This window comes from Vigna unguiculata, chromosome 3, assembly GCF_004118075.2.
Source record: "Vigna unguiculata cultivar IT97K-499-35 chromosome 3, ASM411807v1, whole genome shotgun sequence".
In the NCBI taxonomy this organism is placed as follows: Eukaryota; Viridiplantae; Streptophyta; class Magnoliopsida; order Fabales; family Fabaceae; genus Vigna; species Vigna unguiculata.
The window spans coordinates 36,052,349-36,124,437 of NC_040281.1; the positions used below are offsets into that span (position 1 = coordinate 36,052,349).

Consider the following 72,089-nt stretch of genomic DNA (forward strand, 5'->3'; position numbering starts at 1 on the left):
CATGAACTGTTTTTCTGCTTAGAGCGTCCGCCACCACATTCGCTTTCTCCGGGTGGTACAACAATTCAAAATCAAAGTCTTTTAGGAACTTCATCCATCGTCTTTGCCTCATGTTCAACTCTTTCTGGTCAAACAGGTACTTCAGGCTCTTGTGATCACTGAAAACCTAGAACTGAGCACCATACAGATAATGTCTCCAGATTTTCAGTGCAAACACCACAGCCGCTAACTCGAGATCATGTGTGGGGTAGTTCTTCTCATGACTCTTAAGCTGCCTTGAGACGTAGGCAACCACTCTCCTTTCTTGCATCAGAACACACCCTAACCCTTGATGGGAGACATCACAGTAAACTTCAAAGGGTCTACTGGTATCAGGGATCACCAACACGGGAGCACTGGTCAGCTTCTGCTTCAACTCTTGGAAACTATTCTCACAACGGTCAGTCCAGGCAAAAGGCTGATCCTTACGAGTCAGCTATGTTAAAGGTGCCACGATCTTAGAAAACCCCTCAATGAACCTCTGGTAGTATCTTGCCAGTCCCACAAAGCTCATAATCTCCGTCGCTGATTTAGGACGCTCTCATTTTAATACAGCCTCGACTTTGGATGGGTCCACTTATATGCCCTGGGCCGAGATCACATGTCCCAAGAATTGGACCGTGGTCATCTAAAACTCGCACTTAGACAGCTTTGCATAGAGTTGCTTCTCCCTCAAGATGCTCAAAACTGTCATCAGATGCTCCGCATGTTCTTCATAAGTTCGGGAGTATATCAAGATGTCGTCGATGAAAACCACCACGAACTTATCTAGAAAAGACCTGAAGATTCGGTTCATATAGTCCATGAACAAGGCAGGGGTGTTGGTCACACCGAAGGGCATCACTGCGTACTCGTAATGCCCATATCTAGACCTAAAAGCGGTCTTCTACACATCATCAGACTTAACTCTAATCTGATGGTATCATGATCTCAAGTCAATTTTTGAAAACATTGCAGCGCCGTGCAACTGATTCATCAAGTCATCTATCCTTGGCAGAGGATATTTGTTCTTGATGGTTAGCTTGTTGAGTTGCCGGTAATCCACACAAAGCCTGGAGTTGCCATCCTTTTTCTTGACTAACAACATCGGCGCTCCCCAAGGTGACACACTGGGCCTGATGAATTGTTTCTCAAGCAGTTCCTCAATCTGCTTTTTCAACTCTGCCAGTTCAGCAGGAGCCATCAAGTAAGGTGCTATTGACACTGGCCGTGCTCCAAGTACCAGATCAATAGAGAACTTTATTTCCCTAGATGGGGGCAAGCTGGGTACCTCATTAGGGAAAACATCAGAGAATTCCCTCACCACTGTCGTCTCAAGGTGTCCACCCTCCTTCTCAACAGATAGTTGAGTTAGAATCAAGAAACACTGAGATCCCTCTTGGATGGCTTGATCCACCTGTTGTGAGGACATCAACATAACATCATCCTCTGAGTTGGGAAACAACACCCTCTTCTCATTGCAATCAATGAGAATGTGATTAGCAGATAGCCAATCCATTCCCAAGATCACATCCAAGCCCTCCAAAGGTAAACAGATCAGGTTTACCCGGTATTGGCGTCCCTCAACCTCGATCTGGCACCTAGCACACAAGGTTGAGGTTCTGATTAACCCAGAAGCAGGCATGGACACCACCAGGTCATACTAGAGCTCCTTCGCCGGAAGATCCAACTCCAACACTATAGACTCCGACACAAAAGAGTGTGTCGCTCCTGAATCGTATAGTACACATAGGCTCCTACCATCAATCACATAAGATCCAATTATGAGGTTACCTGCTCTGTTTGCCTCTATGCCCGTCATGGCATATACTCGGCCAGCTGCCTGGAGCCTAGCATTTCCTCGTGTCTGCTGTGGTTGTGACTGCGCCGAAGGTCTTGGCACTGTACTCCTGCCAGTGGGGCAATCTCTGAGAAAGTGGCCTTCCTGGCCACATCTATAACACGTCTGCCTACCACCAAGCTGAGGACAAACACTCCTCGTGTGGGGCCTTCCACACTGAAAACACCGATGCCTGGGAGAATGGTGTTGAGGGGACTGATGCTGAGGAGACTGAGACTGATGTGACTGTGGTGAGAATCTCCTGGACCCCTGAGGCGGAGGTCTAGAGTAGGGTTTCCTCCTATCATCCTGTCGGCTCGTGGACCCAGATGGCCCTCCCACCTTCTGCTGAGACTGCTGCTGAGCTTCAACCTCCGCTTTCAGCTTCTTCATTACCCTTGCTTTCTCCACCAAAGCAGGGAACTCCTTTATAGAGAGCGGAGCCACCATGAGTTTGAGATCACCTCTCAACCCATTCTCAAACTTCCTACACTGCCAGTCTTCGGCCATCCTTAAAGTGTGGAATCTGCCCAAATGCTTGAACTTTTCCGCATACTCAGATACGGACATCTCTCCCTGCATCAGCTGTAAGAACTCCACCTCCTTGGCATACCTCACACTGTCTGGGAAGTACTTAACATAGAACTTCTTCTTGAATAGCTCCCAAGTGATGGTCTCCCTATTGTCTTCTAACATCATTTTCATGCTAGACCACCAATGGACAGCCTCTCCGGCTAGCAAGTACTCAGAATATGCTAGCCTACTCTCTGCTGGGCATCTTTTGGCCTCAAAGATCCGCTCCATATCTCGCATCCACTTATTTGTCTCATCTGGAGTGGTCTTGCCGTCAAAGCGGGATGGATGATGCTTGAGAAGTCCTCCAAACTCCACTTTTGCACTCGTGGTGGTGGAGCTTGGGAAGATCCAGCCGCAGATCGATTCTCCCTTAGCTGGTGTAAGGCTTCCAAGTGCCTCTGTTGGGTGGCCTCTGCTGCGAGCCTAGCAAACTCCATCTGCTGCAAGGCCAAGTTGTGCTGGTTCACCATATTAGCATTCTACTTCTGCATGGCTGCCAACATCGCCTCAATAGTCCCCACCAAGTGAGAGCTATCCGGGTTAGGAATAGGAGGAGGAGGAGGTCTAGGTGCCATAGCTCTGACCACACAAAGAGAGGTTCGCCAGTTTATCTAACAAGCGCCACAATTGTACCAAATCACTATAAGAAACACAAAACAGAAACTAGACAAGCTCACACCTACAGACCCTAAAGGAACTACTGCTCTGATACCAAAAATGTAACATCCCATTTAATAGTTTCCATACTATCAAACAAAACATTATATCATGATCAAACATAGCAGATAGTAGGGTAACAGTCATATACACATAGTATATGAACCTAGTACAGTCCTCCGAACTATTATTTCTACATATATATATATATATATATATATATATATATATATATATATATATATAAAGTAAGAGAAGGTGAAAAGGATGCTAAACTACACCAGTCCAAAACATACAGCCAAAATTAATTACAACGGACACTCCCTGCCATGCTCTAACTCCTACTCAGGAGGGGTATCTCCACCTGGTTTCTGCTCTGCTCCCACCAAACACAGGTGATCATAGCAAAAGGATAATATGCAAAAGCAGATAACACAAACAAGAAGGGTAAAGGGTAAGCTAACTGAAAGAAACAACATAAATACGCTTCGCAATTAGAGATATCATTCATAGCATATAATTCAACCATAATTTTATAGACTCGATATCCGGATTGTGTAAGTGACGTTGGAGCTCTTGGTGGCTTGCACCTGTAACGGTTCCCAAACTCTGCAGAGTCTGGACACATGGAGTATTCACCCGACCGTTCCCAGGGTAAGTCCCCTCCACGTCTAAGACTTGATCAAGTCCGACGACGAGGACCTCCTGCTACTCCTCACGACATAATCCATTCTACTCTATCTGAGCTTGAATGATTATTGGAGTTTCAGGATACCAACCATTATAGATTCCTCACATCCTTACACACACTACAATTCCACTTGGATTTCCCTTGAAATTCCATTTTAACCTCATCTTCTCATAACTTATATTCATCCAATTAAATCATACAATACATCAATGGTAGCATTCCAATCATACAGGGCCTAAGTTACATAAAGACGCATTAAAACATATATTTTTACCAAAGAAAACAGATTTGAAGAACTACCACTACAGTAGCTCTCGCTCAGGCTAAAAAGTCTAGCCTAGGCGAGAGGTTATCTCGCTCAGGCGAGCCAGTTTCGCCTAGGCGAGACACTAACAGTGGCAAAAAGAGAAAACCTGGGTGAACTCTCGCTCAGGCTAGGTTGGTTCGCCCATACGAGATCGTTATCTCGTTCAGGCGACCTTAGCTCGCCTAGGCGAGACTTCACGCAGGAGCAGAGGTGCGTCTCCTGATGCTTTCGCTCAGGCGAGAGTAACTCGCCTAGGCGAAAATACCAGGTCACAAACCTATTCCCACATGCAGCAGACCAGTTTCTATCAATCACCAAGTAATTTTTCACCAATTCACGCAATACAAACACGAATTCATCACTCAATTACATAATTCAAGCTCATCCATGGATTTTCTATTCAAATTTGAGAAAAGGAGTTAGCTTCCCTTACCTCTATATATCTTTCTAATTAGCTAGGATCCTCCCACCCAAGAGCTTCAATTGTACCACTTAATGAGCTGAAATTACAGGTTCCAATATGAGATGGGTTCCCAACAGCGGAAAGGGATTCTACAAATTTTCGAATTAAAGAGGAAAATGAAAAGGTTAGGAACAACTTACATGAAGGAGGGGGAATTGTAGCTGAGAGAAGAGATCCTGAACTAGCCTCAGGTTTGGACTCTGCAACAGATGATGAGTGAATTCAGGTTTTGATAGAGAGAAGGCAGAGGAAGAGAAAAGGGAGAAGAGGTGCAGTGCTGTGTAAATGAAGTTCAATGGTGTGGGTGGCAGAGAGAAGAGAGATTAAGGGCTGAAGTTTTTTGGGTCTCCACACATGATATGATTTGAAAAAAAAGTGAAGAATGTAAGTGTAATTTATTCTAAATGAAGTTTATTCTAAATTTTATAAACTTATACATTAAAGAACTCAGAGTGTCACATAAACATCAATAATATTAACATTCAACATTCGTTAATAGACATAATGTTCGCATTCTTTACATGGCCAGTAAATAATTTTGGCGATAACCCTTTTGTTAAAGGGTCAACAATCATAAGATCATGCTAATATGTTTTATTGACATTCTATGTTTTTGAATTTCTTCTTTAACGACAAAGTATTTCAATTTCATATGCTTAGCACATTTGGAATACCTGTTGTTCTTAGAAAAGAAGATTGCGACGAAATTATCACAATAAATATTTAGTCTTGGCAATATTGTCGACCGCTCCAAGTCCTGAAATAAAGTTTTGAAACCAATTAGCTTGATTTGTGGCCTCAAAGCATGCCACAAATTCAACTTCCATGGTGGATGCAATAATAACGAATTGCTTCGCACTTTTCCATGAAATTGCTCCTCTGGCTAAAAGATACATATAACCAAATGTAGATTTTCTTGTATTCTTGCAGTCGGTAAAGTCTGAATTTGCATAACCAAACACCTCAAGGTGATCATATTTCCTATAAGTAAGCATGTGATATTTGTTCCTTGTAGGTATTTTAAAAATTTCTTTGCAACTTTTCAATGTTTCAGTCCTAGATTACTCTGGTATCTACTAAGCATACCAACTACAAAGGTAATATCTAGCCTCGTACATGTTTGAGCATACATTAAACTCCCAACAACATATGCATAAGGGACATCTTCCATTTATTTCTATTCCAAATCATTTTGTGCACATTGCATTAGACTAAACTTGAATCTTTCTCTATTGGAACGGGAGATGCTGAATATTTATCCATTATGAATCTCTCTAAAACTTTATTAATATATGTTTTTTAAGACAAACCTAACAGTCCTTGTGATCTATCACAAAATATTTCTATTCTTATCATATAGTATGTCTCACTCATATCTTTCATTTCAAAGTTATTATAGAAAAACCTCATAGTCACACTTAATAGACCCAGATCATTAGTCACAAGTAAGATATCATCAAAACACATATTAAAAAAATATAAATTTGCTTCCACTAACCTTCAGATATATACATTGATCAATAATGTTTTCCTAAAATCCAAAGGACATAATAGTATCATTGAACTTAAGGTACCATTGTCAAGAAGCTTGCTTAAGTCTGTATATTGGTCTTTTAAATGTTTACACACCATGTGTTCATTTCCTTCTTTAGCGAACCCCACTAGTTGGTTCATATAAACATTCTCTTATAAATCTCCATTCAGAAAGACAATTTTAATATCCATTTGGTGCAACTCAAGATCATAATGAGCTACTAATGTCATGATAATTCTAAGGGAATCTTTCTTAGAAACAGGCGAAAATGTTTTCTTATAGTCAATGTCATGTCAATGTCATCTTTCTGAGTAAAACCTTTGGCAACAAGTCAGGTCTTGTAACGTTCAATATTGCCATGAGAGTCACGTGTAGTCTTAAAGACTCATTTACATCCAACTTTCTTGCATCCTTCTTGCAATTCCACGCATATATATATATATAACATTAAATAAATTTAATAAAATTTGGTTAAAAGAACTAAATCCATACATTTTTAAATATGAGAATTAAATTGGATCAAAGTTTCAAATAGAGAATAATTCTAATATTCACTGAAAGTAAAAGGACCAAAAACATATTTAACCATTTTTTTTAATGATAAACTAGTTTTAAGTGATGTTTCTTTGTGTGTTATTAAAAAAAATTAGAGACTAATGAAAGAAGTAATAAATATTTTTGAGTTTTGAATAAAATCAACATGAAAAATAATTTATAGGTTTAGAAAGTCAATATGTCTATAAAAGTATAAATAGTAGACTTTCTAAAAATACAAAGGATAAAACATGTGCAAAAATATAAAGTAGACTCTCTAAAAATAAAAAGGATATAAAGAAACATGTAAATTAGACTCGCTAAAAATACAAAAAATCAGTGTATGAACAGACTGGTCTAATGTTTATTGTTAGACTCGTCTAATCAGCATATGGACATACTTGTGTTATGGGTATTGTTAGACTCGTCTAATTAGTACATATGGACAACTTGTCTAATGTATATTGTGAGACTCATCTAATTAGTTAATGAATATAATTGCCTGATGTGTATTAATAGACTGGTCTAACATGTGTCTCGTCTAATGTGTATTATTATATTCATCTAATTAATGTATGGAATGATCATCTATCAATGTATGTGCAAACTAGTTTAATGTGTATTATAAGATTCATTTAATTAGTGAATTGACAAACTCGCCTAGTTTTTATTACTAGACTTGTTTAATTAGCGTACGAACAGACTCGCCTAATAGGTATTTCTATACTCGTCTAATCAATGTGTGGAATGATTCGTCTAATGTTTTTTGTTATACTTTTCTAGTGATTAAATGTACAAACTTATCTAATATGTATTGTTAAACTTGTCTAATCAGTGCATCAAAAAATGCGTTTAATAATTTTTTTTATACTTGTCTAATCAGTGTATTTATAGGTTCATCTAATCAATGTATGAAATGACTCGTCTAACTTTTTGTTATACTCATCTAATTAATATATGGATACACTTGTTTATTATGGATTGATAGACTCATCTATTGTTTATTGATAGACTCGTATAATGATTTTTGTTATACTCATTTAATCAATGTATGGACAGACTCGTCGAATATGTATATTGTTAGACTATTTTTTTTTTTTGCTATATTTGTGTAGTTTGAGTTGTCAAACTCATCGAATAAATGTATGTCTCATATATATTTCTAAACTCGGACAATATAAATTCATTAGTAGTATATAATAATTTATTACACATGAAATGATAGAGTTCAAACATATTTCTATTTTTATAGTAAATTAGTTTAAAAACAAAACAAATGGATTAAATAGTAAAATAAGTCTTTAGAGAAACAATTTGTATATAACGGTGAAACAATTTGTATTGTTAATAAATATATATTATTTTTTAAATAATATAATTATAAGAAATAAAAACAAAAATATATCTTTTAAATTTAAATTTTGTTAAATGACAAAGTAATTAAAAATCATAAAGGGATAAAGTTAAAAATGAAAAAAAAGTATAAAAGATAATTAATACTTTAAATATAAATTATTATCTAATAATTTATTAAATGACCAAGTAGCTACAAATTATAAAAAGGATAAAATTAAGAATGAAAAATATAATATTAAAAAAATTAATACTTTAAATATAAGCTATTTTATAATAATAAATATATTAAAAATACGTTAGAACAAAAATTTAATGATGGTTAAAATGTATCTAAAGACATAAAAAAATATGTATTTATTTTTAAAATCAACTAACTTTTAAAATAATTTTTAGAAATATCTATCATGGATTAAATTGATTAATAAAAAAAATTCTAATGTTAGACATAATTAACGTCTTAAAAATTAATATAAAAATTTTAAATTTGAGAAACTAATAAAATTATTTAAGAGCTAAAATAATAATTTATTATATATTAAAGGATAGAATTGAAATATATTTCCATTGGTATGGTAAATTAGTTTAAGAACGAATTAAATGATAAAAAAGTTAAATAACTCTTTAGAAGGACAATTTGTTCTGTAAACAATTTGTAATGTTAACAAATATATATTATGTTTTAAATAATATAAAGAAATAAAAGTAAAATATATTTTTTTAATTTTATTTTATTAAATAACCAAGTAATTAAAAATTATAAAAGATAAAATTGAAAATGAAAAAAAAAGTATAAAAGAAAGAATAAATACTTTTAATCTAAGTTATTCTTTAATAATTTATTAAATGACCAAGTAATTAGAAATTATGAAAGGATAAAAATAAAAATATTAATGTAGAAAAAATAGTTAATATAATAAACATAATTTATTTTAATGAATATATTGAAAATATACTAGAATATTTTTTAGTGATGGTTGGTTACACACATTAATGCTATATGTAGATTGGAATGTGGATTTTGGGAATGAATTTGAGTTAATTTGTAGGGGAAGATAGGATTTTTTAATTAAGAAAAAGATAATATGATTTAGGTGAATGTTGGATTGGAACGTGGATTTGGAGAAGTAAATTTGAACTGATTTATAAGTAAATATGTAATTATTTGGATTAAGAGAAAATAATATGATTTAGGTGAATGTGAGTAGAAAATTTGTTTGTAATATAATTAATAAAATTTAATAAATTAAATTTAATAATTATTATTACTAAAAATAAAAATTAATTATATATATATATATATATTCTATTTAGTTGTAAATCTTTTTATTTTGCGAAGTTTCAAAAGTAAATTTGTATTGATTGTGTTTTTTTTTTTTGAAATTTGAGTTTTTTTCGTGAATTAAATCGTTGCTCTCTGTATTTCCGTTAGTAGATCCGATGCAGCATAAAAATAAACATTTATTTATTTATTTATTTTAAAATTTAACTAATCATTAAAATTTTTTTAAAAGATGTATATCATGAATTAAAAAAATAGTACAAAAATATATTTCCATTTTTAGGACAAATAAGTTTAAAACTAGAACAAATAAATAAAAGAGTCAAATAACTTTTATACACATGTGACAAAATAAATATAAATAAAAAATAAATTAACAATATCAAATGATTAAACACTAACTTTTGGGACATTTGTTAACAGAATAACATGAATAATAAAATAAAATTTTCGGTATATTCTTTCTTATATTATAATAAATAATAGATTATAATAATAGACTATAGATATATAATTGTTTTCAAATAGATTAATTGTTAATTTCTTTTTATTCTCTTATTCTATATGGTGAAGTTTAACTATGAGATATCTCATTTCCGTGTTGAAAAATTATTCGTTGAATTATAAATAATGTAATTAAGTATCATAGTTGCTTTCGAAATGTGAAAAAAATTTAAGAAAATTTGATTAAAAATATTAAATTCAGCTATTTTTAAAGTTTAAAGATTAAATTAGATCTAAGTTTTGAAGATGGAATAATTTAAAATTTTATTTAAAGTTAAAGGACCAACCAAAACATATTTAACACATTCAACTTTGATAATTTTAAAAAATTAAATTAAGAAAATTGTGGTAAAGGATTATAATAATATATTATAATCATTATTTCTAAAGTATAAAGTATATATTATTATTATTGAAAATAAATTATATCACACTCATTATAAAATGTAGAATCAAAATTATATGTAAAAAAAATTATAATTATTTTATTAAATTATAATTTCTTTTAATAAATATAACATTTGAAAATATGTAACAACCCAATTATAACATTAAAATTAGGTTTAATTATGTGCTAGATCCCCATTTTCAGATCAAAATCTCAATTTTGTCCCTCTTTTTTCAGTTGTCTCAATTAGGTCCCCAATTTAGTTAAAATGTCTCAAAGTTGTCATTTCTGTTAAGTTTTTGTAAACGCTGTTAATTGAACAGTAACATGACATGGTTGGTCAGTGTTGAAACGGTGACAAGGACCAGAAGTCAGTGATGTGGCAACAAAAATGAAAGTTGATTTAAGAATTAAAAATAAATTAAAATTAGGGTTTATCAACGTTAAAGAAATTGGGTATGTCATAGTTCCTTTCATGATTGCTTTATTGGCACTTTACTGGAGGAGCGTGGGATGAATATTTATGAAAATGGAATTTGAAAAGCTTAGATAGGAGAGAAACATGAAGCCCCTTTCTTTTATTCTCTTCTCTTGATCACATACTATTCTTCTACTTCTTTTTCTTCTTCCTTGTTTCTTTCTATTGTTGTGTTGAGTTGGTTTCTGGATTAAATTGATTTGATTCGAGAATAAGTTTTATTATTCCCAAATAAAGAGGTTAATTTCATTCTAAGCAAGATTTGAACACACAATCCAGCAATTACAAAGTCAAAGCACAACCAATTTAACCAACTCTTGTTTCATCATAATTCTTAAATTTTTAGGATTATGTTATCACTATTTCCATTCAATATATAACCTAAAAATTGCACCATTAACCCAAGTCCTCTCACACAATAAAGTACTCTCAATCATTTGAATTAGTACTTTTCTAACACCATAAACATTTGTATTAAATGTCATAAAGACTCCTATTACCCGTATTTATTAAATAATTATTTAATTAATTATTTAAATTTCTCGGGTCTTACATTGAAGATGAAAAACAATTGCCCATATTCATGACTCAACAAAGGGGAGGGAGAAGAAGCACTCCATTCCACATCCTATTGACACGTTTCAGTAACACAAATCCATCTCAGCAACCACAAACGACATTTACAAAAACTTAACAGAAAGGATAACTTTGAGACATTTTAACTAAATTGGGGACCTAATTGAAACGACTGAAAAAAGAGGAACCAAATTGAGATTTTGACCCAAAAATGGGAACCAAAAATATAATTAAACCTTAAAATTACTGTTAAGAGACAATTACGTGATTTTATCAACACCACACATACAACACACGCTAAAGATAATTCAAAACTTACAATTTTTAAATAAAAGAGAATATGTTATAAATTCAGAAAAAAATAACTGTAAACATTTCTCACATCATTCCATCAAACATATAAACATATGCTCTCACAACTCATTCATAAATCAATAACCATAAACACATACACCTCCTCTAGATAAGTGGTGTATTGACACTATCATGAACGAAGCTTTATTGGACTAAAGATTTATAAAAATGTTATTTTATTTCTTTAGAGGGTTAAATATGTTTTTGGTCTCTTGACTTTCGATGAAGATTGGAATTAATCAATTTTTGAAACTTTGGACCAATTTAGTCCCTCATCTTTCAAAAAATGTGAATTTAGTCATTCTAACCAAATTTTGTTAATTTTTTTAGGTTTCAAACGTGTTTCTCAACTAATATTGAAGCAGAAATATATCAAACGATGTAAATAATTTAAATGCTATCCTAAAATAAGTTTGAAACGTCAATTAAACTGAATAAAATTTGGTTATAATGACCAAATTTACGCATTTATACAGTTGAGAGACTAAATTAGGTCAAAGTTTCAAAAAGAAACTAATTACCATTTTCATTGAAAGTTAAGAAACAAAAAATATACTTAACCCAATTTTTTTATACTTAAATTTTGGCATTTTCAAAATTAGTTTGATAATTTTCAAAATTAGTTTATATATATATATAAAAGAGAAGATGCAATATTAGTTGATTTACTTTTTTCTGTCATTGCTTCTTTATTTATTTACTGTTTCTTTTTCATCTTTTCACTTTTTTCTTCCTTCACCATGAAGAAATATAGGTAAATTTCTTTTGTCTTACTTAATTCTAAAATATTAGTTTCATATTTTTTTTATCTCATAAGTCTTTTGTATAGTAATTTTTTATGAATATAAAAGAAAAAATTAATTATTATATGTTTATTTTAATTGTGACTTGATTATAATATATTTTCCTTTTAATAATTACGTCATTGAATATTTAATTAGATTTTTTAGTTTTTTCTAAATAAGTATACTTACGAAGAATAAAAGTATATATTTAGATTAAAAGCGATAAAAGAAAAGTTATATGTGAAAATGAAAACAACACAAATTTAATTTCTTTACCTATATTGAGACATGATGATAATGATCCAATTATTTGTTTTTGTTTTATTAGTGAGAGTGATTACATATATAAATTTTGTTGTATTATTCTGGCTCTCCAAAATTATTGATAAAGATTCACCATTGAACACTACAATAAAAATCATTTTAGGCAATAACATAAAAGAGTGGCCTGAAGTATAAAATCCATGACTAACACCCTAAGATCATGCACATGCCATTGGTCAATCATTCCTTCTTCTCAGGAGCTATAACTATAATATGTTTGGGCTTCTCCTAATCCATTGAGCATGACAGGGTAAATTCTATATCTCACGAGTTTGACTACTACTAACATTTTAGATATGAACCTCCATAGACTCTTACCACTAGTTATCTTCATTCATATGAATCCAATTACTAGTAGAGTTAAGATAATCTCATTTCATTCCTCGATGTCAATTCACCACACGCAAACCAACTCACTATAGTATTTCCATTCATACATCAATAACCATATATAAATCCTCTAGAGGATTGGTGTATTGACTAGCATCTTGAAATCACGCATCAATCACTATGCTTTTCAAGAGCTATAACTATAACATGTTTGGGCTTCTTCCGATCCACAAAGCATGATAGAGTAAATTATATATCTCACAAGTTTGAATGTTGTTGACACTCTATATATGAACCTCCCTCAACTTTCACCAATGGTTATCTTCATCTATACGAATCCAATTACTAGTATAGTTAAGATGATCTCCTTTTAGTCATCTTCGTCAATACAATACACACAAAACCAACACATTGTAGTATTTCCACCCTAGGAATAATTGTCTCATCATTCCATTCATATTTATCTTAAATCACCACTAACATTACGATAATAAGCATAACCACAACGAAAGTAGCAAAAACAAAAAAATACTACACAAAACAGGTTATTGCCTCGTAGTGTTGGAAGGGCACCCAACACTCTTAACTCAGGAGCTCACTATCAAGTGAGTGCCCAACAATAATGTACTAGCGCCCAATGTTGGGGACCCTAAAGCTCACTAGAAGATGAGCGCCTAATGGTGCTCAACTAGCGCCTAACGCTATGGACCCTTGGTGCTTAATATAAAGTGAGCGTCCAACGATGCTAAAGTAATGTTTGACACGTTGTCCCTCGGAGCTCTATGTCTTGATTTTTGAAAGCAACCCAGTGCCCTCCCCTCACCGCCTAGCACCACAATAGATAACCGTGGAAATGTGCATTTTAGTATGTGTAATTCACTGCAATGGCACCTTTATGCTTCATGAAACACCTTAGTAAAATACCAAATTAATTCTAACAAGCACCCATTAGCATCCATTACTCAAACTCGAATACTCATTTTCCATTGGATGTCCAAGTCACAAATCAACATCTAAAAATCAAGTTCTATCATGTACTAACAACAATTCTAATTCGCATATGTAATTCATCAATTCAACACTTAAATCACAAATACCAAACAAGTAGTTAAGTAATATGAATCAAGAGTATAGATATCAAAATTAGCTTCCCTTACCTCTTTCGGGTTTCCTAACTTCAAGTTGCTTTTAAGTTCTACTTTCCAAAGGATGCTTTAAAAACACAAAGAGAGCTTAGATTAATGATCCAAGTACATCCTTAAGATCATAATAGAACATGGATTTCTAAATAACTTCCCAAGGCCACATGTAAAACCAAATAGTCCACATGCATCCAAATCAAAAATTGACTCTAGAATAGGATAGAAATTGAACTTACTCTATTTGAGATTAATTTGATATATTGCCTAAACCACTAAAATACATTGGTACACTTGAATCTTGAAAAAGATGAGAGGTGGAGTCATAAATTTAGAGAGGTAGAGAGATTCTAAAAAAATGTCAGAGAAATATGACTCTTTATAAAATGAACTTGTTTTTAATAAAATTCTATTTATACATAACTCTATTTAATAATAAAATATTCAAGTGTTCATTTTATAAAGTCTATTTCCTACTCTTACCCATTTTCTAAATCCTCATGAAATAAACTTTTAAATTGAATGCGAAAAAAATTTATGAAAAAAATATACGAAATCATTTTACTTATATTAAATAATAAATATGTTACTGAATTAAATTACATTTTAATATTTGTATTACTTTTTATAATTTAAAATATATTTTATTAAATTATGCAACGGGTTAAATTTGTTATCTTTGACGGTGGATATAATCAATGATGTGTTGAAAAATTATCAGGAATTATGAAATATTTTTTTAAGGAAAAAAAAAACCGATCAAAGCATAATTGTAGAACTAAAAATACATTTAAACTATTTTTACAGTATTTGAGAAAGTTAAAAAATATATTTTATCCATTTGTCAACAACCGAAATCATCGGAAATAATAAAAGATTGTTTCCACATATAAGTAAAACTAGATCCGTGAAATTACTTCCACAGCCAAACGATTCACTGAATCGCACCGCGAATAAACCCTAATCCCCAAAACCTATAAACCTAATTTGCAACCGGCACCCACAGTATTATTTTTGTGGTAAGTAACCTAATTACCCCTCTGTGTCACCGCCAATCCCATGGCCAAAAATTGCCAATTTCAGATTTTTGTTTAGCCCTAGTTTAAATTCACAATATCAGAAAAGTTAACAAAAACAAAAAGAGAACAAATATTTAAAAAAGAAATAAACCTGGTACAAAGATATTATTTACGTTTAAATAATTCATGTCTTGGCTTTTATTGGATGATTTTGTTTATTTTCTCCAAAGTGAAATACTAATACGGCGTTAATCTTTTATGAAAATTTGATTGGTGACGTAGAAAAATTGTATAAATGAAAAATAAAATAAAATATAAAGAGCCTTCCTTTTTTGCGTAAAAATACGGTTTGCCACCACAGCCAAAATATATAGTTCGCTAATATTTGGTTTGGGGAGTGTTTTTGTGTTATGTTATATCCCATTCTCATCCCATATAAATATACGTATATATCACATTGTGAACTCTCTCACCTTCACCCTTTGTATGTTATTCATTCTTTCTCCACATTCTGTTTCTTGACCCAGAAAAATAAAGGGAAAATTTTTTCTTTTTCAATTTTTTCGAAGTGAGAAACTCAGCTGCTGAAGGTTTGTGTTCTCGCTTATCGTCTGAGGTTGTGATTCTTCCCTCTCTCTGTTACTGGAAGATTCAATATTTTTTTTTTAATTTTCAATTTTTTTTTCTTTACGTTTTTCTTATCTATCTATCATTTTGTGTGCGCCGTGTGTTTGTTGAAAAGCCTGTCGCGGAGGACTCTGCAGTTCGTGCACTTCAGAATCACTCTGTAAATTTTTGTTTGAACCCTCTCTCTGTGCTGCAAATTATCGCCACGTTTGCTTTTCATTGAAGTAATGCAAATTTTGCTTTCTTGTTTTTCTTTGAAAGGATTGGGCTCTGCGGGGGTGATCTGTGTGCAATTCGGGGCTGGAAATCTTGCTTGTGTTTCGTGCCTTTGTGAATTCCCTACGGTTAGATCTGCTTCATGCAGTTTCCTTTTGTTCGAATGTGAAAGTTGGGTTTCTACGATTTTCAATATGTGTGAGTTTGAAAGCATATTGTTTTACGTTTTTTCTCTGATGATTTTATTTATTATTGTTATTCATAGGAATGAAGAGGTCAAGGGATGATGCTTACATGAGTCCACAACATAAACGGCCTATGGTGTCTTCTAGAGGAGAACCGTAAGTTCAATTTATTTTCCTTTGTCTTCAATTTCTTGTTTGAATTTCCATTTTTTGCTTTGATGAAACAGTTGTATCTTCACTTTTATTGCACTACTATCGTTATTTGCTATTTGTCACCTGCTCTGCAAGGTTAGTGTCGGGTGAAGGTTCAATTGTTTGTCTGTTATTTTTCTTTTCTTTTTAGGTTTGACTTGGTGAATCAGTCTTAATTGAAAGATTATTCTATAATGTCTCGAGTTATCTGCATTATTTATCAAGCTAATTTTTGTGTATTGAAACTTATACGGGTTAGATTCTCTTTAGTTTTCTACATTGTGAATAAAATATCACACAGGCTTTAACAAGATATAGAGAATTAAAAAAAATAATAGGAGAAAATTCTTGTAAAACCAAAGCAGCTTCTCTAGTAAGTGCAATTTATAATATCTGATTGCATTTGAGATTCAATCGTGTCATAGTAGGTCGTCTACCCTTCTGTCACATTCTACATTGAATGGTGTTATAATGTGCTATATACTCTTTCATCAACTTCTCCAATGGTCTCAAATAATTTTTTGAAATTTTATGTAATGAAGCTCGGGGCAACCACAGATGATGAGTGGTGGTGGTCAGAGACTAACCACAAATGATGCCTTGGCATATCTCAAGGCTGTAAAGGATATGTTTCAAGATAAGAGAGAAAAGTATGATGACTTTCTGGAAGTCATGAAGGATTTCAAGGCTCAAAGGTTTGATCATGTTGTACTACATTCTCCCAACTCCAAAATTTGTCATTTGCTTTGTTTGTTATATTTTCTTGGGAGTGAGGATCTAGTATCTGCGAGCTGAAATTGGTTTGTTTCTCTTTTCTTAATTTTGTAGAATTGATACAACTGGTGTCATAGCAAGAGTGAAGGATCTGTTTAAAGGGCACAAAGATCTCATTTTAGGATTTAACACCTTCTTGCCAAAGGGATATGAAATTACACTTCCATTGGAGGATGAACAACCTCCCCAAAAGAAGCCTGTTGAATTTGCAGAAGCCATAAGTTTTGTGGGCAAGATTAAGGTAAAAACATTGTGAATCTGATTGAATCTGATTATATGGATAGCTTAACTATTGAATCTGATTGCTTGATTTCTTCTCATGCAGACTCGCTTTCAAAGCAATGACAGTGTTTATAAGTCATTTCTAGACATATTAAATATGTATAGAAAGGAAACTAAGTCTATCACTGAGGTTTACGAGGAGGTCTGTGCTGTCTATTGTCTATGCCTATTATTTTATCAAGTTGCACTTTGGAAAATTTGTTTTTTGTTTTGTTTCTCTCCCCTTTAGACACTCATTTTAATCATATATTGGATTTCTCCAGGTTGCTGCACTTTTCCAGGACCATGCAGATCTTCTTGAGGAGTTTACGCATTTTCTTCCTGATACTTCAGGAACAGCCTTTAATCACTATGCTTCTACTCGAAATCCTCTGCTTCGTGATAGGAGCTCTGCGATGCCAACAGTGAGGCAAATGCATGTTGAAAAGGTTTATCTCTTTGAAAGCCTTTGTCCATGTGACTTTATAGTTGGTCATAAAGTTGACATATAACTTATATTTGTGCCAGAGAGAGAGGAACATTGCTTCACAAGGTGATCGTGACTTCAGTGCTGACCATCCTGATCCAGAACTTGACAGAGGTTTGATCAAGGCTGATAAGGATCAGAGGAGGCGTGGGGAGAAGGAAAAAGAAAGTAGAGAAGAGAAAGACAGGAGACAGCGGGAAAGGGATGACAGAGATTATGATCACGATGGTAGTAGGGAAAATTTATCTCACAAGCGGAAATCTGCTTGTAGGGCTGAAGATTCTGGCGCTGAACCGATGCATGATACTGATGAAAATTTTGGCATGCACCCTGTCTCATATGCATGTGAGGATAAAAGTTCTTTGAAAAGTGCGTAAGTCAATGCTTTTTATTTTAAATTTAGAAATGTTCTTACCTTCTCAAACATATTTTATGAACTTTAATGAAGGTTGTATCAATGGAAAAATACTAAAATGTGATATAAAAAATAAGAAAATGAATAACACCTGAAAAGTAAATATCTAATAAAAAAATGCCTTTATTTACTGCCATTTATAATGATATAATGTAGAAAAATATGATGTCGTTGTTGATTGGATTATCTACGATTCAGATATGCTATGTATTTTAAATTTAATATCAAGTCTTTTAGGCTATGTAAATTGTAATATCTTTTTCATGTTTTACTTATAAGAAGAAAAATCCTTTGTCCAATGTTACTGTTCAATTATTTGTTCTGTAGTATTTTATTCCTTTATTTTCCTTTTACAATTCATTTTATTAGTTAAAACTTTGTCATTCTCAGGTATGTATAGTCCAGTGATTGGTTACCTTGACAAAGTGAAGGAGAAATTACCAAATCCCGAGGATTACCAGGAATTTTTGAAGTGCCTAAACATCTACTGCAAGGAAATAATTGCCCGTCATGAATTGCAATCATTGGTATGGCTTGTACACTGCTTCTAATAGTTTCTTTTCTAATTTTACCAAATTCAGTACTGTTGAATTTAATTTGGTTGGCATTGAACATTGACCTTTAATAAATAATTTGACGGTGAACTATGGTAATGGTAATGAAAAATTGGTTATAGGCGAATGGAAAGAATCCTACAAAGTCTTTTTTTTTAGTTGGACACCTAATCAAAAGCGTTTGATACTCTTAAAGAAGTGTTGGGAGGTGTCGGTACACAACACTACAAGAGAGGTGTCCATGTTTCATATTTCTTAAACAACCATTGATCTTTACATAGACTTAATTGTGATTCTTTTCTAAACAAAGAAGAACTATGCTTTTTACTTTCTGCTATTGTGTATCTTTGTCATATGTCTGCTTGGAATATATTCAGACAATTTGGGGGCAACTCCATACCCATCATCAAAGAGGATTAATTTTCATTGTCACAGATTACTTTAGGTTTATAATTTGCTACTTAACTGCATTTTCCATTGACAAAACATATTATTCATCTGTTTTAGAAAGATATTTCCAAATACACTCAAGCTCCAAAATCCTCCATGTTGAGAATCTGTAAAGAGTAAATTTGTATAAGAATTGTTAAATAATAGTGAAGTAACTTATCTTTTATTGATGATAGTTTAGGTCACTCAATTCACTTTAGTATCATTATTAGCTTGATGTGACTGTCTTTTATGTTTTTATAGGGCTTTTATTTTGTATAATTGCTAACTTCTAGTGTCTTATTCTTCTAGGTGAGCAATTTGCTGGGAAAACATGCAGACCTTATGGATGGATTTGATGAATTTTTGTCTCAATGTGAAAAGAATGGTAATGTTCAACTTCAAATTAAATTTTCAATTTCTACCAAATCTACATTTTCGTCTTACTCTTTCTAATCAAGACTTTCATGCAGAAGGATTCCTAGCTGGTCTTCTAAAAAAAGTAAGTAACATGTTTTCTATTTTTCTGATATCTAGTGATAGGCCGGCCCCCCTTTTATTTTTTATACTGCATGAGCCCACATGAACATTTTTAGTTCTTGTTATGGCCTAAAAAATCTGACTGCTATTTGTTCATCAGAATCCTTTTGGCATGAAGGACATGGACCTAAACCAATGAAGCTAGAGGACAGGGATCGTGATAGGGATGATGGGATGAAAGAAAGGGATCGTAGAGAAAGGGACAAATCCAATGCAATTGCTAACAAGGATGTTTCTGCTCCTAAGATGTTTCAATATGGCAGCAAAGATAAGTATTCAGGAAAGCCTATAAGTGAGCTGGATCTTTCCAACTGTGAACAATGCACCCCTAGTTATCGCCTTCTACCCAAAAATGTATAGTTGCTTTACTCTCTTTCTTTGTATCATGTTCTAACTCTTAATGAAATCTCTAGTTTTCCGATTGTATTTATATATGTACTATTTTGTGCTCAATTACAGTACCTAATACCGCCAGCCAGCCAGAGAACAGAACTTGGTGCAGAGGTGTTGAATGATTACTGGGTTTCTGTTACTTCGGGTAGTGAGGACTATTCCTTTAAACATATGCGCAAAAATCAGTATGAGGAGAGTTTGTTTAGATGTGAAGATGACAGGTTTGAGCTTACCGTCAGTTTATATTTTATTAGTTATGATCTTATTTCTACTTTTTGGTTAGTTTTGACGTCAGTAGAATGTTCAGAGATTGATTTCTATAGGTTATCTTTGGCTTGTACTGGCTGATATTATTTGAACTTATGCTGGCAGGTTTGAACTTGACATGTTGTTAGAGTCTGTAAATGTGGCAACTAAGCGTGTTGAAGAACTCTTAGAAAAGATTAATGCTAATATAATTAAAGGAGACAGTCCAATTCGTATTGAGGAGCACTTGACAGGTTATTTGCTTTCCGTTTGATCAAATTTGTCGAAGTACATATATATTGTACAACTTGATGTTTTCCATGTTCTAATATAACTTTTTGTTGTTTTCCTTTAGCTCTAAATCTTAGATGCATAGAAAGACTATATGGTGATCACGGGCTTGATGTAATGGATGTGCTAAAGAAGAATGCATCTTTAGCTTTGCCAGTCATATTAACCCGCTTGAAGCAGAAACAGGATGAGTGGGCAAGGTGTCGTGCTGATTTTAATAAAGTTTGGGCTGAAATATATGCAAAGAACTACCACAAATCACTTGATCATCGTAGTTTTTACTTTAAGCAGCAGGATACTAAGAGCTTGAGCGCTAAAGGTAAAAGATTACATCTATGTAGCATGGATACTGACACAAACACGGGACACAAAATGACACATGAACACTTCAACACTTATAGTCTCCAAAATGTGGGACACGAGGACACATATATGTATATTAGATCATTATGAATTAATTAAATTAACAACCAATATTTATATGTTCAAAATCATCTATAGACAAACTTAGTCCAATATAATAATCTAAATATATTGTCACCTAATTCAAAAATAAATGTAATCCATGTATCTACATCCCAAAAGTGAAAAGAGGATATAATTCATTGAAGACATTTCATCCCCTTGTTGATCATCATCATTGAAAAAGACATTTTAGTTGAGATTCATTTAAAGATAGATTAATAACTCTAAAAAAAATTCCACATTATATAAAGATTAAATAAAAACATTTTCAGTAATACATATGTAATTTAAATATTTGTGATCATTCAGGATTTTTTCCTTATTTCTATAATCATAATAGAAACTTAGAGAATAAGCCTATATGTTTATGGGTTTTTAGAAAATCATTGTATTTTTTTTTTGTTAACATTGTGTTGGAACCATGTCAAAATTATGTTAGAGACAAAAAGAAATGTCTTTTGAATTTGACATTTCACTGATACATGTCGTGCGAGTGTTGTACGCATGTCGGTGTTTGATACGTGTCAAATAAAGGGACACAACATTTGAGAGGCATGCCCGAGCTTCATAGGATTACATTGCCCAACAAGAACGTGGAATTTGAGTTTCTTTTTTCAATGTTCAAATAAATTATTTCTTATGGCTTCAAAAAGGTTAACCATGTGATGTCTTCATTCAATTTTCTTCCACGTGTTTGTCTACCCCTTTTCTTGCCTTGTGCCTTTGTCTGAAAGCAATTTTATGAGATAATATGTGCCAGGACATGCATTTGCTTTGATTGTATAAATTATGTTTGCTCAAAAATAATTGGCTTATTTTTGTTCAAGCGCAGTGGAACTTCAACTGTGAAATATGTATAAGTGGCTTATTTTTGTTCAAGTGCAGTGAAACTTCAACTGTGAAATATGTAGTGGTTATGTTACAAGAGTTTTTTATTCTTATGAGGTCTAACTCTTAACTCCTTGCTTTCGGATGTACATTTTGCAGTCTTACTGGCTGAAATCAAAGAAATTAGTGAGAAGAAAAGAAAAGAAGATGATGTTCTTCTTGCAATTGCTGCTGGAAACAGACAGCCAATTATTCCTCACTTGGAATTTGTGTATCCTGATCCAGAGATCCATGAAGATCTGTATCAACTCATAAAATATTCTTGTGGAGAAATGTGTACAACTGAACAGTTGGATAAAGCTATGAAGATTTGGACAACATTTTTAGAACCTGTGTTTGGAGTCCCGTCTCGATCTCAAGGTCCAGAGGATGTTGTCAAGGATAGGAACAATTCTGCCAAAAGTGGCACTGAAGTTGTTGCTGGTGATGGTAGTCCTGTAATCAATCCTAAGAATTTAAACATAAATAGAAATGGGGATGAAAACTTTCCATTTGAGCAATCTCATTCCTGCAAACAATGGCAACCAAGTGGACATGCTAAGGTTAAAAAGGATAATCATCTTGATTCGGACAGCTTTGCACAAAAGACTGGAGCCTTAGGGAGTAATACGCAGCAGGGTAAAATGAATATAGATGCATCTATTCCTGATGAAGTATCAAGAGCCAATAAGCAAGATCATTCCACTGAACGGTTGGTGAATGCTGATGTCTCACTATCCTCGGCTGTGGAGCAAAATAATAGAAGTACAAATGTGGATAAGGCAACAGGTTGACAACTTGATTCAAGAATGATCACTCTACTTGATTCTTGTCGTACTGTTTATCTTAATACCGGTTACATCTTCATATAATAATAATAATAATAATAATAATAATAATAATAATAATAATAATAATAATTTTATAAGAGTTTCATTAACAAATAAAGTATCCTATGGAAACATGTCAAGAAACCAGCAGCAGAATCTACTAAATGAATAACACAAAATTTCTGTTTGTGCATTCTTAGTTATTGGAAAGGCTTTAGAGGACTAATTACTCTTTGAATTTTGTTGATATTGACATGTGTGTTTGAAGGCTGTGACTTCTGAATATTACTTTATTATGGGTGTTTTTAATTTTGTACAATATTTAGCTAAGTAGTCTTGGCCCTTTTATATCAGTGATATTTATCTCAAATTCATGATCCTTGTTGATTATTGATGATGAATCGAACTCTGAGATACCTCTTCTTTCTGCAAGGACTTGCTGCTACTCCATTAAGACCTGCTAATATATCTTCAGTAGGAGGAGTTGGTTTAGCTTCATTAGAGGTATGTCTTAACTTCCCGTTCAGCTTATTTAAGTCCATTTTCAATTCAAAATGGATATGGAAATTATTCTTCTGAAGAGGATTAATTTTGATTCACTTTTAATGTAGACTTTTGCTCAAGTAACAAACCAGTTAAATGAAGTGAAATACCTTAAATATTCAGTGTTGTCACAGTTTCTAGTTTACTGATGGCATTCTCTTTATTATGTCTTTACTTCTAATTTCAAGTAAGAAAATAAAATCAGTGCAAATAAACATTTCTTGTTTGTATTTGGAAGTACATGTGATGTCTTTATATGGATGAAATGGCTTTGTTTCTCCTTTTATTTGGCACCCGTCTGATTGACATTTTGCCTTGCACTTAACTAGCAATTAAAGTTACTTAGCTTATTGAGCTGGAGCCTCTCTTTTATTGCATACTGGTTTGTTCTATGACTTTTTATCTTTTTGCATTACTGAAGATGATTTTCTTAAAAGCAAGGTGGCCCAAATATTCTTGTAGCATTTGGATGCTTTGTGATTTGATTAGTGTAAATTATCTTTCCTCTATGAATTTTTATTTTTAATTTTTTTAGACTTAAATGTTAAGCTATAGATTGTTGACTTTCTGAAAAGGAGTATCAAGAACACCATTTCCTTTCTACTTGAGTTCTTGGGCCTCAGTAGTCACCATACGGATGAAGGTCTCAATAACTCATAATAGCCTGAGTTGCATCTCAATTTTTTTTTCTTTTAATTTGATTTCATATCATGACACCAAGACAGAGATTTGTGAACATGCAACTGAAGATTAGGTTACGGATGATGGTGTCAGTAACTCATAATAGCCTCAGTTGCATCTCATTTTTTTTTCTTTTAATTTGATTTCATATCATGACGCCAAGACAGAGATTGTGTCTACATGCAACTGAAGATTGGGTGTTAATGTGCTGATGTCATTTTAAGACCCATAACTGTTGGAACTTAAGCCTAAAGGAAAATTAGTCTGTGGTCAATGTTCTTCAATTCTTCCTTCATTGCTTGTCTTCTCAGACTCGTTTTTGTTAAACAATCTGCATTCTGCATATTGTATTGGAATGTACAGTGCAAACTAGTGGGAATAATATCCTTATTTTCTATTTTTGTGCTGACTTAGGGTGCTGATTCTGCACGACCAGTTACATCAACAAATGGGGCCATCATTGAGGACTCTAAAGTTCACAGACATCGGGAAGAATCAGTGGGACACTTCAGATGTGAAAGAGAAGAGGGTGAGTTATCACCTAATGGAGACTTTGAAGAGGATAACTTTGCAGTTTATGGACATACCAGTTCGGATGCAGTTCATAAAGGAAAGGATAGTAACATTTCCCGACCATACCAAAACAGACATGGGGAAGTAGTTCGTGGTGAAGCAGGAGGAGAAAATGATGCTGATGATGAAGGAGAAGAAAGTCCCCATAGATCATTGGAGGATAGTGAAAATGCTTCAGAAAATGGAGATATTTCTGGCACAGAGTCTGCTGATGGTGAGGAGTGTTCTCGAGAACGTGAGGAGGATGGGGGTCATGATCATGATGACAAGGCTGAGAGTGAAGGTGAGGCGGAAGGAATGGCTGATGCCAATGATGTTGAAGGGGATTGTGCCTCATTGCCATATTCAGAACGCTTTCTTGTCAATGTAAAGCCTCTGGCAAAATATGTTCCTCCGACATTGCATGAGAAAGAAAGGATTGGTCGAGTCTTTTATGGAAATGATTCCTTTTATGTGCTATTTAGACTTCATCAGGTACTAATGTTTTTGTTTTCTTTAGCATTTGTATATATTTAAGGTTATGGTCGCAGATTAACCAGTGGTTTCACTCATACCTTATTTTATATTTCTTATCCTGCATTTACTTGCTACTTCTGGAAGACATTGTATGAGAGGATACGCTCTGCAAAGGTTAACTCATCGTCTTCTGAAAGGAAGTGGAGGGCTTCAAATGATACAGACTCTACTGATCAATATGGCAGGTAGGTAAATATACAATAATGTTACACCATTATTATTAGTTTGAAGATTTAATTATGTATGCGAAGAATGATGGTGACTTTTTTTCTACAGGTTTTTAAACGCCCTTTACAATTTACTGGATGGTTCTTCTGATAGTACAAAATTTGAGGATGACTGTCGAGCTATTATTGGAACTCAATCATATGTCTTATTCACATTGGATAAGTTGATATATAAACTTGTTAAACAGGTACGTGTAAAAACCTACTTTCTCTCCCTTTACCATGCCATTCCCTGCTCTTTATAATCCTGAAAAATATTCCCTTTTCTTTCAGCTTCAAGCTGTTGCCGCTGATGAGATGGATAGCAAGCTGCTTCAACTATATGCATACGAAAAATCAAGAAAACCTGGGAGATTTGTTGATTTAGTTTGTCATGAAAATGCTCGTGTTCTTCTTCATGATGAGAACATATATCGTATTGAATGTGTAGGTTTCTATATCAACTCGGTTCAGCTTCTTTATGTTATGTTTTTTTGTATGTATTGCATTGAACTTTGTAGTGAAATTTTCGTCAGAGTTTTTGTATGTTCTATATCTTAGTTTTATTTCATATCCATTGCAGTCACCTTCACCTACCCAATTGTCTATTCAACTGATGGACTATGGATTTGATAAACCCGAAGTGACTACTGTGTCAATGGACCCTAATTTTTCGGCCTATCTGCACAATGACTTCCTATCTGTTGTCCCAGACAAAAAGGAGAAGTCTGGAATTTACTTGAAGAGGTATTTGATGAATAAGAATTGTGGGCTCCGTAGCATGCCAATGCTCAGATAACATTTGTATTTATTTTGGTGTCTTTACTTTTGCAGGAATAAGCGCAAGAATGGCAGTGGTGATGAATTTTCAAGCCAGACCATGGATGGACTACAAATTGTCAATGGACTGGAGTGTAAGATAGCTTGCAATTCGTCTAAGGTATTCCATAATTTACATTTGCAAGTTTTATAGATACTACATTTCTTGCCTGAATCCTTCTAAATACTTTTTTGTTTTTGCTCATCTTGTTAATACCATCCATTTGATATGTCCATACTGTGATTCTGAATTTCCATTATTTGTTTTTTCCTGGGAACATGCTGCATCTTAGGTTTCATACGTTTTAGACACTGAAGACCTTTTATATCAAACAAGAAGAAAAAAAAGGAGGTCCTTGCATCAGAGCAGTTCATGCCTTGAACAATCAAACTCCTCAAAAATTTCTTCAAGCAGAGAACAACGAGTCTGCAAATTATTTTCAAATTGACGATGATTCATTTTGAACCCAAGATGGTATGTTATATTCCTTTTATTACTGAATTTTGGATTTGCACGCTAAGTAATTTTGGATTGAGTTTCATTTCTATAAATAGCAAACTGTAAACGGGATATTTATATTTCATCTAAATGTCTCTATGCTTCTGTAAGAAAGTTATGTATTAATTTCTGTTTCGTTGTCAATCAGTGTTTTTGGTCATGCATCAATGGCAGGCAGAGGTGCCAGATGGAAATTGGATGTTATTTCAGAAATTCATCTTTCTTGCATTTTCTGCAACTTTCAACCAAATAAGGCAATACAGAAAGGAGACGAGGTACGAAGATTGTAGTATACTCTGACATGGTGAATGATGATGAGTTTGAATCATGTAAATAGAGAACTAAAGGATATTTTCTTTCCATTCATCCATATTTTTCCATCGTAATAAGTTTTATATTCTCTTTAGGTGACAACTAATTTTTTGAGGTTATTTCATTTTGTGAAATATTAATTAGGTGGCTGCAATTGGCCCACACATTTTATTGCGTAGTGCATGAACCAGGTTCACCTGTTAGATACTGATGTTTGCTTCCCCCTTGACCTCTTCTTTCTCATTCTCTTATAATAATTTAACATGTAATGGAATCTTGGGGGAATCATGTCAGCTCATGTATAATCTATATCATAACACTTTTCATTCGCCATTTGGAATTAATTTGTTACTTGTTATATCATTAATATACAGTTTTCTTTAAAGAAGATTGTTTTAGAAACCGTTGAATGATGTTTAGTCATACAAAGTCAGTGAGGGATGTTCATTTTATATTCATATGTTACCATCCAACTTATGCACTTAGCTTTATTGAAGGTTATATGGATGCATCAAAATAGTTATTACGACTCCTAAAAAAGAAATCTGCATTTCCTTTTTTAAAAAATTTGTAATGATTATATTTCAAAATATACTAAATTATAACACATTTTTTTTATTTATGGTATGATTTTTCGATTCATAGTATACATGTATTTGAATTCATGGTGGTGAGATGTATGTTTATTATTAAAAGTAACTGGTAGGAGTAATGTCATAATATCATATCATTTGTGAGTAATTTTATTTTCTCTATAGAAGTCAGTTTATTTACATAATTATTTAAAAAAGAAAAAAAAGTTTTACATAATTGTGCAAAATATTTTATAATCAAATATATCTAAAGTCAACTCGTGAAATAACTATAGTTTTACATAAAGAAATTTGTGTCTCAGAAAAATTATCAATATATTAATTTATATTATCTCTAACAATATAAGCACAAATTAAGATTAGAACTTCTACAAGTTACACCATTAATATTTTCTGTAACCCATCCAACATTTGGAGACGCCAAAGAATTTATATATGAGAAATACTTTTTCTCAATCTGGTAGAATATCCAAAGAAAAGATTTTAGAATTAGAATACTTCAAATAAAAATTACTCATCTTTTCATGAAAATTTATAAAATATAATTATTTTTAAATACATAGACCTAGATACGTTCCTTTGTATGCTGTCAAGTATAACGTCCTTTGTATGCTGTCAAGTATAACGTTATGTATTAGCAGTACAGAATTTACTGTCATTTGATCACAAACAGTTATGCATCATGTCATAAATTTGTGAAAGGTTGAAACTATCGTCAAGAATATTTAAAAATTAATAAATAGTAGTTTATACCCATTTGTCAAATAAATTATTGTACTTTATTTATTAAATACATGTCAATGCAAACAATTTTGATCAAATATCTAATAAATTTAAATAATTAATATTATAATATAACACACACATATGTGTTGTTATACCGGGTACTTCTTCCACTAGGGATCAATTTGCATAGGATATTGGGTCATTAATTATTAATTGAATTGATAAGACAAACTAAATTAATGACTTAACGTATGTGTTCAGAAGTAAGATAAATATTTATTTATTATATATGAAAGATATATCTTGATACCATCATAATTATTATATATATATATATTATTGATAAAGTGATAACAAAGGACAACTTAATAGATATGGTACACTAGATAATATTTTTTTTTAGTTATGCACAACAAGTGAAGAAAGTGTCAAATATTTGTTTTTTCTTGTTAAGTAGTTTAAAGTGTGTAGGAAATGAACATAACTTTCTTAGAGTGATTAGTACCAATATTCAATTTAATGTTTAAAATTGTAATTTAAGTTTGAAGTTTTTTTTTTGAGTTAATCTAGGATATCTACTTAAAGTCATTATAATAAACATTTCTCAATTTAATTCAGGACACCACAACACAATAGAGAAGTGAATTAATGTTGATTGAGGCTGGAATGAAGATATCATTAACATGTTACGGCAGAACAATCAATATAAAGTTGCATCACAAATATCTGCATTGAGAGGGACTATAGATGTGAAGATGTAGAAACTTAACCTTTATGATATCTTCTTGTATTTTTTTTGTAAATGATTTTGTAATGATATTTTTTGTGTTTTCTTTAAATGATCTTATAAAAAGGTTAAATTATCCCAAATGTTTTATTATAAATATTTTTTTTCTAAGGTTAAAATACTTCATTCGTCCATGTTTTTATTGAAAAATCTCAAATAAGTCCTAAGATTTTTTTTTAGTCTCAATTAGGTCCATATTTTTGAAAATGTGTAACAATTAGGCCTATTCCGTTAATATAGAGTTAACGGTGTTAAAGATATGCCACGTGTCAGCTTCTCATTTTCTTAATTTTTTTATTTTTTTTTATTTTTTTTTTAATTTTTTTAATTTTTTTTTTAATTTTTTAATTTTTTTTTGAAAATTATTCATGCCACGTGTCATATCAATATTGTGTCACGTGTCAAGTCAGTAAGGTGACACGTGTCAAGTCATTGTTTGAATCTCAATTTGGTCCATATATTTGTTATTTTAATTATATTTCAGTCCACTTTTTTTTTTAATTTTCAATTTCATCATTTCCAAATTGAGATCAAATTTAAATTTTATATAAATTTTATAATGATATTTTTATTAAACATTTTAATAATATTAAGTTTATTTTATATTTTGTTTTAAAATTTTAAAATATTTATTTTAACTTGTTACAAAATTGTTTTAAATAATTTATATACAAATGTTAGAGTTGGTTTAAAATTAACAATTTTATAAATTTAAATATAAAATTTTAAAACAATTTTGTAAAAAGTTAAAATATATATTTAAAAAATTTAAAAGAAATGGACTGAAATGTAATAAAAATAACAAATATATGGACCAACTTGAGATTCAGACAATGATTTGACACGTGTCACCTTACTGACTTGACACGTGGCACAATACTGACGTGACACGTGGCATGAATAATTTTCAAAAAAAAAATTCAAAAAATTTAAAAAAATTTAAAAAAAAATTCAAAAAATTCAAAAAAAATTCAAAAAAATGTGGAGCTGACACGTGGCACATCTTTAATACCGTTAACTCTGTACTAACGGAATGGGCCTAATTGTTTATGGACCTAATTGAGACTAAAAAAAATCTTAGGACCTATTTGAGATTTTTCAACAAAAACATGAACCAAAGGAGTATTTTAACTTTTTTCTAATAAACTATTAAATTAAATGATTGCAGAGTAAATGTAGGAAAAAAGTACTGACATGAATAAATCACCACTCTATTATATCTAAATCCGACCATGGTTAAAAATATAAAGTTTGACTTGATTTTTGACTTGTTATAATCTTTATTTAATATATATATATATATATATATATATATATATATATATATATATATATATATATATATATATAATTTTGGAAGATTGTTGTAGGTGACATTAGGGATGACAACGGGGCAGGTACGAGTTTCGCTATCCCATACTCATCCCCGTAAAAAAAATTCATTCTCATACCTAAACTCAACGGGTATCAAACTTTTGTCTCATCCTCATCTTCACCGGGTAACGGGTATAATCTCGTACCCATACCCATACCTATTTTCTTACTACTTCAATATTAATTTTAATTAATTTTTATAAAATAATAAAAAATTATGGTAAAGGAAACATAATATTATCAAATATTCAATATTAGAAGGATAGTTGTTTCTTCGATATCAAATACTTTAAAATAAATTATAATTGTTTACATTTTAGATTATAATACCAAATAAAATTTCATGAGAACCAAAACAATTATTAAATTTGCAAATATTAATGAAACATAGTTGATAAAATTTAAAAATATATTTTAAAAAATATCAAAGGAAAAAAATATTCAAATTAAAATATATTTTAAATGTTTGTTTACTTCAATCTTTTAAATTCTAATGAATCTCTTTTTTATACATTAATAAAAGTTATAATACATCATTTGATCAAAATGATACAAAAAACAAATAATAATCATAATAAAAGTTTAAAAAAAAATATAATTGTTTACATTTTAGATTATAATATCAAATAATATTTCATGAGAACCAACACATTTATTAAATTTACAAACATTAATGAAACCTAGTTGATAAAATTTAAAAATATTTTTTTAAAAATATAAAAGGAAAACAAATATTCAAATTAAAATATATTTTAAATGTTTGTTTTCAATCTTTTAAATTCTAATGAATCTTTTTTTTATACACTAATAAAAGTTATAATACATCATTTGATCAAAATGATACAAAAAACAAATAATAATCATAATAAAATTTTAAAATGAATTATAATTGTTTACATTTTAGATTATAATACCAAATAAAATTTCATGAGAACCAACACATTTATTAAATTTGCAAACATTAATGAAACCTAATTGATAAAATTTAAAAATATTTTTTTAAAAATATAAAAGAAAAAAATATTCAAATTAAAATATATTTTAAATGTTTGTTTACTTTGATATTTTAAATTCTAATGAATCTTTTTTTTTATACACTAATAAAAGTTATAAATCATTATTTGATCAAAATGATACAAAGAACAAATAATAATCATAATAAAAGTTTAAAATAAATTATAATTGTTTACATTTTAGATTATAATATCAAATAAAATTTCATGAGAATCAACACATTTATTAAATTTGCAAACATTAATGAAACCTAGTTGATAAAATTTAAAAATATATTTTAAAAAATATAAAAGGAAAAAAATATTCAAATCAAAATATATTTTAAATGTTTGTTTACTTCAATCTTTTAAATTCTAATGAATCTCTTTTTTATACACTAATAAAAGTTATAATACATTACTTGATCAAAATGATACAAAGAACAAATAATAATTATAATAATAAAATTTTAACATAGATCTTGTATCTTTTGAATTTCAATTATGTTGGATGGTGATAAAAAAATATTCATGACAATTACATTAAATTTTTATATTGTAGTAAATAAAAATTATTTATACAATTATAGTGAAAAAATTACAGTATGATTGATAATGAGTTAGAAAATAAAAAATAATTAGATAAAATATATCAAAATAATATTCTACATAATAAAAATAAACAACAAATAAAAATATTAAAAAATTAACAAATGTTTACAAACAATTTGAGAGACTATTGAAAGAAATCGCACAAAGAAAAAGAAATGTATAATTAAGAGTATGATAAGTTGAAAAATATCTCAGAGATGTAAGAAAACTTTTCAAATATCAACATATATACTTAATGGTTGAGAAATAACAAAAATTGTTTTAGCGAAATAAAAGAGTTTTTCAAATGAAACAAAAACTAATAATAATAAGTAAAGAATTTTTTTATATTACCTAGTAAACAAAAGGTTTGTGCTATTAAATACTTAAATTGAGAGTATTAAACATTGTCATGTAAAAGAAAAATATATAATAAATAAAAATATTAAAAAATAATAAAAATATTCAAATGTGAGACATAAATTTTTTTTAATTGACATACATCTTTGTAACAAAATTACATTAAAGTTATGATAAGTTGAAAATATAATTGAGATGCGAATGAGTTTCATGACAAACCAAAAAATTAGAAGAAATAAAAAATAATATATATATATATATATATATTTAATTAATTAATTGCGAATATTTTAATAATTTAAACGGGGACGGATATTATGACAGGGATATGTACATCCCCATACCCATCCCCATACCCAATTGAAAAAGTCGGGGATTTCTGATACACATACCCATACTCAATCAATGCAGGGGATTCCCCGTCAAAACGGGAACGAGTTCGGGCAATACCCACAGGGACGGGTTTATTTGCCATCTCTAGGTGACATCAATTGTCATGTGACATCAAGTGGTCGTGTCACAATCGAATCATGATGCTTGGGCTGTTACACTCTTAAGTAGAAGGGTTGCGCCCTGACTAATAGCTATAGCTTTTGACCTAGGGATAAGTGTTCGATCTTAACAATTGGAATCAGAGCCAAGGTTCTATTACTATTTTATATTTTATTTTTAAATAAAATAATTTTAAAATATAACTTTAGATAAAAAAATTAATTTTAAAGTACAATTCAAATAACATAGCAAATAAATTTGGGTTGCATGATCTTAACAAAAAAAATTAAATGAATTATATCGAAATATAAATTTATTATTATTTTTTAAAATAATATTAATTTCCTAATTCAAAATAAAAGGGTAAAAATGTATGAAGTGAAATTTTAAGTAATTTTTCAATAATTAGTATTTCTTTTACTAATAACTTATTTGGTAGAAGGGATAAACACAAATCTACTTTGGAAACTTGGAAAAATAAACTTATTAAGTTAGTGGAACTTGTTTATTGCTAAGGACGAGACCTCGTTTTAGCGGTAAATCTATAACAATATATAAAGAGGATTTCTTCTTTTGTGTTCACATTTCATAATACCAATTATACCCTTTATAATATAATTATTTATTAAATTTTTTAAAAATAATGGTTATTTTTATCTATTTTCTATAAAACTGTTTTTCTTTTTTTTATTCATCAACAATTAATTTTTTTATTCATTTCACTTTATTTTTAACATTTCACTTCATTTTTAATAAATATAAATTTATTTTATATATTAACTTAATAACATTATTACACTATTATCACCTACTAAGATACTATCATTCATATTTAAAAAATTATAACATAGTATGAAAACAATGTGTTTTAAATGTTCTTCTTTCCTTTGGTTTTAAGGCATTTTCAAATAAAAACTACATACTTTAACTTTATAATTTTTTTATAAGACAATAATAATACAACTCCTTTTTTTCTTTTTCCTTTTTCTATCCACAAACTCATTTATGTCTTGGAGTATAGACCTTATGAAGCTCAAACATGTTCTAAGGTAAAATGTTCGTGTATACTGTAAAACCATCTTTTTCTGCCCTAAAATTTAAAGGGGCCTAGCCCTACCTGTTGGGCCTAAGGACTGGCCCATAGGGTGTCCAAAGCCCCTAAGGCAGCCTAACCCCTCTCATTTCTGCCATTCTTGCGAAAACAGTACCTTATCCACCACAAGTGCAAGCATCCGCTGAATCCGACCAGGTTATATGTATCCGGATGAGTCGAGTTAGAGTCTAGTGTATTGCTTGAGAAAGTCATAACATGTTTGGATGATATATAAATGCTGCTTGGATTTGGTAATAGTATGTGACTGCATGATAATTTGTTTTCTACTCTAGCTTACCCTTGCTTGTTTGATTGCTTGTATGTTGTTCTTCTACTCTTGCGATGATCATCAATTTATTGATGGGAGCAGATGTGAGAGGTACTCGAGGTCAACAAGGAGGAGATGATTCCGCTGCATAGCCTGCTTGGGTTGGACTTCTTGTGTTAATTTGGGCTATTCTTTTAGGACAATGACCCATGTACTGTATGGCATGTGGGCTCCCTTTTGAAAACTTTGTCGTTGTTCCTCTATGTTTTCTTTTGACATTGTGGTGTGTCTTAGTTACTATACGAAATTGTATTTGTACTTCAGAACTGCGCTAATATATTATTCTATGTTATGTTTTTTTTTTTAATTTAGTTTATTAATTAAATGGGACGTTACATATACTCAAATAATAACTAGATATAAATTATTAATCTCGCCGATAATTTTCAGGAACGTATTCAATTTTTTTTCTTGATAATAAACTCTCATTATTTTATTACTTTCTTTATTAGAAAACTAGAATTTGCTTATTGAAAGGTCAAAATCCAAACCTCATCTTCAATAATGTTGAAAGAATGCTCGTGAACCATCACATCATTGAGAACATGTTACTTTGTAATAAATATTTCTTGGGATGTTGTGATCAAATGAACAGATAAAATGAAATTATGACAATTTGTTTTTCCGTTAAAGATAATAAATAAATTACATATATAAATATTATTCAAATTTTTCTCGATTTTGATAAAAAATATCTAAATTAATCAAACACGGGTATAAGCGTGAGTAATATTTGACTTTGTAAATCAAGTACACGGATGAAGATGTAGATATTTATATCCAATCCATCTTTGTTTTGATCGTTTATTATTTTTTCTTATAATTTACTTAACATTTATGACATCATAATTTTTTTATTGTTATTTAGCATGGAAGAAAATAAAAGATATACCCTTTTTAACATTAATATTCATATAGGTACAGGTATAAGTGTTGATACTAATTTCTTACTCATTGAGTATTGAAAAATGATAATTAACATGAACTTTACATATAAGACGAAAATACTATAAACAAACTCACTTGTTTCATTGTTATTCTACTTTTTGTTCGACATAAAGGAAACTCATATATATATATATATATATATATATATATATATATATATATATATATATATATATATATATATATATATATATATATATATATATATATAATATGTATATATATAAAGTCTAAACTTTGACATTTTACTAAAAGAATCAATTCAGACTAAACTTGATAGATCACATGTTACCAGGTTTTCTCTTATCTAGATTCAATATGTTTTTAAATTCTAAATTTTAACTAAAATTAAAATTTGTCTTTTTCTCGAAATTTGTTTATATTATTTAACATATGCTCAATTTAATATCAATTGAAAAATATATATAACATGTCAAAAAATTTAACGTGATTAAATTAGAATGATTATATTTATTATTTTTAAAACTTGAGAATTAAAATCTATTGAAATTTCAGACACCAGCGAATTTTAATTTTACATTTAATCCAACTTATTTTCACATCTAAAAAACTCCAAATAAATAATAATAAACTTCTTTTTTTCAGGTTGATCATGAAACAATATTCATGTATAGGCTCCTTCTTCTTCTTGCACTCCTACTATTTATTCCCGCACCTTTATGAGGTATAAAAAAGGTCAACTAAATTAACCATATAATTCATTTTCGGAGTACATAATTTAGAAATGATATTATAGAAATAACTTGCCAATTCTATAATCTGAAAATTAAAATTAAGATTATAGATTCTTTTAGTGGGGCTTCTGCTCTTGAATTAAACAATCGGGAAAGTCAATATATTGTGCAATCCATAATACTATAATTGCCTCTACATTATATGATATGTAACTTCACTGTATTATGGATCATTCAATATAGGAATTTTTTAGATTACATAATTTGAAATAATTAAAAAAATCAAATGTCACCTCCACAATTGCTCAAATTCTTTAAAAAACAAAATAAAAATATATTTAAAAGAGTTAACTAACTTTAATACTTATAAAACCTTTATCTCCAACAATACTCTGTCAAAAATTCAATGTGTATAAAGAAAGAACTCACAAATAGGGATGTCAAAAAAATCCGTACCCGCGAGTATCCGTGGATAAAACCCGCAACGGGTAGGAAATGGATATTAAAAATGGATACCCGCTACCCGCGGGTATGGATATTTTTTATACCCGCATGTTAACGGGGCAGGTACGGGTATCATAGTATCCGTACCCGTGGATACCCGTACCCGCTAAACTTTACCTTATATATATATATATATATATATATATATATATATATAAATATATATATATATATATATATATATATATATATATATATATATATATATATATATTAGCAAACAACATTATGAGTCTTCATCTAATAATGGTGATCAGATTCTTATCCCACAAATGAATAAATTACTTCCATATACTGTGGAGGTATTAATGTGTCTCTAAGACTGGTTATGGACCAACATGGAAGGTAATGAAATTAATACTTTTACTTAGATATTTTATTTTAATTAAGTGATTGTTAGAAATTTTTACTGAACTTCTTATGTTTTAAGGCTCTTCTAGAGTAAAATTGGACAACATGAAACTTTATATAATGTTGCAAGAGGTGGACATTGATGAAGTTAGTAATTTCTTTAATACTTTATTCAAAATAAACTACCATATAAATTGGTAGTGATTTTTTATTTGTTTATTTTTCAAGAATCAATCGGAGAAAGGGGACTTGTTGATCTAAGCACTAATTATGGTTAAATTAACCTTTTTTAAAATATTTTTGTAAATACCCGCGGATACCCGTGAATACCCGCAAATATGAAAAAAATAGACGAGTACCCGCATAATGGATACCCGACGGATATGGATACGAGACAAATATTTATCCAGCGGATAGGATACGGGGAGCTACTACCCGTACCCTACCCGTCCCGTTGACATCCCTACTCACAAATAAGGACATTGGAGACACCGATAGATATTTTAAAACAAAAAGGCTAAAATGGATATTTTAAAAATATTAGGGGTGTGAAAGAAGGAATTACGGGGTGGAGGAAGAAATAAACCACATACAGTAATGAGAGAGTTCACTTGCGAGAAAGCTGAATTTTTGCCCACATTTCTTAGCATCAAAGAGAGCAACCGAAGTTAAATATTTGATTTAATAATTCTACTCTTCATCACAATGATCTGAGCCACATAACACAATTATGTTATGTGTGTGCATAATACGCAAAATATATAAGTATTTAATACAAAAGTCTTATAAAACTTTATTTTAAAAGTATTTTTCTTTAACTCATTGAAAAGAAAATAATTTCTTTAAAAATATGATATTAACAAAGTGCTGCACAAAAAATTGGGAAAAAAACTCCATGCTTAACATCAGAATCAATTTTTAATTATCAAAAACGTAAAACGAATTCCGTTTGCAGTTTGCGAGCAAGGTTTTTTTTTCAAGTTAAAAATGGCGGCGACAAAACGACACAGAATATTTCAATGGTCAAACCTTGGAAAAATTAATGGCCAAAAGCGGAAGTTCTTTTTTTTTTTTGTTGAAAAACTAAGATATATTTATTTCAAACTATAAGCTTTATTTTAGTAAGTTAAAATATATTTTTGGTATATTTCAGTTAAAGTAACTAAAATATCGTCCAGTAGAAGTATGAATTTTCAGTTTTTATTATTAAAAAATATAACATTAGATTAAATATATTTTTAGTTAAAATTTTAAAATTAAATTAAAGTTTATTTCTGTTTTAAGCTTTGATATAATTTATTTTTGACTTCGTTGCATATTTAAACTTAAATATGAGTCATTTAATATCATTTTAAGGTTTAGGATTAAAATATATCAATTTAAGACGTGATAAATTATAATTTTAGACTATAAACATTTTTAATTCTAAAATTATTTAAACAATTTTAGTTCCTTAAACATTTGCGTTTCTTTCTTAGGATCTGATATTAAAAGAGATAATTCTATATTATGATCCACTTTCAAGTTAATAAATCAAAGTTATGAAATAATAAAAATTACGCAATTATAATACATAAATAATCCAATTTATAATATTAAATTGAAAAAAACAAAATCAGATAAATATAGAGAGAGAAAAAGACGTGGTACTAAGTACATAGATAGTAGATTATTGTGTAGCAGAGCGGAATTTATTGGGGGACAAGCCCTGCAATTCAAGTACTTTAATCATAAGAACGAAACGAAAATTCTCCTGTTGTGGGATATGAATTCGGTGAATTCAAGATTAATATAGTGGCATGTTCGGTCTATGTCTAACGGTTTATATCGATCCACGTGGGACAGAACGAGGTGCTCAAATGAAACGTGACTCACCCAAAGAAAATGAGGAAGATCAACGATGTACATAGAAGAGAGTGTACACAATTCCATCATTGATTAACACACCGAATGCAAATTCCTTTTCGTTCTATCTTTGTCACTCTTCCATCGTCACTCTCACCTAACTCTGCAACTAACTAATTTTTTTATTTATTTGAATTCCTTTTTTTTCTAAAATCGAACCCAATTTTCAAATAAATTCACTTTTGGTTTCTTGCCTCATTCTTTCGATCGCAATGGCTCTATCACGAGTTGCTTCACCATCGCCATGGAATCTGTTGAAACCACTGTCCTCTTGCTTGTCGCTACGACGACGTTCGGTGTCCTCGTTGTCCACGGAACCTCTCACCGTGGAGACTTCGCTTCCCTTCACCACCCATCGCTGCGACGAGCCCTCACGTTCCGTTGAGACCTCCGCGGCGGAGCTCTTCTCGTTCTTCCGTGACATGACGCTGATGCGGCGGATGGAGATCGCGGCGGACTCCCTCTACAAGGCCAAGCTGATCCGCGGCTTCTGCCACCTCTACGACGGGCAGGAGGCCGTCGCGGTGGGGATGGAGGCCGCGATCACGCGCAAGGACTGCATCATCACTGCTTACCGTGACCACTGCACCTTCCTGAGCCGCGGCGGAACCCTGATCGAGATCTTCGCTGAGCTCATGGGCCGCCGCGACGGTTGCTCGAAGGGGAAAGGTGGTTCCATGCACTTTTACAGGAAAGAGGGTGGCTTCTACGGTGGGCATGGCATTGTAGGGGCTCAGGTTCCGCTTGGTTGTGGATTGGCCTTTGCTCAGAAGTATTGTAAGGATGAGAATGTTACGTTTTCTTTGTACGGTGATGGTGCTGCCAATCAGGGGCAGTTGTTCGAGGCGCTTAACATTGCTGCGCTTTGGGAACTTCCTTCCATTTTTGTCTGCGAGAATAACCATTGTGAGTTTGACCTTGTTTGGTTAGTGGTTTGAAATGTGAGGTGGTTTTAGAATTGTTTAAATTCTTTTTTGAATAAGCTTTGCTCATAAGTTAAAATTTGCAGAATTCTCTGGCAAGTTCTCCAAAAGTTTATTTGAGTTTACACATAAGTTAATTTTAACTTGGGAGAAGCTTAGTAGTGCTTATTGATAACTTATCGGAACGAGGCCTTCGTTGATTAGGGTTGAGGATTAATTTGGTTGATTTGTGGGACAGATGGAATGGGGACTGCTGAGTGGAGAGCTGCTAAGAGTCCTGCTTATTACAAGCGTGGGGATTATGCTCCTGGATTGAAGGTTAGAGAGATTGATGGCTTTATTTTGTTTAAGGAAATGCGTTGTGAATATTGAATGGCTCCCTGTTCGCACATTGCAGTGAAGCCTGATTGGTGTTGACTTCTCCTGTTTTATCTGTTCTCCTGTGTTGTGTTCTTTCTGCACCCTCAATTTTTATATATTTTCCTTTTTGGCTGTTTCTTTCTTTTCCAGACTTCGTTTTTGTTCGCAAAGTTGAATGTCTGTATGGGCAATGATTCTTGTTATTGATTTGTTGATTGCGAGTTAGATGGATGGACATTGGCAGGTTGGAGTAGAGGAGAAATAGGGTCTGAATGTTGAGATAAAGTGATAGATTTAGAGTTTTGTTGTGATTGGACTGGGAAGGAGAGGTTGAATGAGGAGGAACAGTGGCTTGGGGGAATTGAGTTTCATTAAAGACATTGTCTCTAGAGATGAATATTGGACCTGTGGGGATGAAACTTGTAAGCCTTCTGAGAGGCGGAGTAGCCTAAAATTATGCATTAGAGGGAGCGAAAGTCATGCTATTGAGGTCGTCAGGCTGAAGTAAAGGAAAACATGCCAACCAAAAACTTTTAGGAAGTGATATCAGGTGGTTGTTTGAACAAGGTAGTACAAGGGACAACAAAATCGAGGGATGATGTATGCAGGCAGTTAATTAAAAAAACAACAGTGAGAAAAGCATTGCTTGAAAATTTTAAATGAAGTGAGGCATGACTCAAGAGGGTGAGACCCGCTGAACTGTGTGCTTACGTCTTCTTTTCATCTACATCATTTTGATGATGATGTGTAAGGACATATTAGATGGCGAACAATGCCTAAATTAGTTGGGTACTTAGTAAATGCTTCATCCCAGTCAGTTTGAAGGGACTTAATAAGGGGAGTCCCAAATACTAATTCTGCCATGGTTTTGAAGTGTTTGAGCGCTAAAAGAGCCCCGGACTTACTTTTCAAGAGATAAATCCACATAAAGCACAAAAAGACATCCACAAAAAGTCATATAATAAAGATAATTTTGTGTGGGAGGCATGAGATAGACCCACCACAGATCACTTTAAGCAAGTTCTAAAGGATATTGATAAGTAATGGGGGAATGAATATAAAAGATTATGTTAGTATTTTTGATCTCTTATCTTTTATGCATATTCTCTAAACAAAGGTGGAATTTGATTATGAAAAATCTTTACCAAAAAACTAAGGTTTAATTATAAAAAATTATATTGTCTCAGTTCGTAAGACAATATCCATTTTTCTATTACCAACAACTCTTTTTAGCTGTGTGAAGCAGTGTTTAAAAGGAAATTCATATCAAAGCTTTTGATTTGCCCAAAAACACAGCACAAAACGATTCAACCTCGTTTTTCATGTTTGTATGTATCCTTTCCAATTATAAATGTTTTTATTTAGAGCATGTATGTGTGTATAGTGTAAATAAATTATTTATGTTTTATATGAGACTGTGGTATAGCAGCCCTTCCACTGTCTGCTCTACTTTCGTGGCAATTTTTGTTGCTGGTTAGTGGTAGCTCAAGATTGGCGGGTTGCAATCCCTGATTGATAACTATATATGCACATAGTTAAATATACACTGTAGTCTTTTCGTGAACACTGTTTTTTTATCGTTTTAGAAGTTAATTTGTGCAGGTAGATGGCATGGATGTTCTTGCTGTGAAACAAGCTTGTAAATATGCCAAGGAGTTTGCTTTGAAGAATGGCCCCATTGTGAGTAAATTTACTTCTAATTTGTACTTATATTTCTTAAATTTATGTTTAGCTTGATTCTTTTATTCTCTCATATTATAATAATTTTTTCTCTTAATTATTTTGTCCAGATTCTTGAAATGGACACATACAGATACCATGGCCACTCCATGTCTGATCCTGGCAGCACATACCGCACTCGTGATGAAATTTCTGGTGTGAGACAGGTATATATTACTATGACCATGGTTGTATGTCTTATTATTTTAATTGCATTGAGAAGTTTACTCTATCTCTTTTATTAAGTCCTGTCATTTGATTATAGGTGCGTGATCCAATTGAAAGAGTAAGAAAGCTGCTATTAGTTCACGAGATTTCTACTGAAAAGGAGCTAAAGGTGATTGAGTGAAGTTTGTACTCAAGCTCCACACCTCAATTTTAAAATGTGACGTGTTCGTTTTATTTTAAATACTCCTGCGATCTTGCTTTCATCTTAATATTTGTGGTCAATTTTTTCTTGGCATTGTGGTATTTTACTTTTGAAGTTCATGAAACAGTTTTCTTTATTTTGCCGTAGGTCATCTAGGAATGTGTAAGTTTTATGTTCATATAATAGATTTCCAATTGTTACTTTCGTGAAATTGTGCAAGTCTATTTTTTCATAATATTGTATCTATATTAAAAAGCCTCTAAGTTATGTTATGCCGTGTGTTGAAGGATGATATGACCTGTTTGTCTATCATGGATTATATGTCATGATTTTCTTTAAATTTGGAATAAGTGTCACAAATTTTCTGCCCATTTGGAACGGCTTCTAGTTTATCACGCAAGTGTCTCGTATACTAATGTTAGACAAGCGATAGTATTAGGAATGAATGGGAGTAAGGACATTAAGGCACCCGACCAACGTGTACACCTATGGATGCTGAAGGCAAGGTGTGAAATATGAATTCTACTGACGGAAATCATGGAAAACAGGGAAAGGGAAAGAGGGAACTTTATGGCCAAGTAGTTTAAAGGGTCAATTAAAACAGCAAGACATAGATAGAACTGTCATGTTTGACAATTGTCTACTAGAAGGGGTAGGAATATAGTAATGCTCAAAACAAGGAGGATAAGCTGTATCAGGTAGTTAGGTTTGTGAAGGTGATCTTTCGCGAGTAAGACTCAAATCGCGATACAGCACAGAGGCTGGTATTCAAATTAATTTTCGTTTATTTTCTTTCTGCCGTAAAGTTGTTTGATGGAGTAGGCCCTGTGAATTGGGGCAGGGTGGGGGTATACTCCATACGGTATCTTCCATTCTAGTAAATACTTCACCTATCATTACCTTTTCAATCCTCTCTCCTTGACATTGAGCGAGGGTTTGGGGCCATATGGCAGGGGAGAAGAAAACCCCTTGAACAACCTATAACCATTTTCCTTTTTGTTGTGTTTTTGATTTAGAGGAATTAAAGAGGTGTGCCTCCGCTGTAAGATGTTGATCTCTGCTTTTTGTTAAAGAAATCAAAGTTCCTATTGTTATGATATTAATGTTGATGGAACATTAGTTTTTAACGCTAAAGTAATATGCACATCTTTCAGGACATTGAAAAGGAAGCCAGAAAAGAAGTTGACCAAGTCATTGCCAAAGCAAAGGTGAAACTATTTTTTATTCTTCTCTTACTAATTTTGGTATTCCACATATTTATTTCCATCTTTTGCAGTTCTACGTGATTTACAGTCTCTCATAGTTATGTTCTTTTCTGATTTCCAGGAAAGTCAAATGCCTGAGCCATCTGATTTATTTAAGAACGTATATGTTAAAGGTTTAGGTGTCGAGGTAGTGAAACTTTCATCTCTACTCATTCTTTGGTCCAGCTTTCTTCATTCTTTTGTTATCAAATGTTACATGAATTTGGGTATAACCAATCAAACGATTCATGAAAGATGCAGTAATCTTTTGCTTAAAATTGGGGAAACTATTACACCTTCCGATTCAAAACTATTTACTAAAATGGAAGGCTTTGTACAAGGATTAAGAAAGCTTACTCATTCATTCCATTAATACTCTCTTATTCTTCTTAATGGAGATTATCAAAAAGTTACGGATAAAGTTGAAAAGAAAAAAATAGTTAGTACGTAGTTCCGTAAAAGTCTCAAATAATTTAAAACCAATTAAAACCTGTCAAATGATAATCACTTTTGAAAAGAAGAGAGTACTTTAAATAAGAGTTTTCATATTTGAAATCATGATGGGAAGACTAATTTAGCATGGATGGGTTGATTTTATTTATACGCTGTTCAATTCTCGAAGTGAAAACAGATCCAATTTTTAAAATACCTGTAAATTAGAGGCATATGCCTAGTGAATGTTTTTAGTTACTTGGTGGATTATGTGTTTTATTCAAGTCTGATTGGTGATTTTCTGAATTTCAGGCTTGGGGCCCTGATAGGAAAGAACTTAAAGCTACCTTGCCCTGATGGAAAACCTTTCCTTTGAATTTATATTCCCTAATTTCAGACCTGTCAAAATAATGAAGACTAAAAGGTTCAGACGATCATCCTTGCCTGTTTGCTGAGCTTTCCCCAAATTGTATATCAAATTGTGGCGGAAATTAATGTTTTGCAGTGTAATATTGGAGGATCTAACAATCATAGCGTTATCAATTGATTAATCATGCAAATAGTGTCTTGCAAATTTTGAGGATTTCGTTGTATAAAACTTGGTGGCAAAATTGTGCCATTATTTTATAACTAAGTATTCACAAGATTGTGTTCTATTGAAATTTTCTGGATATTAAAAATTAGTGTTTCTCTGGACAGTTAAATGAGTGTGATCTGACTGAACTCTTTACATAGGTTAGATATGTTAGTTTTCTTTTACTGGTGTTCACCATCCTACTTTTTTGTCCATTACGCTTGTTTAGAACTTTGTTACTTTTCTGTCCTCTTTAGTTGTTTAGAGTTTGAAAGTTCAACATGGCATTAGTTATTAGTTTATCTCCACCGGTTCAGATAAGGATATATTTGTTTAAGGGAGAGTATAACAATAAGGAAGGGACTCACTTTATGAGAAAGATTGTTGGAGTTTCTTTTGGAGAAACAAATTCCCAAGAAATTCTGGCCAGAAGGGTGAAGGAAACAAGATTAATAGACTAATCAAATTTTTTTTACGAACTCAAACAAGTTTCACGAGCTTGGTTCTACAAAATAAAGTGCTATTTCATCATAGAGGGTTTGGAAATGTGTCTTAGCATGCATACCTTGTTTACAAAGACAAAACAAGGTGACAAATTTCCTAGAGTGTATATGGAATGATCAAACAATGTTCAAATGGTTTAAAAACGCTATGAAGTAAGAGTTTGACATATTTGATCTTGGAAGAGTGAAGCATATTCCATAAATGGCATTCACCTTCCATGAAGTTCTATTAAAGTGACACTCACTTTATCTTATTTTATTTATAAATCATATTCATTAAAATTTAGAGAAAGAAATAAAATTTTGAAATATAAAATTGTCACTTTATTAAAAGTAAATAAAAATGGCATTTAATAAAAATATAAAAAGTATTGTTTATTTAGAATTATAAAAAATATAAATATGATATTATTAAAACATAAAGATAATGAACGTTCATTTAAAATTATAAACATAGAAGTTTCGTTTAATATAAATTTATGGAAGATATTAACAATTTGCCGAAAAATATACATAGGGTGTTGAAATTTTTACTTATCTTCTATTTGTTTCTTATCGTTGTGTTCAGTAAAGCATAGGAATGATAACGATAGATAAAAATAGGTATAAATAATTATTTAGTCTCCAAATTTTTTGATTTGGTTCAATTTGGTCCCTTTATTATTGGTTGATTCAGTTTAGTTGTCCAATTATTTAAAAAGGTTTAATTTTTTGGTCATCTCCATTAAGTTGGAGTTAACACCGTGTCCATACAGGACACATGTCAAGCTATGGGATTTTTAATTTTTTATTTATTTTTTAAATTTATAAACTGTCACGTGTCAGGTTACCGTCGTGTCACGTGACAGTTTACAATTGTGACACGTGGTAGTGGTAATAGTTGTTTTTAATCTAGTTTTCTATTTAAATTTTTGGTTTAATTTAGTACCCTTGTTTTTTAAAACGATCCAATTTTTTCCTTTCAAAGTTAAGACCAAATTATTAAATAAGCTTAATTATAACTTATATATACATGTTAAAATAATTTTTTTAAATTTACACATCAAATCACTACACCTAAGTATTGAAATTATTTTATTGTTTACAAGTGTAAAAAATTTCAAGTCTAAAAAATTATAAAGGTAAAGATGTAAAAAATAAAATAATTTGAGTATTTAAGTGGAGTGATTTGATGTATATATTCAAAAAAATTATTGTAATATGTATATATAATGTTTTTGGTCCTTAACTTTCAGTGAAAATTGTTATTAGTCCCTTTTTGAAACTTTGAACCAATTTAGTCTCCCATCTTTAGAAATACGTGAATTTAGTCCTTTTAACCAAATTTTGTTTAGTTTATTTGACATTTCAAATGAATTTCTCAGGTAACATTGAAACGAAAATGTGTCAAATGGTGTAAACAACTCAAGTGCTATCATGAAATGCATTTGAAATGTCAAATAAATTTAACAAACTCTTTTTAAAATGACTAAATGCATGTATTTCTAAAGTTGAAGCACTAAATTTGGTCAATGTTTCAAAGATGGACTAATTACAAGTTAAATCATGCAATAAAAGTCATATGATCTCTGCACAACAACCACCACATTTGCTCCCTGTAATTCAAACATAGGTGCCTCTGCAAGAATTTCGCCCTACGGTAGATAGATGATGCCTAACACTACCCTTTGACACTTGACGAGCCCAATTGCACCCAACGAAAGCACCCTTGGAACTTCTAGGATTTAAAATCATAAGGTAGTGCCCAATGACCATGAGTGTTGCCCAACACTTAGAAGTCAGTGATCTCATTAACTTTGGTGTTACATAATGACGAAAACTCCCATCCAGCAAAAACCAAGTTAGAGGACACTATCCAAGTGATGCCCAACGACATTGTAGTGGCGCCCTGCAGTGTATTAGTAATCTAAACTCCCTTTTTGAAGTTTAGTTGAACAATTTGACATTTCTTGAGCTATTCCTTACTTAACAAATTCATAATACTTTAAAAATACCAGGCTCTTAGCTTAGGAAGTGCCAAATCAGCCCGATTCAAAGGTTTCATAGAAGAGTTCCTAACAACAGCCAAAAACCAATATTTTTGCAAGTATAACATTTACTCTCTAATACCAATTGAATAAGACCTACTACTCTTTTTAGAAAACATATTGCCCCAACCAATCATGTATTCATCCCAATTAGTTTAATACAAAATTATTTCATCACAACAATATCAATTCATAATTCGACTTTAATAAATCAAATTCAAAAGAAAGACATATCCTCACCAAAATACATGACAATTATTGAAAAACTAACTTCCCTTGCATGCTAAAAAGCAATACCAAGGTATCTTTGACACTAAACACCCCTGACCACTAAAGATAAAATCAACACAAAGAGGATACAAATCAACAATCCGATCATACCCTAATGGTCTTTTGAACAGAGATTCATCAATGGCTCCCACACCACACATGCAACCTAACCACCCCCCCCCCAAATTGACTTCTAAAAGGAGAAAAACAAGAACTTACTATGTTCAACAAATCTATAAAACAAAATGGTAGGCCTCATCGCCAAGAGATACTACAATGCTCTTTGATCTTCAAACAAATGGGTAGAAGGTCAGAAATCTAAGAGAGAAGGTAGTGGAGAGGAGAGTTATTTCTTCCTAGAGAGATAGTGGCTTTTATAAGAATGAACTATATTTAACTGATTTCTATACTAGAGAGGGTGGGGAATGTGGAGATGATGGATCCTCCTCCCAACAAAGTGGTGCATGCAAAAAGGTAGGCTCCAAGGTTGTGAAGCCTATGGGAAATGGGTGATATGGTTCGATGATGGTGAAGATAAGATAGTGTTTGGGTGCTCTCAAAAGAGGTTGGATCAACTCTAAGGAAAAGTGGCTAAAGTAAACCTAAAGGTGAGCTCGAGCTAGGGTCCACCTGTCTCAGATGAAGCTCACTCTTCTTGTATGCGCTTGACCATGATTCTTGTGGTTGATCCTTTGACTAGGGGTTTGCCATTAGGAGGAGTGGCTAGGAATGGTGAGGGAGGAAAAAGAGCCACGAGAGAAGGTGAGGAAGAGGGAAAGAAGGTACACTTAAACACACATGTGGATATATGTGACAACATATTTGACACATCAAGAAAAATCTAAAACATACGAGGATGATTAGATCCATGTATTTCTTAAATACGAAGACAAAACAAGATCAAATTTTAGAATAAGAATGAATTCCAAAATTGCATTATATTATACTTTAGAAACAAAAACAAAATTAATCCACAATAATATTATAAAATTGTGTGCATTTATTAAATTTATATTTATTTTTTTGGTTGATTCTTACAATCTTATTCTTTCTTTTTTTACTGTATAAATATGAAATTTACACTGAATAAACTAAGTTTTTTAATAATTATAACTAAGATCGAAAATATTAATGATGGTAGGTCACTCATAAGATCATATATATATATATATATATATATATATATATATATATATATATATATATATATATATATATATATATATATATATATATATATATATATATATATATATATATATATATATATATATATATATATATATAAACATGCCAACTTGTCAGATCTAACAAGCTTTTTTTTAAAGCCCAAATTTTGGGAGAAAAATTGCGGTTCCTAACTTTCCCAACTTTTCTAGTAACAGCTGCCTAAACACATTGAAATATTACAAAATTTGATCTCTTTTGATATTTTAAAACGTGTGCGTGTGTGTGTGTTTTTTTTTTAAATTTTTAAATAAAAAATCATTTTAATTTCTTAACTAGCACTTTTAAGGACTAATTATCTACCGACTTTTTCTTTTAATCTATTCCAAATTTATTCATTGATTTACTTCTTATATGGGCTATCTACAACTAAATTCATCCATCACTATAAAGTATAAAAAATAGATTAAATTAAATCTATTCCTTTATAAATTTCTTCTCAAAACTAATCTATTCTTTTATTGACATATTCAATTATTCTATTCACATTTAAAAAATTTAAATTTGTTTTACAAATATTTATTTTGAAGTTTTGTTTAAAAATATAATTTTAAAGTTTATTTTTAAGGATGGGTTGATATTCATAGGTGAAAAAAATGTATTAATAGAAATAAATTATTTTAAATGATTAATTTTCTTTTATGAATATAAGTGAGTTAATCAAAACTCTTATCCGATTTACAAAATACATTTTATTCTATTTATCAAATTTGTCACCTCTAATTCATCTGGACATTCTTCCTTGCTTTCTTTTTCTTTTTCTTATGAGATCATGTTTCCAAATAGAAACCAAAGATTATCTTACATCAACGTAAAAAATCAGTGAGATAAATTTTTTATAAAATATTCTCATTTCAAGTAATTAAAAAAAATGTGATATAAATATGTTTGGATAGGTTTCTCATAAGAATTTATAAGAGAAGAAAAATAAAAACTTCTTCACAAGACAAAAATTAATTTATGTACAAATTAACCAAAAAAAAAACAGAAAGAAAAAGAAACACTTTAAAAGAGAGCTCCCACAAATACATTTATATATAATCTAATTTTAATTTATAGATAAAGGATTTTTTTTTTCTCTTTTGTTTCTCTATCAAAAAATGCTTAAAAAAAATTATCCAAACAAAACCTATATATAGTTATGGTATCCAGTTATCAATTTATTGTATTGGACCTTTTTTTTTTTTTTTTTTCTAATCATCATCATCATCATCACAAGCATATATGCATACACTACGCATTACCTTTGTACATAATTTCTTTAGTAACAACACCATTTGAAGCTTGCTTGAAGAGATTGAAAATTATTGTTAATTGGGAAGGAGAGAGAAATACCTATAAAGAAATTGAATGGCAAAAAATTCATACACCTCGAAAAGGTTTCTCATTTTAGATACCCTTTTAGATTAGATTACAAGGCAAAGATAGGTAGTTTAAGGGTTCTGATCTTAAATACTTGTTGAGGTAACGTTGTAGATGGTGAGAATATTAATTAAAGTTACATGGTTGTGTAAGTGGGGCTATTGATAGAATAGCTTACGTGCATAGGATGCGGGGGAGACAAAGCAAGTGCCAAAGGAAAATGTCATCTAATCACTTCAAGTTAGAGAGTGAGACACACTGGTGGATGCTGGCTACTGAAAACGATTTCTGCTTCAAGTCAAGTCCAACGTAGCATTCTGAGGTGCTGTGATGAAATCACAATCCATGGTGTAAGATTGCGGTATACTTAATTTTACTGTTTTGTAAATTCTTAGAAACTGATCTTAGACACAAGAGTTATTGTAAAAGTTTTCAAAATAGATGAAATCTGCAGTTTGTAGTTGAAGTGAGCGAAATGGGTCCACATGTGGGGGAAGTGAGGTTGATAATTAATGCAGCTAGTAGAGAAACCTGTCACATGACACATGTATGATGTATGTAACCTTCACACACTTCCCAGCACACCTTTATTCACGTGGGCCTTCTTTCCTTGCCTTCAATTTCATGTCATGGTTATTGGTTCATCCAATCTCATTACCGCCACCGCCGTCTTGGCTCTCTCTCCCACGGTTTCTGAACCCTTCTGTGCGACATGTGTATGCTAGAGTCCATTGGTGTGGTTAGTTAGTTAGTCAATAAGAGGAGGAAAATGAAACTTTGTTTTATGTTTGGTGGAAGCTCATAAGTTGTGCCAGCTAATCTCATTCACTCCATTAAACTATTCTTTTGCTGAAAAGTCGTTTCTTTTCTTTTTGTGTTTTTCTTTCTCAATTATTTTATCAACTCAACTCTGTCTGTTCCACTACACTTTGGCCTTCACTGGAAAGTAGTGGTACTTGAATGCCATTAAAAGTTAAGTGATCTTTGCAAGTGTGATGCAGGTGGTGTGATCTACAACCCCTGGAATTAGCTCACTCTTGTTTGCTTGCTTGCTTTGTCTTTGATGATTGGGGTTATCATTTACGACTTTGGAATTTGCACAACAGCACAAGTACAAAAAGCAGATAAATTATGCCTTTACTTTGGAAAGGTGAGGTGGAAACCGAAGTTAAGGAGAGAATCTGAGAATGAGTGCTCTCTCATTCTCACACCACATGCACATGTCCTTTCTATTCCTTTACTCATCATTTGCTGCAATTTTTCTAAGTCTTCTTTTTGTCCCATTGTGATAATTTTTACTACTCTTGCCATTTCCATTGAGATCCGCCGAATAATTAATTTCCCACTGCTGCTTCTTTGCAGGACATGGCTCTGTACTTTTGGGGGTTATATAGGGTTATGGCCGAGTAGTTGTTGTTGCACCAATTTTTGAAGGCAAGGTAAACCCATTTATCCTTTTGGTTGTCTCAGACTAAAGATTGATTCTTTCTTTCTTTTTTCTTTCAAATTTATCTGATTTGTTGATTTCTCGGTTTGTATTTGTCAAAATCATATGCTTTTGCTGTTATTGTGAATTGTCCTTATGTTTGCACCTTGTATTTATGAAAATGAAAACAGTTTTTGTTTTTTGGCTTTCGTTTATGCCTTTTCTCTCTGCTGTGTAAGCAGATGGGGGAAACGGCAGCTTCCAATCCTGCTTTGCAAGTCTCTGTTTCGTTCGGTAGATTTGAGAACGATTCCTTGTCTTGGGAGAAATGGTCTGCTTTCTCACCGAATAAGTACTTGGAAGAAGTTGAGAAGTGTGCCACACCTGGATCAGTTGCTCAGAAGAAAGCTTACTTTGAAGCTCATTACAAGAACGTTGCTGCCCGGAAAGCCGAATTACTTGCTCAAGAGAAGCAGACGGAGAAAGCTTCTGTTAAACCACAATATCAAAATGATGAAGATCTGAGTTGTAACAGTTGTGTGACTGATGCAGAATGTGATATTTCCAATGCTCAAGGTTCTAGTGAAGGGGTTAAGCAAGAAACCAATTCAGTCGGTGAGATTGTTAGGACAGATGTGAGTAATTTGGAGGAGTCTTCCGCAGTTTCAAGAGACTATCAAGGTTCATCAGTTGAGGGAGAGAAAGTGAATGATGAACTGGAGAGAAGATCAGGTAGTTCCCTGATAGAGAAACAGGAAGAAGTTGTCTGCGTTGAACAAGGAGGAAGTAAAGAAGAAAGTCCTAACATTGAAGCTGAAGGTTTGAAGGAAATTTCACACAATGTAAACAATGAGCCAGTAAAGGCTTCAGAAGTTGAAACACAATATAAGACAATGGATAATCCAAAGGTATCTAAGAAGGTATGCACTAATTCATGTACTCAGCTAATTTAGGATCATTGGAAAAATTGAGTGGTTAAATGATAATTAGCACCATTTAAAATTTGGCTATTTGGTTACCATTATTCTATTTTTCACCATCTAGTTTGGACAGGTTGCCCCAGTGAGCAGAGAAAGTAATGCAATAAAGGGGAAGAAGAAATCCATGCAACCTACGTCTAAGCCTAAGGCATCTCGAATTTCTACTCCTAGGAATCCAAAGCCAACATCAACTACCACCAAAATATTGTCATCTGCATCTTCAACTAAAAGGGAAATTTCTCCATCAATATCTAGGAGGGAAACTGGTTCCACTGCAGAGAACAGAAAAATTCCTAATAAAACTTTGCACATGTCCCTTAGCTTGGGTCCAAGCCAATCTGAACCTGCTCCACGTACTTCAGTGAGGAAATCTTTGATTATGGAGAGAATGGGGGATAAGGACATAGTCAAACGAGCATTCAAGACTTTTCAGAAAAATTTCAATCAGCCCAAAACTTCTGGTGAAAACAAATCTTTGGTAAAAGAAAAGGTGTTTGGAAAAGCATGGATAACTGTTTATTGTTGATAAATGGTTATATGTACCAGTAGACAATCACTTTCGTTTGAGAACATTTGCTTTTATTTTTCTTGAGCAGGTTCCTTCGAAGGTGACAGAGCCAAGGAATCTGACATCTATATCTCTGCGAAAGGAATACGGGCAGTAAGTTTTGAATCTACATTATTAATTTATTTCTTATTTTCATCTATTTCATTTCCTTCATGTAGTTTGCATAAACTTTGTTTTAACCTCTTATGGTTGCATGCTGAAAAGCATTAATATGAATAGAGACCAAATTATGTTGGTTTTCTGTGGGGGAGTGTCAGTCATGGAAACAATATATAAATGTGAGTAAACGAGGAAAGTATAAACAGTCAATCACCATATGTATTGTATAACTGAAATAAGTCATGATTTTACATTATAAACTATACTTATAGCTTGTTATAGGTAAAATCTGGCTTACATACAAATTAGACATATGACAGTAGTATTGTGAACACAACGCCAGTTCGTTATTCAATTGGAACTTCCTTTGATTGCCAGATTTGATGCAATGTGCTTTTACTTGTTATTGTGTCTATCAATTTCCGAATACAGACTGCTTTTGTTATCCTGATGACTATAACATTGAGTTACTAACTATGCTCGATCATTTTAATACCAATTATAGAAGCATTCTGTTTTTCCAGGTTGTGGTACACTTTTACCAAAGGCTGTTTTACCATAGCATGGTGCTATAGAATCGCCATTATGTGAGCCTATATTAGAGAGTCTTACCTTGCATTTGCAGGATGTGATTCTGACTCATATATGTCACTTGGGTCACAAGGCAGCAATTAAACCCATTAAACCAGGGCTCCCGATCCCCCAGCTTCCATATCATAATTTATAATGTTTGTTTGGGTAAACTTCTTCATGAACACTTGTAGGAGATGAATATAAGAAGAAAATAATGGAATACAATTTTCCAAAAGCTAAACTTAATTTGAGTGAGTAAAAAAATCTTATTTTGAAGAAGCTAAATGAGAGATAACTTCTACAAATTAGCTTATGTATAAACTAATTTATTTCATATTTGCTTCTTGTTTTCTTTTAACATTGTTTATGGAGAAGTTCAACCAAATAGGTATAATGTTGAAGTAAAATATGATTTATTAAAATTTTTTGGTTGAAAGGAGGAACCATCCTGATAGAGGTTCCACAAGAAAGGGGGTGTTGACTGCATTATTTGATTTGAACCTATGCACTCTTCTTGCTTGTCCCGTGACTCACTCAAATGAGCTATCTGAACTAGACTTTTGAAGTAAAATTGATTCTTTAATAATATAGTGAAAATTCGGAACAGATTAAACCATAGCTGGAGAATTGTTAGTGGGGAAGGGACAGAATTTGTTTGTGATAGAAGGAACATGAAAATCATTATGCATGGTCATTCAGTAAGACCATAGATTGTCAGCCTCATCCTTCCTTCATTATCAGAATGTGCACCATAAACTTATTTTCATGAACGTATAAGGATTTCAATTGCATGTATGCTGATGCTGTTGAATGAAATAGGTCACCCAAGGTTGACAGTGCTGGTAAAAGAAGTGGGAATACTGCACGAACTGCTTCCGGCCTAAAAGCTGATGTTAAAGCAGAGAAAGGAAAAGAGGTGTGCCCTGACTCTTGATGCATGTCTACACAATCCAGCACTTGTAATCAAGGGTTCTAACGAGATTTTGAAACTACAGTTTTATTTTTACTGATCAAACTCTTTAATATTTTGTATTTTATGCAGTTTCCAAGAAAAATAGAAGAAAATTTGTATGCAAAAGAGGTAGAAAGAATGCATTATCAATCGAAATCAAAGGTACAATTTCCTTCTCTTGCCATTGCTCGAGTGTGTCTGCTTGTATCTAAAGAATGGGTTATCATAAGTTGAGCTATTTTTAACGATGTTTACTCTTTACACAGGAGGAAAAGATAAAACAGAATATCAAGGCCACTTCCTTGCCAGCTTTTCACCAGGGTCCGAAGAAAGCATCCAAAAACCACCCAGAAAAGGTTTGCTACTGGGCATTGTAAATTTATCATTACCAGGTCCACAAGTAGGGTGAAGACTTTATATAGCTAATCTTTCTCATATATGAATGGTAGTTTGTTAAACCTTATCTCAGAATTTTTTTCTTCGTGCTTAATACTTAATAGATAATTCAAGTCAGTTAAACTTGTGTTGTCCAAGTCGATATGTGGTGATTGTAGGAATTAGAAAACAGCTGTATGATCTAGTCATCTTATTTTGCTCTAAAAAGGCAGGCATATTTTCTGCACAATGAGCATAGTGATTCAGCATTTAGTGGAGGGTCACACAAGAGATAATGATGAAAGTTCATAAGGTCCACATTTTTTCATCATTTAAAGGACTATACCACATGTTAAATATTACTGTTTGCTAATTTCTTTTCCCTTTCCATCAAATCGTCCTGGTATATAATGCCATTATGTTTTCTTAAACAGTAGTACACAATTTTGTCTTTTCCCCGTAAGTGGGGTCAGCTACTTCAAGTAAACTATGCAACTGTTACAAATGGAAAAAAACTAAAATTTAACTGAAAATCTAAGAGGCATGGAATATAAACTATTTTCAAATATAAAACTGAATTTATTATGTTCTACATTACTGAGCTGTGAAGCATATAGTACTGCCTTTGCAACTTTGGGGATTTTGGCAAGGATTCTTATGGACCCCCCAGAATTAAAATCATTATACAAGATCTTCAAAATATCATTACACTGCTAAATGCATTAAATTATATACAAATATACCTACCACCAAAAGTAACGGTAAAAGAACAGCATAAAGAGTGGAAAGTAGGAAGATTTTCTGAACAATTCAAATTGGAGTTGACCAACCATGTCGTGTTAAATCTTTTCATCCAATACGTGGAAAGTCTCTGCTATATTAACTGCTATTTTTGTCTTGTGCGCATATGCAGGAGGAAATTAAGATGGAGAAATGGAGGTAGCCTAAGAAGCATGAGAAAATGAGGTTGAAAACATTATGATATCTTAGTCTGGTCACACTATGATATCTTAGTTTAGTCTGCAACAGGGGAACAATTATCTAGTTATATAGGACTATAGGAGCTGATGAACAATGTAAGGAAAAGGAAGGAGCAAAGCATCAATTATTGGCAATAAATTTGGTGTGAGAAACAGTGTTTGTATAACTGTAGTATCCAATGTGAGAATGCATGCATTTTCTTATGATTGGTTGCATTGTTTCCATCTATGGGGGGATATTTGTATTAATTTTGGGTGGGATCAAGGGAAATGCTCTTGGGACCCAATGGGGAATGGAAAATGGGGATACCTACTACACAAGCAATAACCCATCGGAGTTGCATTGCACAATTTTTCGCAGTAGTTCCATCGAAGTTAAGCTTCAGGTGTCTTGTTCTTGATTGATTTTGGATATGGCTAGAAAGGGAAAGTCAACAGCGTGGAGTGCATCATTGCTAAATCTTTTTTATGTTAACAAGTGTATTATTTCTTACTTTTCGAGTTCTTTTAATAATTTTATATATGTTTAATATAAATTAAATTTAGCTTATGGAAAACTTTATTTTATTTTATTTGTTTTTGTTTTTGTTAGAAATGCTATAGAGAAATTTATCTTAAATCACTTTAAATGCAGGTGTAGTTGTGAAGACCACCTAATCCGAAGAAGGTAGAAAAATAGAAGGTTGTTGAAATAGTTGTCTATTGGAATTTATTTTATGAATTTGGGGGACATTGTCAAGCCAAATTTACTGTTTCGTGTAGAGGAGTAGTTAACAGCAAATCTTATTTGGTGAAAGGTTGGCAGCAATCTGAATCAATCTCTTGCCGAATAAAATAAAACAACATTGTTTATGACATCAATTCCGTTGGCTCTTCAGGTCAACTTTTGTTTTTCACCAAACTTGTTATCTGGTGACATGTGATTTATGCCAAGTCAAATGTGCAATCTCTTTTTGTTCTCTTGTGTAAAACTTTGAAACAAGTTTAGAACAATTAAAAGTTTAAAATAAAATTTAGGACAACTAAAGTATAATTTAACCTTTATATACTTCTAAAAATTTAGAGAGAAATTTAGGAGACTCACAATCCACTTTGTCATCAATAAACAATAAAAACAAATGTTCCTAAAATATATTTTAGATATTTTTAATATTATTTTAAAAAATAAATTTCAAGTTTAATTCAACTTTATAAAATTAATTTATAAACTAATATTTACAGTTATTTTATATATTATAAATTCATTTAATATGTAGTTGAGGTAAGATCTCTGACATTTCTTACTGTTATTAACTCGGTAATTGAACTATTGACTAACTGTGTTTATAACACTATATACCAGTTATTAATTCTATGATCTTTTTGCAGATGACATATTTTGAATCTTTATCTGAAAAAATATAAATAAAATCCATATATCCAAAATTACAAATTACAAGACTATATACAACAGAAAGAAGTAACCAAATTCTTGTTGACACTTAAGGAATCCAACAAATATGCACCAGAATTTAAATTTGCTCAAGAATTGTTGACGCTTACATTTACACATTTAATACTGGAAAATGTTAAAACGATGAAGAAGGTTTCAGATTATGAATGGTAAAGCCATAGCCTGCTGCACAATATTTCTGAAGATTTTGTGGTTAGGAATTGTCTTTTGAATTGTAGCCCATGGTAATTTCTAAACACTTTGAATGATGATGACACAACAAAGCTCCAATCTTTCAGAAATCTTATTTAGGGAACTTCAGCCCCCTCATCCAACATCACAAGTTGAATAATTTTTGGAGCTATCTGTTGTGGTATGTTTCAGCAACTTTACGATCACAGAACTGATTTGTGTAGGTCCCAGTGATGATGACTACCCAAAAATGGCCTTAGGAGGAAATTTTCTCTTCTGCATATCACGTGCAATCTCAATGCAAACTTGATCAACCATTCCCAGAAAATCCTTCACTATGACAAACAATTGAAGATTGTCTTCTGCAGTTTCTTTGGAAGCTCCTCCTTGATAGTATTGTGTTGTTTTCTTGATAAGCTGCAATACACTATCTTGCTTATCCCTCAATAATTTCAGCTCTTCCTCAGCATTTCTAAGAAAATGATCCATTTCTTTTACAAAATGTTGTCCTTCACCATTTCCACACAGGGAAACCAGTTCTTGAACTTTGACTAACCGGGTTGAGAGGGCTGAGATTGAATTCACTAAATTGTTATAATCTATTTGTGCTGCTTTCTTAACATTGGATAACTCAGAACTGATCCCTCCTACAATTGGCAATCCTAGTGTCACATATTCCCTTTCTATCACTTCATTTGAAGCAGCAATGTTCTCATAGTTTCCATTGCTACTGCTGCTGCTGCTCCTACTGCTACTACTTCTCAGGCTGCCATTGCGGTTAAGAGCAACCCTTTTACCCTCCGAACGAACAACCTCTTCAACCACAAAGTGAAGTAATGTGGTTTTTCCATCGGTGCTCTTAACATCAGAGAGTTTCCTTAGAGAAGCCAAATTGAAAGCCTGTGCATTGCCCCTTGCAGTTCCTGCATTCATTCGGTTTCCTGCCTTGAGCACTGCTTCAAGAAGCTTCACAAAGAGTCCTTTATTTTTAAGCTCCTTACAACCCTGTTCAATGGTCTGAAGAGATTCCTTGGTTTCTTGAATCTCCGAGTCATAGTTCAACCTGAATAGCATGGCATTCAAGCGCTTAAAAGCTGAGGGAACAGCTTTGAGGAGATTATAAAGGAAAGATTCAGCTGCTGCAAGTCTTGCCGGGTCTCCTTTGTATTCAAGGATAAGAGATTCCTCTTCTTCTGTAGGGGAAACTCTAGCAAGCTTTTCAAGAGTATCTGGTTTGAGGCCCTTACCATCAGTGAGTGCATCTACAATTTCACCTAGTGAGACTGCAAGAGATTTGAGAACAATAGCAATGTTCTGTGATTTTCTCGGGTCAAGAAGGAAAACTTTTGCAGATGAAGCAGAGGTATCCTTGCTAGGAATGGCTGAGTGACTTTTTCCTTTGGGAGATCTCCGGTTGGTGGCGACATAACCGAAGAGAGCTTCCATGAGATCTTGATCAACCCTGAAATATTAGGTTTGACGATCAGTCAAATCAAAGCTGGAATGAGAAAAATTTTCATTTCATTTAACAAAACATAACACATGAGGATTACCTGAAAGAGCCACGATCAACTTTGTCCCAAACCATGGAGTGATCAGCATTATTAGTGTTCACCTTATCCCAATGCAGAGGCTTCAGCTTCACTTGGTCATTGCTGGTTTCTGGGATGCCTTTTCCTGAAGAGTTTCCTTGCTTAATAGCCGGGATTTCAATGGGAGGAGGTAGTGTTTTTGATGAGGCTGGAGGAGGAGGAGGTGGTGCTGGACTCCTTCTGGCTGGGATTGGGGGAGGGGGAGGTGCCGGAGCAGGATTATTCGCTTCTGGAACAGCTGAAACAGAAACAGAAGATGAAGGTGTTGATGGTGAAACGGGAGGGGGTGGAGTTGAGGGTTGAATTGGAGAATCTGGTTTCTGAGGACCCTTGATAACAACCCCAGCTGATGAAGGAAGAGTAGAAGCAGAAACAGAAGGAGGAGAAGGAAGTGGGGAAAATCTGTATGGTTCATCCTCTTCTGGAGATACATTCAAGTGGGAAGTTGAAGATTTTCCTCTAAGGAGAGGAACTTCTTGGACGGACTTGGACTTCTTGGCTTGATTTTGATCATGATCATCTTCTTTTTCTTTGTTTCTGGGACTACTCAAAACCTCCTTATGTAGATCCTTGTTAGAGTTCTTCGATTGAAGCTTTCTCCAATAAATCACATCCAAACCATCCTCATCCACAATCAACCCCTTCACATTTCCATCAATTCTCTCGAACACATTTCCCTGAGGCACAACACGGTTATCTCCACCAGAAGCGGCGTTACTTATCACCTCTCTCTTTCTCTTTCTGGCCCTCAAGCACCTCTGCACCACAAAGAAAATTAAACCACAAAAAACTATGGTGCTGGCTGCAGTTGCAGCCACCGCCTTGGCTATCTTACGACCGGAAGAACCACGGCCAGGTGCCGAGCCACCAATTGGTGGTGGTGGTGGTGGTGGTTGTTGTTGTGTCTGTGGCGAAGTCTCAGGTTGTTGTGGTGCTGAAGTTTGATTTGGATAGAAAGTTTCAATGTTCTGAGGAGGAGAAGCGGTGGTTTGGCAATGACATGTCGGTATTGAGAAAGTGTGAAGAAGTAAAAGAAAAAGAAGGGTGAGCAAAGGGCAGGATTGGAGCATGATATTGAAAGACATGAAGGGAGAAGAGGAAAGGAGGATTGAGAGAAGAAATATGATGTTGTGTTGTGGTTTTTCTGTTCATTGATAAGTGGAAGTTGTGTTTTTTGTCCTTGTTTGTCTTAGAAAGTTGGTTTTGTTGGCTGACAGTTTCAAAACAGTGGAAACGGTTAATTGTAGTTGAGGTTGGTGGAAGCGGTGGAGAAGGATGAATTGGTAGTTTGATAGGGAAGAGTGGGTGTTGGTGTGTGTCATAAATGGACATGCAATGCAGCTGGTTGGAAAGGGAAAGGTTTACTTTGTCAAACATCAAGTGAAGACACACGTATGAGGTGGTGCCATCGTGATTGAATGCGCATGAATTTGTCGTACAGTCTTCACAATTTTGACTTGGTTTTTGGGTTTAAAATAAGCATTATGGAAGTTTTTGGGTGAGAATTAATAGTGTTTGGAGTATTTAATGTTGAGAATTGAGTACAGTGTCTCATCGAATTGGCTTTTAGTTGGGGGAATGCAATTGCCCTAAGAAAAAGCCCTTTTTCACCCATTCCTTTTGCTTTTGATTAAAAGTTTGCCTTGGATTCTGTTCTTTCCCTTCCTTGGACGGCCATCACGATTATTATATCGCTCACATCTCTTTCTTAATCTAATGCACAAATCATTCACTACTTCCCATGCTCTCTCTCACTTTCTTACTTTTTGCACTGAACTTTTAATTTTATCCTCTTTTTATTACTTTGAAAATGCTTAAAAAAAGTAGAGGTTCAGATGAAGGAGGAGTTTCAAAGGAGATAGAATGAAGAGGATGTAAATTCTAAATATGATAAAATAGTTTAAAATTATTATTATTAGGTTTCTTAACAGTGAATTTGTATAAATGTTTATCTATTGACTTCTAAAAGTGGTCACATGCATAAGGTTTCTTGATGAAGAATCAAGTGATCAATGTACGGTGGATAAAATCTTAATTTACCTTCCTAAGATGTTTGAATATAAAATTCCTAGGATAGAACAAGGATTTCCCCATGATAATGATGACAAAAGTGATGAATGTATTTTAGATGTTCTATTTGTACTTGGACTAAGTTATAATCTATTGAATGTAGGAAAGATGATAAAGAATTATTATTTATTTTTTGAAAAAATTAAGTTTTAAATATTTTATCCATCTAGAAGAGAGATCGTGACCATTTAGATGAAAGATAAAAAAATTTATGTTGAATGAAAGAAAAAAGAGGAACAAGCCTTTAAAATGCTCATTGAAAACACAAGAGACTTAGTCACTCAAATTTTATCCACTTTGAAACAATTGAGCTCAAAATTACACCATTGAAGGTCATGAGCACTAATATAAGTCATGATATGAAATCTATAAAGATAAAGCATGAACAACTTAGGAAGAAATTGAAGGAGAATAAGATCCTCAATAAAAATTGTTGAGATGATACAAGAGGATGTCATGAAAATTAACTTCTTTTAGTGATGATTATAAAAAAGGTGTTAAATCATGTTTGAAATCTAAATAAGTAAAATGAATAACCAAAGGGTAAAATGGTTCATCTTAAGTAAGAAAATTAAAATTGGGGAAGGAAAAAAACTAGATGATTTAGAAAAGGACATCAATTCAAGAAACTCACTTTAATAATTTTTTCACAAGCTCACACATGTTTTGGACAAGAATATCACGAAGAAGTGGATTAAGATGAGAATGAAAATAAATATTACTATCATTATCATAATCATAATTATGATCGAACATTGCACTGAATAAATTCAATTAACAAATATATTTTTATATCAATTAGCTAATATAATAACAAGGACATTTCCAACAAATTTCCAAAGGACAAGTTTAAATTACTATGACTAAGACTTAGAGTATTAAAGAAACATATAAATGAAGAGTATTAGAATTTGGGAATTTTCTTAGTGATTAAGTTTACTTAGTTTTTCATTTTCGCATTGGGGTGTGTTACGTGTATTGTATCCGTTACTGATTTAAACGGTGTCACAGAAAATGACCAAATAATATACGAATTGCGAAAATGAGGACCAATTTAAACATTTAGTGAAAATGAGGATCATTTTAAATATTCTGTCAAAATGAGAACCATTCGCAACAAACATTACGAAAATGATGACGAAAAATGTATTTAAGCCTTTTTTATTATAAGTATTTTTTTTTCTTTATGAATGCGTTTTATTATGACTTTCATATAGTCTATTCTATTTTTTTTTAATAAAATCTTTGTGCAATGACAATAATAACTATTTTGTTATCATTTATTGTTCCATTTTGAACTAGAATAAGTTGTCTGTGATAATGTATGAGAAGACATATGTGTGATTGTTTTTTAACCCAATGAAAACTCTTGAATTTCGTTTATATAAGTAAAATTTTGTTGAGAAGTGATACATTCTATTATGACAATATACAAACTATTTTCTTCTCCAGTTTGTCTTACCCGTATTCAATTAAAATTTATTTCATATATATACTATATAGATAATCTCCTCTTTATTTCAGAGATTGTAATTTTCTAGAATGGAGTAACATTTTGCATTAAAATAAGATGAATATATAGTAGCACTTGTTTAATTCTAAACTCAGTGTGAGAAAAAAAAAAATCTAAACTCTTGAAACCAAGTAAATGAAAAAGACCGTGACGTTGACCTTGGAACAAATTTTGTTGTATGGAAGTGACGATACATACATACAGATTTTCTATTAATTTTTTTTATTATTCGTATTGAATATTAAAAATATACTATGTTAATATTTTAAATATTTTTTTAATATATTTTAAAATGTTAAAATTAGTAATAATTCGTGTATTATAAAAATACTCAAAGAAAGAGAAAATCAATCTAATAAAGAACCAAATTCGTGTTGTTGTGGGCGTAGTAAAATGTTTTGTTCACATTACATTACAGACAGCGTTAAGTGTGAATGAAAAACCTCAGTGGGTAAAGGGGAAACCACATTATTCATTATACATATTAATGGCTTTGACTTTGAAAACCCTTTGATCCAATGCAAATTAAGATAATCCCACTACCATGTTCCCACATAAATTTATATATCATACAAGGACTTTGTCAAAACGTTTATAGTTTTCTCACTTACAAATTTAATTTTTGTGCGTCGTACAGAGTAAAAAGAAATTTATTTATTTCATTATTTTTTGTGTACATAATTTAAACGAAGTTCAATTATGAAATTAGATGGGAGGCTCAATTGTTACAGGTTGGCTGATGAGTAAAGAATTAACATAGTGAGATGTGATTTAAAGATAATCATATATGTTTATATATTACAAGGTTTTCTTCATTTTTTTTCTCCTTTTATTATAAGAAAAATATTTATTGAAAGAGGAATATATTTAAGTAAATTAATATCATATTTTCAGGTTAAGAATTAAGGTTCAGAAAAAAGAAAATGTAGATTCATCATATCTTAGACGAGACTTTAATCACAACATACTTTTTCCATAAGAAAAACGAATGTAACTATTGCGTGGTTAGACCGTTGGAGCGGAGTTTCTGCGATGGAATTAAAAAGGACAAATATTAGAACGCTAATAGTTTTTTTTTATTATTTATTTATTTTCTAAATTTCGTCTCATTATTAATACATTTTTAATTAAGTCTACGTTTTTAAATGCTTCCAATTTAATAATAATAATAATAAAAGTGTACATTAATATTATGGATATTATTTGGATTTTTTGTAAAAAAATCAAATTGACATTTCGTGGTAATAATTGAAATGGTGCAAGACTTGTTTACTTTAGTGTTATTTCCACAACTTTTGAAGCTTGAAATAACCATACATTTCGAGTCAAAAATAAAACTATACATACATTTCGGTCATCTTACGAGTCTTCGAAGCTTTTTTCTTCAACTAAAAGACCTTACATCTTGGAAATTTGCATTTTTTTCATCACTGCAATAAATCTAATATATTTATCGTTGAAATTAAATCTGTGAATCACAAATCGTGGGAGCTACTAAATTATGTTCTATTAAGATCACAAATAATTGTTTGGACCGAAAATTCTTTGGAAAATATGATACTTATTTTGAATCAACCAAAATTTTGAGAATTAATTTAATAATATACTGCTAGTTTTAAACACAGTAAATTTGAAAGAAAATTCGGATAGTTATTTCAAAGGTGCAACACCGCTAGTTTCAAAACAGAACTAATTTAGAATAAAATTTTGATAATTAATTTGAAAAAAAGAACATTTCAAACACAGTTTAGTTTAAAAGAGCTTTATAAACTTAATCATAAACTTGACTCCTGACTTGTAAGAGTCTACATCATAAGAAAAAAAAATAGTAAATAAATAAGTTTAATCATAAATGAATATTATATAAGTTATAAAACTACACTAAATATATCATTTCATACAATCACAAAACATAAATTCTTAAGTACATAAGATTTAAATAACCTAAAAATTGAAAAATATTTTCAAATATTTCAATCCTCTAAATACTATATCATTATTATCTTTATTACTGTCCAAATCAACTTCAAATGATAAGTGTGCATCATCAAAATTGTCATAAAAAATATTATCAAGACAAATAAATCTAGGTGGATTTGTTGTAATTAGCCTAGCTAATTATGTCAATATTTCTACCACTCCTTCCCTTTAAACTTGTTCAACCTCAATATTATCTCCATATTGAGTTATACATTCATGACTAAATGAAAAAACAATTTTTCTTTTCTATTTTGTATCAATTCAAATGAGTTTTAAATACTCATACTTTCTGCCAATTTTTTTTAATTTTTTTATAGGAAATACTTACAAATTTTATTGTGAAAAAAAATTACAAAAAATTGCTACTGATTTTTTTACAAAATATTTTGTATAAAATAATTTTTGCAATAAATTTTGTTGGAAATACTTGCGAATTTTATAATTTTGTAAGGAATAATTACCCACAAAAAAATTACCTATCAATTTAGGTTCTTAGAAAAAATGACAGAAAAAAAAATTTTACAAACTTTTTTAACAAATTTGTAAAAACAAACCTATGTAATATGAAAAATTTTAGCAGCATCCAATTATAATCATACCAAAAAACTTGAATAAAAAATCTCTTAGTTGTAGAGTTTCATCGTCAATTGTTTCTCATCATTCTCCAGGAATATAACGTCCCTACAGTCTTTTGCATTTTTTATAGAAAAAAATATTATTCTAGCATAATAAAAGTTAATAAAATGCATTGTTTTATCATCCTTGATCAATCTTCTCAAGCATATATACAATTATTCTTTTACCTGAGGATCATCATTTATTAAATTAGATTCATAGTGCAGTAGAGTTTAAGGTAATATGTAATTTCATGAAAAGGCATTGGAGTTAATTATACCACCTTTCATCGATTCTTTTCCAAAGAATTTGAAAACCATATATGTAAATACCAATGCTATCATGCCAAAAATAATTGTATGAATAAATAATTAAATTTTAAAAGATAAGAATTTAAAAATTGTCATTTTTAAAGTATTATTAAATTTCACATTGATCTTTTCTTTTGTACGATCTATCTTCTCATATATAAAACTAATTGTAAGTTTTGTATTTGAATCCGTTAGTTGAAGAACCACCGTTAGAAGGCAACGACATTGAGACAAGTGGTTACGTTCTTCCAAAATCGACTATCAAATTTTACATTTTTCAACTTTTCTTCCCTATTAAAGTTCCAAACTTACTTATTTTTTACTTATCAAAACTAAACTTTGATAATAATGCTTTCAACTCATGAATGCACAGAATCAAATGATTCGTGACAAATCTATTTATATAAAATCTTATCAAGTCTTTTCTTTGTGAACTTCTATAACATGCTAATTACTCTACAATAAATATAAGTAGTAATCTTTCTTCATAATAAGTTGATGAACCTTCAAATATTTCTTGAAATCTTTAAAAATAAAATCAATATGATTGGTAACATACAAAATCCGATACAAATGCTCCCATTAAAATCAAACATTTTAGATGTAGTTTTTTTAGATATTTTGAAGTATCCAATAAATAAAGAAACACAATTCCTTTTAACATTATTCACCAAAAGGCTTACAAATAAAACATTGTATGTTCATCAATGAGACATAATTGTGCAACATGTTCTCTTCGGCTCCTCCCTGTACTTTTCAGATCAGTTTTTGCACTACTTGTTTAAACATTTTTCTCTGACATCATGATACAAAGGATATTTATAGCCAACATCTCTCCCAGTCATCTCACACATTTTTTCAAAAAAGCTAGATTTTTATAATAGCATTGATGTGCAGATAAATTCAACTACTTGAGCATCAATTTTTTCCTTGTCCCCCATTTTTCTTTTATATAATTAATTTAGAGTAACTTGAACAGCATAAATGAATTCTTCATTTCCTTTATTTTTGAAGATCATACTATTAGTGATATCACTTGTTTCATCATCAAAATATTCAATGTTATTTAGTCATCTTTTCTTCATTGATGCTTCCTTAGTTTCTATCACAATTTTTATTATTACATCTTTAAATTCTTCGAACATTGAAGAACAAGGTTAAATTTATGACATCAATCAAAATCTCAATGATATATTAAAATATTAATACAAATATATTTTTAATTATAAAACAAATTAAATAAAGTTCACTTTAATAAAAATACTGGTATAACATTTATATATTAATTAAATTTGATTTTAATTTAGAAAAGAATAAAATTATTTTATTTAAAAAAAATATGGATGAAATTTTAAATTTAAATTTTGCACATGATAATTGACATTAGAATGATACATGTCACTGTGACATCATACCATCTTTAACATGTGACAAATTCAAAAACTAAAATAAAAAAATTATCACATCATACTTGACATGTGATAAATTCAAAAACTAAAATAGAAGAATAAAAAAATTTATGAACTGATATATAACACATGAATTAATAATGTTAATAAAACAAAAATTGAAATGACAAAATTTCATCACATTTTAAAAAGTAAAGACCTTATTAAGACAAAAGAAAATTTGTGAGATCAATATGAGATTTTTATACGAAAATAAAAAGAAAAACATAATTAAATCTTTTTAATATATAATTAAATTAAAAAATCGAAATAACTAAAACATGGATCACAATTTCACATCATTTTGAAATAACATATATGATAAATAAAAAGGAGTTATCGAAATTAGAATGTCAATCAAATAAACCTATAAATATAATAAAAATATACATGATCGTAAAAATTTGAGAAAAAGTTATATGAAATAAATTATTATATTATAGATTATTTATTTTTTGTGATATATTTTCATCATATATAACCACATAGTATCTAAGATTAAGGATCGAATTAATAAAACATAACTTTCACTAGTTAAAAACCATATAAATAAATAAATTTTAATTAATTAAAAATATGTAACTTTTTATATTAACAGTGTATTTTCATTCAAACCCAACAACTTTCCCTTCACTTTTACTCTATATTTAGACAGAGATTTTTTGTGTAATAAACCTACCACTTATAAAGTAAAATGACATTTGTCACAATTTATATATCTATAATTTATCTTTTTTATTGATTTTATTTCCACACCAACCTTCCAATATGAAATGATCATTCATAATCATTCATAAAGACACTTGACTCCGAGTTTCGAAACCATCCATGAGCAATTGTTTGGTCCCATAAGGGACCTCGACTTTAGAGAAAACCTTGTTGGGAATTCTAATTTTATGCAATGACCAATGCACAATTAATTCAAATCACAGAACAGTTGCAGAGAAAACTCTGTCATCTCATCACGGTTTAATAAACAAAAACAAACACTTTCTTAGAATAAAAGCCTCATCCTCTCTCCGCAACAGCAAGTGAGTTGCTTTGTCTCATTCACCCAGCTACTCCCATCACCACCTAAAAATGTAACCTCTACCCTTTCGTTTTCTCTCTACCGTTTTTCTCTTCAAACCTAAATAGTCTTAGATACCAATGCAAGTTTAGTTTTACCTCTGTGTAGATCTGACCACGTTGGAGTCTCAAGAAAGAAGGCATTTTGAGTTCTGGGTTTGTGAATTGGTGAACTGGGTTACTGAAAAAGGGGACACTTGTTGTTGGGTTCATGGGTTCCAATGGAAGCAAAGCCACTTCTTCTTCGCCGTCGGCGAGTTTAAGGAAGGGTCGATCTAAGGGCCTTAGAGTTTTTCAATCTTATTGTCTTGGAACTACTTCTGGTTCTCACGACAGTGATAATGCAGACCAGGTAACTCAATATTGTCTATGCTCTTTTCTTACTTTTTTGTTTTTTTTTTCTCACTTGCCTTTGTTCATTTGTTTTCATTTCTTCTTGTTTATCGTCCCCCTCAACCTTTCTACCTACTATAAGCTCCTAACCGATATGGTTTGAGGCTATTTGGATTGTGAAATGGAGGTTTTTTACTATGATCAAACATAAGGATTCAGAAGCTACTTACTTTCCGGTTCTGTTCAAGTTCAATGCTACGTGGATTAGATGTAGAATAACCGTCGTTTCGAAACTTTCATGCGTTTTATCTGTTTTTTGAGTATGCAAAATGTTTTTCTGTGCATCGGGTGGTGGTGTACTATTCTTGTTTTTACGTTGTTAAATTATTAGTATTAATGTTGTTGATGCTATTTGATGTAAGAAGCTTTTACTATGCATGGAGTGGTGGTATACTGGTTTTTATTTTGCAATGTTAAAATTATAGTTGTGTTAATGTCGTTGTTATTTGACTTAAAACGAGACCTTCAATTTCACTGTTTTTAATATAAAGTAGTTGGTAACTAGTTTTTTTCTGAGGCTATGGAATTATTGTTGTTTCTATACCTTAATGATAAAATCTATTATTGAGCGTCCTTTTTATCCATTCATAGAAAAGAAAATAGGAATTAGGTGAACTAATTCTCGTGGAGCATCGCATCTGGTCTGCAAATAATTTGCAAGAGTTATCATGATTTTTAAGAAGAGTCAAGACCTGTCTTAGTTAAATCTTTGAACATGTCTTGGAAGTAATACTTGGAATGGTTCGGTTTTTTCTATTCAAAATCTTATTTCCAGAATAACCCATCTTGAATTGAATGTTGACAGCAGTTTTGGTTGTTTAGGACATAGTTTTATGGTGCTCGTTAACTGTCTCACCATAATTGTAATTCTTGCTGTAGGTTTGTGATCAGAATAAAGTAAATGGCAGTGATCTTACATGTACTAATGGCAATTTAACAAATTCGTATCAGGTGAAAACAGAGTCATTTACAAAGGTTAAAGCTAGTGAAATAACTTGTATGCCTTCTGACATTGACCTTCATGAATGGGGAGAAACAAGCATCCCAAACACCTCATCCAGAAGTGTTAGCAGCTCTAGCCATAATTATTCAACCCATTCCTTGAACCCTACAAGTCATTTCCTTTCTCAGCTTAGCCTCATTCCAGGTAGTGTAAGCTTTAGACTTAGCAGAACCACCAGTTTGGGGTCATCATGGCCTTGTCCTGTTTCTTCTGCAAGTCTCTCCTTAATTGACAAGGAAGATGAGTGTAATCTCCACCCTAGATCTCCTGGAAGTTCGATTAACAGAAGAGAAGCACAAGAAAGCAATAACATGCTTCATGCATCTTTTTTCAATCAAATACATGCACAATATCATGAAGATGCTACTAATAATTTAAGTGTCCTTACATCAGATACACTTGGAAACTTGCAGAGAAATCCCACAGATTTAGTTCCCACAAGAGAAGGGCTGGGTGTGAACTTATTTTCTCCAAGAATTCAAACAGAGACGGATATTATTGACATTGGAAATATTAATCGGCAATCAGTTGAACAGAATGTTCATTTTAACCGAACTTTAAGTGTTGGAAGACTTCATGACAGAGTTCTTGGTAGAACAACATTTTCAGACCTCACCTTTTTCCCTTTGCAACAGGAAAGAGAACTGAGAGATGCTAGCCACCATAGCCAGGATATTGACAGGCAATCAGTGGAGGGAGATTCAAGAGTGTCATCATCTGATCATACGACCGTTAATTCTTCTACATCTAGCATGTCTAACTCCATGTTTGGTATCCAAGACTATGAGGTTGAGACTTCACGATTGAGAGAAGGTAGGTATCAGGATCTTCTGGAGCATAGGTCCAATTTCCTTGAACGGAGAAGAAGAATGCGGTCCCAGGTTTGTGGATTTTGAACTTTGAGTAACTACTTGTGATTTGATAATATAGTAACAGAACTAACCAGCAAAATTCAGTCTTTTTGTTAAAACAAAAGAAGACAAACGCGTCAAAGTGATGAGGTTGATTAAATCATAAATCTTTAAACAAGCAAAAAGAAAAAGGCAACTTATTTAGAAGTATCCATACCTGACATATTTCCTTTACTTATTTGCATGTAATATTATTTAGGTTCGTGCTCTTCAGCGGTTGGGTAGCCGGTTTGAAAATCTTTCTGGACATGATAGATCATGTATCTTGTCTGGCCAACATAGAAATGGTCATTGTACATGCCGAATGAATAATCGACACACTAATTCAAATGATGATACCGGTGCCAGAGCTAGCATATCAAGAATTGTTATGCTTGCTGAAGCCTTATTTGAGGTAATTTTATTGTGCTGTTTAATTACTTAAATTTCTAATGATCACTGATTATATACTTATACAATTCGAATCTTTTGAACATGTTTGAATTAGGTTCTGGATGAAATTCACCAGCAATCTGTTGTTTTATCTTCCCGGTCATCTGTATCTTGTATTGGATCTGTTCCTGCACCGAATGATGTTGTTGATTCCTTGCCTGTCAAGTTATATGAGAAGTTGCACAAGCATCAAGACGATGGTGCTCAGTAAGTCTTTGAGTTTTCCATTTCTGCTTTTATTCCCTTTTGTATTGGTAATTTTGGTTTTGGTATTTATAGATCCTGTTTATTATTATTTACAACATAACGTAAGAGAACACAAAAATAATAATTTGCGTAACAATTATCCAAAACAAAACAATTAATTTAATGAACTTTCCCAAAATAAGAAAGAAGGAAATGAAGACTTGTGTCAGAAGGCCACTGGTTTCGGTCACAGTGTAGATTTTTGCACGTTAGAAGTTTAACATTGACAGTAAGAAAATACTACTTGGTACAATGATATTGTACCTGGCATTTTGAGGCCTAGTGTGTGCAACTTGTCACTTTTACAGTATCTGCAAGTATTACATACTATAGAGGTATTTTACGTTTTTCAACTCTGCTTATCCTTTTTTTTGTTTCACAGATGCTATATATGCCTTGTGGAGTATGAGGATGGAGACAACATGAGAGTACTGCCATGCCATCATGAATTTCATAGAACATGTATAGACAAGTGGCTGAAGCAGATTCAAAGGTATGAGAAAATTTGAATCTGAGTTTTCTGGATCACTATATTGGTAAATTAAAGCTTCAAAGTTGTACAAACTACTTTCCATTTAATCGTGCCAATTTACTGCTGTATTGTATCTATGCATAGATAAATGAGCTCCACAGTTTTTGTGCACATATAATGGAATGTAAGGGATAAGTATTAAGAAGTATATCGAAATAAAGGGACTTAAAATGTTTCTAACTTGAATGATATTGTGCACAGGGTATGTCCACTTTGCAGAGGGGACATATGCATATCCGATTCAACGCCAACAGAAAACAACAGTGTGTAGTTGTTGATGAATATTAGTTTTGGAGTATCCACTGTCACTTGCATTTTCTGCTGGCTGCCATTGTCACTGTTCTCGATCATCATTCACTCCTATAGCTCAATAGATATCAAATTCATGGAAGTGATGAAATGACATGACATGCTTAAGGGTGAGAGGAAAAGTTAAATTGAAGAGGTGTCAAAATGTGGACATAAAGGAAAGGGACGATCCTCAAATATATATACTTATAAGAGAAGGGGATAAATTTTTCCCAAACCATGATTATTAAAAGTTCTATTCACATACATTTTAATATAACATTCTT

At 31.8% G+C, this 72,089-nt stretch overlaps 6 protein-coding genes across 12 annotated transcripts in view; 4 read left to right on the forward strand and 2 right to left on the reverse strand.

The window, feature by feature from the left end:
• Positions 1-1,681: 1,681 nt before the first annotated feature.
• LOC114175393 lies at positions 1,682-3,009 on the reverse strand. The gene is made up of 2 exons (XM_028060164.1): positions 2,956-3,009; positions 1,682-2,857 (listed from the first exon to the last, which is right to left on the reverse strand). The coding sequence occupies exons 1-2, from the start codon at positions 3,007-3,009 to the stop codon at positions 1,682-1,684; spliced, it is 1,230 nt and encodes a 409-aa protein (XP_027915965.1).
• Positions 3,010-15,564: 12,555 nt separating this feature from the next.
• LOC114177714 (paired amphipathic helix protein Sin3-like 4) lies at positions 15,565-27,417 on the forward strand. Its single transcript, XM_028063190.1, has 26 exons — positions 15,565-15,768; positions 15,895-15,939; positions 16,041-16,123; positions 16,261-16,336; positions 16,915-17,067; positions 17,201-17,387; positions 17,472-17,570; positions 17,692-17,856; positions 17,936-18,263; positions 18,700-18,836; positions 19,605-19,680; positions 19,766-19,798; positions 19,933-20,186; positions 20,292-20,446; positions 20,598-20,725; positions 20,827-21,081; positions 22,215-22,883; positions 23,358-23,428; positions 24,563-25,195; positions 25,322-25,422; positions 25,514-25,652; positions 25,738-25,890; positions 26,027-26,190; positions 26,278-26,383; positions 26,556-26,737; positions 26,910-27,417. The coding sequence occupies exons 4-25, from the start codon at positions 16,263-16,265 to the stop codon at positions 26,709-26,711; spliced, it is 4,236 nt and encodes a 1,411-aa protein (XP_027918991.1). The 5' UTR covers positions 15,565-15,768; positions 15,895-15,939; positions 16,041-16,123; positions 16,261-16,262; the 3' UTR covers positions 26,712-26,737; positions 26,910-27,417.
• An 11,512-nt stretch (positions 27,418-38,929) lies between these two features.
• Positions 38,930-44,558, forward strand: LOC114178926 (pyruvate dehydrogenase E1 component subunit alpha, mitochondrial-like). 2 transcript variants are annotated; one of them, XM_028065072.1, is made up of 8 exons: positions 38,935-39,718; positions 39,974-40,053; positions 41,698-41,775; positions 41,886-41,981; positions 42,080-42,151; positions 43,339-43,392; positions 43,511-43,576; positions 44,173-44,558. In XM_028065072.1, exons 1-8 carry the CDS (start codon positions 39,025-39,027, stop codon positions 44,215-44,217), a joined length of 1,185 nt encoding a protein of 394 aa, XP_027920873.1. In that variant the 5' UTR covers positions 38,935-39,024; the 3' UTR covers positions 44,218-44,558. The 2 variants fall into 2 exon arrangements, with proteins under 2 accessions (XP_027920874.1, XP_027920873.1); XM_028065073.1 differs by lacking the exons at positions 43,511-43,576; positions 44,173-44,558 and having other exon boundaries at positions 38,930-39,718; positions 42,080-42,199; positions 43,339-43,378.
• Positions 44,559-50,410: 5,852 nt separating this feature from the next.
• LOC114178430 (protein WVD2-like 7) lies at positions 50,411-56,312 on the forward strand. 4 transcript variants are annotated; one of them, XM_028064331.1, is made up of 10 exons: positions 50,411-50,539; positions 50,825-50,973; positions 51,186-51,262; positions 51,492-52,169; positions 52,303-52,719; positions 52,826-52,890; positions 54,289-54,385; positions 54,512-54,583; positions 54,688-54,777; positions 55,710-56,312. In XM_028064331.1, the coding sequence occupies exons 4-10, from the start codon at positions 51,492-51,494 to the stop codon at positions 55,737-55,739; spliced, it is 1,449 nt and encodes a 482-aa protein (XP_027920132.1). In that variant the 5' UTR covers positions 50,411-50,539; positions 50,825-50,973; positions 51,186-51,262; the 3' UTR covers positions 55,740-56,312. The 4 variants fall into 4 exon arrangements, with proteins under 4 accessions (XP_027920132.1, XP_027920130.1, XP_027920134.1 ...); XM_028064329.1 differs by having other exon boundaries at positions 50,414-50,562; XM_028064333.1 differs by lacking the exon at positions 50,411-50,539 and having other exon boundaries at positions 50,583-50,973; positions 52,303-52,707.
• An 865-nt stretch (positions 56,313-57,177) lies between these two features.
• LOC114178801 (formin-like protein 4) lies at positions 57,178-60,426 on the reverse strand. The gene is made up of 2 exons (XM_028064900.1): positions 58,954-60,426; positions 57,178-58,862 (listed from the first exon to the last, which is right to left on the reverse strand). Exons 1-2 carry the CDS (start codon positions 60,075-60,077, stop codon positions 57,641-57,643), a joined length of 2,346 nt encoding a protein of 781 aa, XP_027920701.1. The 5' UTR covers positions 60,078-60,426; the 3' UTR covers positions 57,178-57,640.
• Positions 60,427-67,824: 7,398 nt separating this feature from the next.
• LOC114176820 overlaps positions 67,825-72,089 on the forward strand; it is a 4,391-nt gene continuing 126 nt past the window's right edge. Inside the window, exons 1-7 of one of the 3 annotated variants that reach the window (XM_028061994.1) lie at positions 67,827-68,011; positions 68,107-68,349; positions 69,270-70,274; positions 70,504-70,698; positions 70,792-70,943; positions 71,365-71,475; positions 71,716-72,089. The exon at positions 71,716-72,089 is cut by the window's right edge and continues 126 nt beyond it. In XM_028061994.1, the coding sequence (XP_027917795.1) occupies positions 68,209-68,349; positions 69,270-70,274; positions 70,504-70,698; positions 70,792-70,943; positions 71,365-71,475; positions 71,716-71,785 (1,674 nt within the window). In that variant the 5' untranslated portion in view covers positions 67,827-68,011; positions 68,107-68,208 and the 3' untranslated portion in view covers positions 71,786-72,089. Of the gene's footprint in view, positions 68,350-69,269; positions 70,275-70,503; positions 70,699-70,791; positions 70,944-71,364; positions 71,476-71,715 lie in introns of all 3 variants that reach the window. The other 2 variants (XM_028061993.1, XM_028061995.1) reach the window with 2 other exon arrangements.

Bases quoted from the DNA above. Each gene is read 5' to 3' on its own strand.
- LOC114178430 (XM_028064331.1), top strand. From the start codon at position 51,492: ATGGGGGAAACGGCAGCTTCCAATCCTGCTTTGCAAGTCTCTGTTTCG. The intron at 52,170-52,302 runs GTATGCACTAAT...TAGTTTGGACAG, and splicing joins ATCCAAAGGTATCTAAGAAG to GTTGCCCCAGTGAGCAGAGA. The intron at 54,778-55,709 runs GTTTGCTACTGG...GCGCATATGCAG, and splicing joins CCAAAAACCACCCAGAAAAG to GAGGAAATTAAGATGGAGAA.
- LOC114177714 (XM_028063190.1), top strand. From the start codon at position 16,263: ATGAAGAGGTCAAGGGATGATGCTTACATGAGTCCACAACATAAACGG. The intron at 17,857-17,935 runs GTTTATCTCTTT...TATTTGTGCCAG, and splicing joins GGCAAATGCATGTTGAAAAG to AGAGAGAGGAACATTGCTTC. The intron at 26,384-26,555 runs GTATTCCATAAT...GCTGCATCTTAG, and splicing joins TAGCTTGCAATTCGTCTAAG to GTTTCATACGTTTTAGACAC.
- LOC114175393 (XM_028060164.1), bottom strand. From the start codon at position 3,009: ATGGCACCTAGACCTCCTCCTCCTCCTATTCCTAACCCGGATAGCTCT. The intron at 2,858-2,955 runs GTGGGGACTATT...GGAGTTTGCTAG, and splicing joins ACCCGGATAGCTCTCACTTG to GCTCGCAGCAGAGGCCACCC.
- LOC114178926 (XM_028065072.1), top strand. From the start codon at position 39,025: ATGGCTCTATCACGAGTTGCTTCACCATCGCCATGGAATCTGTTGAAA. The intron at 39,719-39,973 runs GTGAGTTTGACC...TTTGTGGGACAG, and splicing joins TGTCTGCGAGAATAACCATT to ATGGAATGGGGACTGCTGAG. The intron at 40,054-41,697 runs GTTAGAGAGATT...TAATTTGTGCAG, and splicing joins ATTATGCTCCTGGATTGAAG to GTAGATGGCATGGATGTTCT.
- LOC114178801 (XM_028064900.1), bottom strand. From the start codon at position 60,077: ATGTCTTTCAATATCATGCTCCAATCCTGCCCTTTGCTCACCCTTCTT. The intron at 58,863-58,953 runs GTAATCCTCATG...CTAATATTTCAG, and splicing joins GTTGATCGTGGCTCTTTCAG to GGTTGATCAAGATCTCATGG.